Source organism: Ranitomeya variabilis, chromosome 4 (genome assembly GCF_051348905.1).
Source record: "Ranitomeya variabilis isolate aRanVar5 chromosome 4, aRanVar5.hap1, whole genome shotgun sequence".
Lineage (NCBI taxonomy): Eukaryota > Metazoa > Chordata > Amphibia > Anura > Dendrobatidae > Ranitomeya > Ranitomeya variabilis.
In genome coordinates this window covers 648497991-648570079 of record NC_135235.1, presented here as the reverse complement: position 1 = coordinate 648570079, position 72089 = coordinate 648497991, and the positions used below count along the sequence as shown (strand labels likewise).

The following is a 72089-nucleotide window of genomic DNA, read 5'->3' as shown; positions in this document are numbered from 1 at the left end:
TTAAAATTTGATGACTTCACATGACCCTCTGAGTTTCTGATATGGTCTTCTGCCAAAAATAAAATGGATTGTTTATTTAATATTACAATATAGTTATATTGATGTATCATGTCTCTGTATAAATTTGAGCAAACAAATTGCAATACTTATAGAATAACACTTCCAGAGATGCACAATCTCTGTACATAAAGGTAACAACAGTCAAAATATTTACAATAGTTAACATTATATTATTACAGCAACATATAAACAAGTAATTAAAAATCAAGCATGAAGGTACAGTGTCATAACAAGTAGCCAAAAGGTATACTGGGCCTAGAAAGATATTACTAGGGGTTAAAATATACTGTATATGTATACTGTAAGAAGAAGGGTAGTGGGGTGATATTATACATTAATAACAGATTGTGTAATCAGCGGCATATTACTATTAAGGAAAGTCACTGCAGTCAAAACATTGAACTCTTAGCAGTTGGCTTTTAGGCTTTACTATCCACCTAGAGAATTGTCCATTTGCATTGCAGTAGTCACGTATATACCTCCATCCACCAGCCAAGAGGCAGCTGGGGAAGTGTTGTCAGGGGTGTTGGCTCTCCTTCAGACAAAGCACCCAAACTCGTTAATCGTAATCTCTGGGGATTTTAACAGAATCATGATCTCAAAGGCTCTTCCAAAGTTCTATCAATATGTTAAATGTGCAACAAGGGACAACAGTATATTGTTATACGCCCCCTGTGCTGCTGGCAGGCACATGGCCCCCACGGTCACTAAATGCCCCTCTGTGCTGCTGGCAGGCACATGCCCCCCGAGTCACTCTATATGCCCCCTGTGCTGCTGGCAGGCACATGGCCCCCCAGTCACTATGTGCCCCCCTGTGCTGCTGGCAGGCACATGGCCCCTCCAGTCACTATGTGCCTCCTGTGCTGCTGGCAGGTACATGGCCCCCCGGTCACCATATGCTTCCCTGTGCTGCTTGCAGGCACATGGCAGCCTCGGTCACTATATGCCCCCCTATGCTGCTGGCAGGCACATGGCCCTCCCTGGTCACTATATGCAACAAAAAAACCCTCAAGCAAATAATATTTAGGATCCTAGAAACAACCAAAAACCAAAAAACAACAAGGATCCCTAAAATGTAACTTTTATTGATTAAAGCTAAAAACTTGTTTGTTCCAAATTTAGAAACATTGGTATTTAATACAAGGCAATATGAACACAGCTCAAAAAAACAATCCGGACTAACAGACCCTGTCAGGTGCCCTAATGCTGGTCCCTACCTGACAGCGGAGGTTGGCACCCTAAGTTTCAGCGGTAGGCGCCCTTGCTCCTTGACGACTGGCCCTGATAGCCCTATAAAGACCCTGTGTTCCCTAAAAAGACGTAATAAATAGTAGCAGTGATACCCCAAAAAATGAAAAAAATATAAAATATAAAAAAAAATATCAAAATTAATATAGAAAAAATAAAAAAAAAATGAACACAGCAAAAAAACACAAAATTTGTTATTTTTGCCCCCAAAGAAGAGAGTCCCTAATAGGGAGTAATAGAGAAATCACAACTCATTGGGTAAACACACAGTACCAATGTCTCGTTTATCCAAGATAAAAAAAATAGTAAAAGGGCCACTCCATCTCATACTTATAATGTTATATCTAAACAGGTGTAAAACCTGTCCATTTATAATGACCACGGACAAGATAAAGATCCACAACTCACATCAGGACTACAAGATACCAGGTACTTTCAGCTGCATCACATCTAATGTGGTGTACCTAATTATTTGTACTAAATGTCCAACTGGGGGTCTGTATGTGGGGGAGACAGGGCAGAAACTGAGAACAAGAATGAATTCTCACCGCCACACAATAAGAGAAAAAAGAATGGATCTACCTGTGGCGATACATTTTTGTCTCCCAAATCATAGCATTATGGACATGAAATTACTTGTGTTAAAGGGTAGCTTCAAATCCCAGAGAGACAGAAGAGTCTGGGAATATAAACTGATGACGACCTTTGACACTTTCACTACAGGAATGAACGTGTCACACGGATTTATGTCTTTTTACATCAACTAAGGAACTTGCCCCTCAGACCATGTGGGGTCATCATAACAGAACGAGACCCCAATAAAACAATCCTTATCTAAGAACTGGCCCAATATTTATGGACATAACTGTTTATCACCCATGGTAATTCTGCTTCATGTCACCTGTCTTATCCATGGTTTTTCCCTTTTTTTTTTCTCTATGCTGTTGTGCATAAATATGTGATTCTTCAGAATTTGTTTTAGTCTTTGCCTGATGAAAAGACCTGAGTAGTCTCGAAAGCTTGCAATTTCTTAACATCTTTTCAGTTAGCCATTAAAAGGTATCAACCACTGAGGACTCTCAATTCTAAACATTTTTCTATCTACTGGCTAACACGGTACCCAGATATATATCTTTTCTGTTCTGAAGCTGTAATTCCCACAATGCCTCTCTTTCTGTAACTCGTCCTATCTTTTTCCTTACATCCTTTCTGCTGGTCATTTTGGCAGAAGAATGCATCAGGACTGAAAAGAGAATTCTCCTGCTACCGCTATTCTCTACCCTCCACACTCCATCTTCATCCCTTCATTTTCCCTGACATCTTACCTCATCTCACCAAGGTACTGTGAATAAAATTAAAGTTCATCACTGCATCGTCCTTCCCGGATTAACCACATTCAGTTGGTCAAGCATAGGAGAGGCTAGTGAGTAACACCATCTGCCATAGCTTGTTCAGAGATCCGTGCTCACATCCCTCAGAAACATCTCACCCATGTACATCAGCGTCAGAATAACATCCTCTATTGATTTAGGGGTTTTAGCATCCATAGGGCCCATGGTGGTCCTTATCACCTTAACCAGCCTGTCTGTATTTTCAGTAGGTATGCATAGTCATCAGATGATGAAAAGGAAGAGAAACCAGATTTGTTTTCATTCTCTGGTTTAAGGAATTCGTCGGAATCAGATGATAATTCTATAGGTCTCTTTTTTTTTACTTTTGGTACTTTCCTGCATAAGGGATTAAAGAGACTCCTTAACCTCATCTTTAATGAATGACTTTAAATTCATTGCAAAAGCAGGGGCTTCTTTGCAAACACTATTCTGTTACATGGTGCACAGAGCCCTTTCTGCTACTCAATCGGTAGGGAGTACCATTCTCTATTTTTACGTTTTGTGCTAGGCCTTTCCAATTAGAAAAATAACTAGAAAAAGCTAGAGGGGCCCCATGAATAAGGTAGACATCACTCACCACACAATGTTAATTAAGGGTACCAAATTAGGAAACTGGACTAGGTCACAGGGCTGTTCCTCTCTGGAGTCTCTGGATGTCTGGCTGTTCTTACTGTCGCTCTTCTGGCTACTTGTGCTCCTGCCACTACTGCGCACGCTTTGTCGCTGATGATGCTACTGCCGCGATCATTGCTGCTGCTGTTCCTCCATCCTGTATGGTGGGCAGAGCCAGAGCACGAACGTTCTTACCGCTGTCCGCTCTCATTTTAAATGATGCACCCGCACAGCATTTCTTCTCATGCCTCCTCCTGAATCCTCCAGAAGTGAACCTAGTACTTCCGGTTCACTTGACCTCAGTGCGCTCGCCAGCAGGTCATGCCATCTCCCAGCGCATGCACAGACACGAGATGGCACGGCAGCCGGAGACATGGAACCAAAGCCTTCGCCGCTCACACCCACACAAGTCTTAAAGGACCTGGTGCTTCAAAGCCCAACACTGGTGCTACAGACAAGTCAGCAGTTCTTCCAGGCAACACCGGGGCAAGCCTGGGTAAGTTTCTTCAGCAGCTCATAATATCTTTTGTTGAGGTTTCCCATCAAGAACAGGAAACCAACTGATGCGGGGAAAGGTGACAACCATTTATTTCAATAGGTTTCCTGTCCTATATAGGCGGATCCCCTCTGAGGGTGCAGTAATGGTGAAAGGAAAAACTATGCTTTTTCATCATACTATGAAAATAAAAGTGGAATAAAACATGATAATAAAGACAAATCTAAATAAAAATGGTATAGGTGAAAAAGTCATATTGTCTGGCAAAAACAAGTCGCCATACAGTTCTGTCAGTGGAGAAATCAAAAAGCTATTGCTCTCAGAATAAAGCGATGCAAAAACTATTATCATTTCTAAAAATAGTTTATATTGTGCAAAACTGGCAAAACATAAAATAAATTATGTAAATGTGGTATCTGTGTAATCGTTCTGACCTGAAAAATTATCAATTTCACTTCACGGGGAGCAGCATAAAAAAACTAAAAACAAATCCTGAATTGCTGTGTTTTATTAATTCTGCCTCCCAAAAATTGAAATAGAAACCGATCACAAAATATCAAGTGTCCAAAAATGGTACCAATAAAAGCGATAACTTGTCCAGCAAAAAACAAGCCCCGACATAACTTTCTCGCAGAAATATAGAAAAATGATAGCTCTCAAAATATGGTGATGGAAAAACTTGCCGGTGTTTATATTAGATCATGATCTATGCTACACGCATATATATATATATATATATATATATATATATATATATATAGACAGACATACACTGTGCTGCATACATACAATTACAAGGTAGAGGTCGGAGAAATGTGCAGGAACGGGAGCGCTGTGTCTGCAGCCGTATGTTATGAACTGGTGGTTTAGGAGCAACATGGGACGTGCTCTGGAGGAGGTGGTACCTGTACTGACCGCAGTTCCTGAGCTTAACACAACACTAGAAGTAGCCGTGGGATGTTCCTGTCACTCCCTAGACACCTCGTCACAGCCGGAGGACTAACTACCCCTAAAGATAGAAACTGGAAAGCTATCTTGCCTCAGAGAAAATTCCCAAAGGACAGGCAGCCCCCCACAAATATTGACTGTGAGTGGAGAGGGAAATGACATACACAGAATGAAACCAGGATGTAGCAAAAGGAGGCCACTCTAGCTAGATAGATAGAACAGGACAGAATACTGTGCGGTCAGTATTAAAAAACTAGAAAAATCCACCACAGAGTTTACAAAAATCTCCACACCTGACTAAAGGTGTGGAGGGTAAATCTGCTTCCCAGAGCTTCCAGCTTAACTGAATAAATCCATACTGACAAGCTGGACTAGAAAAAACATAGAAAGTGCTGAACGATTAAGTCCACAAAAAGTGGACTGCAAAAGAACAATGCAAGGACTTATCTTTGCTGAACTGGACAGAATATCAGGGAAATCCAAGAGAGATGTGAATCCAACCAGGAACCATTGAAAACTGGCACTGGCTGAAGGATAGAGCCAGGATAAATAGCCGAGCCAGAAAGACGATCAGTGGAAGCAGCTGCTGACTACTAAATCCAAGGAGCAGCAGTTCCACTTAAAACCACCGGAGGGAGCCCAAGAGCGGAATTCACAACAGTACACCCCCCTTGAGGAGGGGTCACCGAACCCTCACCAGAGCCCCCAGGCCGATCAGGGCGAGCCAAGGGAAAGGCACGAACCAAATCAGCGGCATGGACATCGGAGGCAACAACCCAAGAATTATCCTCCTGGCCATAACCCTTCCACTTGACAAGATACTGAAGCCTCCGCCTCGAAAAACGAGAATCCAAAATTTTCTCCACCACGTATTCCAACTCCCCCTCAACCAACACCGGGGCAGGAGGATCAACCGAGGGAACAACGGGCACCACATATCTCCGCAACAAAGATCTATGGAAAACATTATGGATGGCAAAAGAGGCTGGAAGGGCCAAACGAAAAGACACCGGATTGATAATCTCAGAAATCTTATAAGGACCAATAAACCGAGGCTTGAACTTAGGGGAAGAAACCTTCATAGGAACATGACGAGAAGATAACCAGACTAAATCCCCCACCCGAAGCCGGGGACCAACACACCGACGACGGTTAGCAAAACGTTGAGCCTTTTCCTGAGACAATGTCAAATTGTCTACCACATGAGTCCAAATCTGCTGTAACCTGTCCACCACAGAATCCACACCAGGATAATCAAAAGGCTCAACCTGCTCCGAAGAAAAACGAGGATGAAAACCAAAATTACAAAAGAAAGGCGAAACCAAAGTAGCCGAACTAGCCCGATTATTAAGGGCAAACTCGGCCAACGGCAAGAAAGCCACCCAATCATCCTGATCAGCAGACACAAAGCATCTCAAATAGCTTTCCAAGGTCTGATTAGTTCGCTCAGTTTGGCCATTAGTCTGAGGATGGAACGCCGAAGAAAAAGACAAATCAATGCCCATCCTAGCACAAAAGGCCCGCCAAAACCTAGAAACAAACTGGGAACCTCTGTCAGACACAATATTCTCCGGAATGCCATGCAAACGAACCACATGCTGAAAAAACAATGGAACCAAATCAGAGGAGGAAGGCAATTTAGGCAAAGGTACCAAATGGACCATTTTAGAGAACCAGTCACAAACCACCCAGATAACAGACATCTTCTGGGAAACAGGAAGATCAGAAATAAAATCCATGGAAATATGCGTCCAGGGCCTCTCAGGGACCAGCAAAGGCAAAAGCAACCCACTAGCGCGGGAACAGCAAGGCTTGGCCCAGGCACAAGTCCCACAGGACTGCACAAAAGAACGCACATCCCGCGACAAGGAAGGCCACCAAAAGGACCTAGCAACCAAATCTCTGGTACCAAAAATCCCAGGATGACCAGCCAACACTGAACAATGAACCTCAGAAATTACCTTACTAGTCCATCTATCAGGAACAAACAGCTTTCCCACTGGACAGCGGTCAGGTTTATCAGCCTGAAATTCCTGAAGCAACCGCCGCAAATCAGGGGAGATGGCAGAAAGAATCACCCCTTCCTTAAGAATGCCAACCGGCTCAAGGACTCCAGGAGAATCAGGCAAAAAACTCCTAGAGAGGGCATCAGCCTTAACATTCTTAGATCCTGGAAGATACGAGACCACAAAATCAAAACGGGAGAAAAACAGGGACCAACGAGCCTGTCTAGGGTTCAGCCGCTTGGCCGACTCGAGGTAAATCAGATTCTTATGATCGGTCAAGACCACAACGCGGTGCTTGGCTCCCTCAAGCCAATGTCGCCACTCCTCAAATGCCCACTTCATAGCCAACAACTCCCGATTGCCAACGTCATAATTGCGCTCCGCAGGCGAAAACTTTCTGGAAAAAAAGGCACACGGTTTCATCAAAGAACCATCAGAATTCATCTGAGACAAAACGACCCCTGCCCCAATCTCAGAAGCGTCAACCTCAACCTGAAAAGGAAGAGAAACATCCGGCTGACGCAACACAGGGGCAGAAGTAAATCGGCATTTAAGCTCCTGAAAGGCCTCAACCGCCGCAGAGGACCAATTCGTCACATCAGCGCCTTTCTTCGTCAAATCGGTCAGGGGCTTAACCACACTGGAAAAGTTGGCAATGAAACGGCGATAAAAATTAGCAAAGCCCAAAAATTTCTGAAGGCTCTTCACCGATGTGGGTTGAATCCAGTCATGAATGGCTTGGACTTTAACAGGATCCATTTCTATAGACGAGGGAGAAAAAATAAAACCCAAAAAAGAGACCTTCTGAACTCCAAATAGGCACTTAGACCCCTTCACAAATAAAGCATTATCATGAAGGATCTGGAATACCATCCTGACCTGCTTCACATGAGACTCCGAATCATCGGAAAAAATCAAAATATCATCCAAATACACAATCATGAATTTATCAAGATAATTGCGGAAAATATCATGCATGAAGGACTGAAATACAGAAGGAGCATTAGAAAGCCCGAAAGGCATCACAAGGTATTCAAAATGGCCTTCGGGCGTATTAAATGCAGTTTTCCATTCGTCACCCTGTTTAATACGAACAAGATTATATGCCCCTCGAAGGTCAATCTTAGTAAACCAACTAGCCCCCTTAATCCGAGCAAACAAATCAGAAAGCAAAGGTAAAGGGTATTGGAATTTGACTGTGATCTTATTAAGAAGGCGATAATCAATACATGGTCTCAAGGAGCCATCCTTCTTGGCAACAAAAAAGAATCCCGCTCCCAATGGTGACGAAGACGGCCGAATATGCCCCTTCTCCAAAGACTCCTTGACATAACTCCGCATGGCGGCATGCTCTGGCACAGACAGATTGAAAAGTCGGCCCTTAGGGAACTTACAGCCAGGAATCAAGTTAATAGCACAATCACAGTCCCTATGTGGAGGAAGGGAACTGGACTTGGGCTCATCAAATACATCCTGGAAATCCGACAAAAACTCAGGGACTTCAGAAGAGGGGGAAGAGGAAATTGACATCAAAGGAACGTCACAATGTACCCCTTGACAACCCCAACTTGTCACAGACATAGATTTCCAATCCAGCACCGGATTATGTTCCTGTAACCATGGAAAACCCAGTACAACAACATCATGCAAGTTATGCAACACCAGAAAACGGCAATCTTCCTGATGTGCTGGAGCCATGCACATGGTCAGCTGAGTCCAATACTGAGGTTTATTCTTGGCCAACGGTGTAGCATCAATGCCCCTCAAAGGAATAGGGCTCTGCAAAGGCTGCAAGGAAAAACCACAGCGCCTGGCGAATTCCAAGTCCATTAAGTTCAGGGCAGCGCCTGAATCCACAAATGCCATGACAGAAAAGGACGATAATTAGCAAATCAGGGTCACAGATAAGAGAAATTTAGGCTGTACAGTACTGATGGTAACAGACCTAGCGACCCTCTTAGTACGCTTAGGGCAATCAGAAATAACATGAGCAGAATCACCACAGTAAAAACACAGCTTATTCTGACATCTGAATCCCTGCCGTTCTGCTCTAGTCAAAATCCTATCACATTGCATAGGCTCAGGACTCCGCTCAGAGAACACTGCCATATGGTGCACAACTTTGCGCTCGCGCAGGCGCCGATCAATCTGAATGGCTAGAGACATAGATTCGCTCAAACCAGCAGGCGTGGGGAACCCCACCATAACATCTTTAAGGGCTTCAGAAAGACCCTTTCTGAAAATTGCTGCCAGAGCATCCTCATTCCATTTAGTGAGCACAGACCATTTTCTAAATTTCTGGCAGTATAATTCTGCCGCTTCCTGACCCTGACATAGGGCCAACAAGGTTTTTTCTGCATGATCCACAGAATTAGGTTCGTCATACAATAATCCGAGCGCTTGAAAAAATGCGTCTACATTAAGCAATGCCGGATTCCCTGATTCAAGGGAGAATGCCCAGTCCTGAGGGTCACCACGCAGCAGAGAGATGACAATCTTAACCTGCTGAATGGGATCACCAGAGGAACGGGGTTTCAAAGCAAAAAACTATTTGCAGTTATTTTTAAAGTTCAAAAACTTAGATCTGTCCCCAAAAAACAAATCAGGAGTAGGAGTTTTAGGCTCTAAAGCCGGAGTCTGGACAACATAATTTTGGATACTCTGTACTCTTGCAGCAAGTTGATCCACACGAGAAAACAAACCCTGAACATCCATGCCAGCGCCAAAATCCTGAACCACCCAGAGATTAAGAGGAAAAAAAAGACAAAACAGACTACAGAAAAAAAAATGGCTCAGAACTTTTTTTTCCTTCTTTTGAGATGCATTTAATTCATTTTTGGCCAGTTGTACTGTTATGAACTGGTGGTTTAGGAGCAACATGGGACGTGCTCTGGAGGAGGTGGTAGCTGTACTGACCGCAGTTCCTGAGCTTAACACAACACTAGAAGTAGCCGTGGGATGTTCCTGTCACTCCCTAGACACCTCGTCACAGCCGGAGGACTAACTACCCCTAAAGATAGAAACTGGAAAGCTATCTTGCCTCAGAGAAAATTCCCAAAGGACAGACAGCCCCCCACAAATATTGACTGTGAGTGGAGAGGGAAATGACATACACAGAATGAAACCAGGATGTAGCAAAAGGAGGCCACTCTAGCTAGATAGATAGAACAGGACAGAATACTGTGCGGTCAGTATTAAAAAACTAGAAAAATCCACCACAGAGTTTACAAAAATCTCCACACCTGACTAAAGGTGTGGAGGGTAAATCTGCTTCCCAGAGCTTCCAGCTTAACTGAATAAATCCATACTGACAAGCTGGACTAGAAAAAACATAGAAAGTGCTGAACGATTAAGTCCACAAAAAGTGGACTGCAAAAGAACAAAGCAAGGACTTATCTTTGCTGAACTAGACAGAATATCAGGGAAATCCAAGAGAGATGTGAATCCAACCAGGAACCATTGAAAACTGGCACTGGCTGAAGGATAGAGCCAGGATAAATAGCCGAGCCAGAAAGACGATCAGTGGAAGCAGCTGCTGACTACTAAATCCAAGGAGCAGCAGTTCCACTTAAAACCACCGGAGGGAGCCCAAGAGCAGAACTCACAAAAGTGCCACTTACAACCACCGGAGGGAGCCCAAGAGTGGAATTCACAACACCGTATGCGCAGAAGTAGTGACTGAGCACTGATGAATAAAGCCCCGCCCACTCACACAGCATGAAGGTCACATGACTGTGATGTCACATCAGATTCCAGAGCCAGGAAGTGATGGGCAATCTGATGTGACATCACAGGAAGTCAGAGGATTCTCAGTCAGCAGGAGAGCAGCTCAGGTTTCAGAAGGATTTGGGAAAGCAAAGTATTTAGTAAAGTGCTTCTCTATGGCAGTTAGTTCACCTGAAATGGACTTATAAATTAGTGGTCAACCCCCTTTATCAACGTGCAGATAAAAGATGTGACAGACCAGCCAATAATAAACACGAGGATGTCATGTAGTATTAATAATTGTGTGATAATAAAACAATTTCTAATAATTGTTCATATTAGACTAATTTTATTAAACGAAATGAGCATATTCCCTTCTGAAAGTAAATAGTAGTAATACATAAAAATAACATAGGGTACTGAATAAACACTGTTTTTCATCAAAAAAGCATCACAACACAACAAGGTGTACCCCAATCGGGACGATCTAGTATTAAAGCCTCACCTAATCTCAGACCACCTCAAAGTAGATTGGGGAAGACAGAGTTTACTAATTACCCTATGTTATTTATATGCACTATTAGTATTTACGGTACTTACAGAAGGATATACGCTCATTTTGTTTCCATCTTGGGTTTAGTATGATAAATGGCCACATGAGTTGCATTGTATATTAACTTATACTCCAGCTCATTTATTTGACTTTATTTTTTATTAGTAAAATCTGTGACTTCTCTGACTTTAGTGGTTACTACTCACCTGGGCGGTTATCTGTAGGAATCTCCTCTTTACACTGCTCATCACCCCTCACATATGTTTCTGTAGTATTAATATGGGTCAGATCTTCACCCTGAAACAAATAGTGTAAAAGTCACAGACAGATGGAGAAGTCACATCTATGATCAGCTCTAATCCTGCCATCTCCACCGTTCTCATTACACGAGTATAAAACATATAATACTGGTGGATAAAACAAGACTGAGCACAAAACCTTCACAGCCTTCTACACATCATAGGGGAGATCTCATGACACCTTCTCTCCATCTACCTGATGATCCTGAGGAACATCGAGATCTTCTTGTTTACAGTCCTGTGGAAGAAGAGGAGGTGGACATCTCTCTGGTGTTGTCGTCCGACTGGATAGAACTGGAGGAAACACATACATGGACTGAATTCACTCTTTTCAAACAGATAATTATAGGCCGTGTGTATTTAGTCCTGTCTATTACCTGGTGATGTGAGGGGCTGGGGAACCTCCATCATGATGTCCTTGTACTGATCTTTGTGTCCTTCTAAATACTCCCACTCCTCCAAGGAGAAATAGATGGTGACATCCTGACACCTTATAGGAACCTGACACACACAATGATAACGTCATCATCTGATCCCTTCATAGCATTACTGTATAATATTCCAGCATTCCCAGCAGTGTCACCTCTCCAGTCAGCAGCTCAATCATCTTGCAGGCGAGTTCTAGGATCTTCTGGTCATTGATGTCCTCATGTCTCAGGGCATGAGGTGAGGGTCCTGTGATTGGGCTCAGGGGTCTTCTCCATTCCTCAGACACAGGGGACGGACAGCGATCACTAGAGGTCTTCACTACTGTGTAATCCTGGTTATGGAGAGACACATAAATAAATATCACTACAGACATTTCCAGAGTCCTCACCTCTCCAGTTCTGTCCATCTATTATTCCCATAGATAAGAATGATGTAATGTGACGTCATCAGAATCTCTCACCTCTCCAGTAAGCCAGAAGAGGATCTCTAGGGTGAGGTGTAATATCCTATCCACCATCTTGTCCCTGTCCCCATCCATCCTTGATGGATCAATCAGTAAAATTCTCTTATATAAAGATGTCCACCGAGAGGATCAGATATTGTAAGGAACTAAATCAGAAGAAGGTGAGATGCTGGAAAATATAAAGAATCCCATGTAAAAACATGAAATACCCAGTAATATTACACCTTGACAAGAACACTATAGCGACTGATAGCAGAGGTGATGACATCATGTACGGCATATAATTACCGTATATACTCGAGTATAAGCCGACCCGAGTATAAGCCGACCCCCCTAATTTTGCCACAAAAAACTGGGAAAACTTATTGACTCGAGTATAAGCCTAGGGTGGAAAATGCAGCAGCTACCGGTGAATTTCAAAAATAAAAATAGATGCTCCATACCGTTCATTATGGCCCCATAGCTGTGCCATATAGTGCTCTGCACCATTCATTATTGCCCCATAGCTGTACCATAGAAAGCTGTGCCATATAGTGCTCTGCACCGTTCATTATTGCCCCATAGCTGTGCCATATAGTGCTCTGCACCGTTCATTATTGCCCCATAGCTGTACCATAGAAAGCTGTGCCATATAGTGCTCTGCACCGTTCATTATTGCCCCATAGCTGTGCCATATAGTGCTCTGCACCGTTCATTATTGCCCCATAGCTGTGCCATATAGTGCTCTGCACTGTTCATTATTGCCCCATAGCTGTGCCATATAGTGCTCTGCACCGTTCATTTTTGCCCCATAGCTGTGCCATATAGTGCTCTGCACCGGTCATTATTGCCCCATAGCTGTGCCATATAGTGCTCTGCACCGTTCATTATTGCCCCATAGCTGTGCCATATAGTGCTCTGCACCGTTCATTATTGCCCCATAGCTGTGCCATATAGTGCTTTGCACCGTTCATTATTGCCCCATAGCTGTGCCATATAGTGCTCTGCACCGTTCATTATTGCCCCATAGCTGTGCCATATAGTGCTCTGCACCGTTCATTATTGCCCCATAGCTGTGCCATATAGTGCTCTGCACCGTTCATTATTGCCCCATAGCTGTGCCATATAGTGCTCTGCACCGATCATTATTGCCCCATAGCTGTGCCATATAGTGCTCTGCACTGTTCATTATTGCCCCATAGCTGTGCCATATAGTGCTTTGCACCGTTCATTATTGCCCCATAGCTGTGCCATATAGTGCTCTGCACTGTTCATTATTGCCCCATAGTTGTGCCATATAGTGCTCTGCACCGTTCATTATTGCCCCATAGATGTACCATAGAAAGCTGTGCCATTGCTGCTGCTGCAATAAAAAAAAAAAAAAAGACATACTCACCTCTCTTGCTTGCAGCTCCTCAGCGTCCCGTCCCGGCGTCTCTCCGCACTGACTGTTCAGGCAGAGGGCGGCGCGCACACTATATGCGTCATCGCGCCCTCTGACCTGCACAGTCAGTGCGGAGAGACGCCGGGAAGATGGAGCGGCGCCCAGCGTGTGGAACGCGGACAGGTGAATATGTAATACTTACCTGCTCCCGGCGTCCCGCTCCTTCCCCCGGACAGCTGGCCTTCGGTGCCGCAGCCTCTTCCTCTATCAGCGGTCACCGTTACCGCGCATTAGAGAAATGAATATGCGGCTCCACCCCTATGGGAGTGGAGTCCATATTCATTTCTCTAATGAGCGGTCCCATGTGACCGCTGAACAGGGGAAGAGCTGCGGCACCCGGAGACCGTGGGACTGCAGGGACAGCGCCAGGAGCCCCGGAAGCAGGTAAGTATGCCTCAGCGCCCTCTCCCCCTCACCCGCCGACCCTGCCGCCGACCGTGACTCGAGTATAAGCCGAGAGGGGCACTTTCAGCCCAAAAATTTGGGCTGAAAATCTCGGCTTATACTCGAGTATATACGGTACTGTTGATAAGCAATTCTCAAATTGTGAGGTACAGCTCATGAGTCAATGAAGGCATTGACACAAGCAGAGGCTTCCCAGAACAAATTTTTGTTGCATGCAGAACGTGTGGACATGTGAACATGATATCACCAAAGGTCAATAAGCCCTCCTAACCTCATAAACTAGTCTAGAGGCTAGTGGAGAACTGTTGGGGAAGGAAAAGAATAAGAAGCTCTGCTGACACTCTCCTTCCACATCTGCTACTCTGTAAGTTGTGGGAATAGAACAATTATGGCTGTTTGTGGAAAATGCTTTTCTGAGGGAGAATGGCCAAATGCTGATGTGATACCCCAGGAGTCTGGTTGTCACAGTGGTATTGCCTTCCTCACGGGCAGGGTGATGCCATGCCTGGAAGCAAGAGGGATCCCCTTAGCAGGTAACACTTACATACAACACTTTCCTGACTCCAGGCCAGAAGGGTGAGCTCTAGACACGGTTTCAGGGTAGCTTCCCTATAAGTTCTGGTCTGGAGGAGGAGTTAGAGTCAGATTGTAGGAGACAGTGAGGGGACAAGGAGCACAGGAGGAGAGAGAAACTGGAGTGGAGCTGCGAGTGGGCTCCCTCCAGGTACAAGTGCAAGAAACCAGAGGCCGGAAGTCCAAGGTTGTGGGGGAACTGTATGCCCCACAGCAGAAACCAGCAGGCAGGAGATTCCAAGTCTCCTGGCCACAATAACACCAGAAGGGAGAGCAGCAGATTAGAGCCTGGAGTCACCACGAGAAGGGACACCTGTAAAAAGGCTCAAGTTGCCTGCCAAGCGGGTAGTGTCCACCTAAGAGGTCAGAGTGAGAGAAGACCTTGTGTGAAGCCTCAGGCAGCAATGGACTGAGAATACAGCGCAGTAAGGAAGGCTTCCAACCTCACCTGGCTAGGGGGATTCCGAATCGCTTCCAGGCTGCCCGGATTCCAAAGACCACCTGTAATCTGTGTACCTGAAAGTCATCAAAAAGGTAAAGAGACTGCAACCTTGTGTCCTCCAATCCTTTCCTGCACTTCACCATCTATCATCCTTACCAACTGCAGCGGGAGCCCTGGGGACTAAGCTCTACCTGTGGGGAGCTATACCACCTCTGCTGCAATACCACCATCCACAGAGGATCCCTTTAAGCAGCATCGGCCATACCTGGCCGAGTACCACAGGTGGCGTCACGAACATTACTCTTTACAGCTTATTTCCCACTATACTTTATCCCCTTTTATTGGACGCTCAGGGCCACGGACCAGGTCACTGCTGCCATGACACATCCCGTTAAGAAACCGGCCCGATACCGAGTACCCCAAGGTCCTAGCGGGTGCTCCACTGAGGTATTGTATGTGGTACTGTGGTTTTTTTTGAGGGAGGATTTTTTAGTTTCATTTATGTAGAAAATTCTCCAGTCTGCCCCTCCACACTGGATAAGGCTACAAAATATCATGTCTGAAATGTGAAAATAAAGATGGAAGAGAAGACAGGAGACAGCAAGCCAATGGAGGTCTGGGCAAGAGGTGTGGCACCAGGAAAGGTGAGAGATGAGGTGAGAATAATGATTAATATTTTTTAAGACCTAGAGAAAATAATGTATTTTCTATTCAATTTGTATCAAATAATTTCATTGTAAATCAATTATCCCAAATTATTTAGAGCAAATCTGGCCAATTCCCTCGAACTCAGTAATTACAGGATCAGTCACCAGAACTACATCCACATTAGAGGAGACATGAAACCAGGGAGGTTTATACTGCAGGATCCAGATGGCCGGTTCTCCATAAGCTGCGGCCACATCATTAGGAAAAACAACAACATTTTTTGGTAACATAGTAACATAGTTTTTAAGGTTGAACCCATATCCTAACCTGTTGTTCAACTCATCTTCGGTTAGTTTATTATATGGCGGCATAAACTAACAAGAAGGGGAAGTAAAACACAGTCCTTCAGGAAAACAACAAAGAAAACAAAAATGCTGTACACAGTCCATACATTTGCGGGGAGCTTCCCACTCTGGAGTAACACAGGTTCAGTCTTTCCTCCTCAGGACACAAATCACTGGACGTCCTCTCTCCAGTCCCGCTGAACCAAAACCAAGCCACGTGGCTTCTTTGAGGGAAAGTGTTACCACAGCATGCTATATATTCATTTATTTATTATCTTTATCAGACAGGGTGGACGTATTGTCACGGGGCTACAGCAACAGAGAGGAGCCAGAAGAACGCAGCGTCTGATTGCTCCTATTCCTGCCATGAAAAGTAGCACTTCATATAAAGCAAGCAAGGAGGGCACCATCAAAAATATAAAATGAAGGGATCAACCTGCAGCAAGTCTATATCTAGACAATTTGACAACCCAAGAACAAGAAAACATGCAAGAGAGCAGGGATCACCTTTAGAAAGTATAACAAATGTTATTATTGCACATAAAACCCACAACAAAGAAAGTTAAAAACATTTAAAATACATAGAAATGTTGCCACTTAGTATGGCCTTAACCAAACAGGGACAGCAGTTGGCCCAGTAACACCAAAATAAATTATACATAAATATGGCTCAATATAAACAGCTATAATGCTCCGCACGTTGGTTACAAAAATGGTCAGACAGTCGTATATCTGAAATCTAGTAATGGATCCAATACGTTCTTACAAATAGAGATTGGCACCAAATACAAAGTGGAAGAGCTACAAGCCAGTGGGTCTGTTAGAAAAAGTATTCAAACCTATAAATATGAAGATGAATGCTCATTATATAAATTCTAGAGGACTATTCCAACAACCACTATGGAAGCAGACATTCTCTTTCTAGCAATACATTACCAATCATGTAGCAGTCATCAATTCAAACCAACTCATGGGGCCCCATGCATATTTACTTTTGGTCTCTGATAGTGGCTATGGCACAACTGATCTTTCAAATTTTGGGCACGCCTAGCCACTATACTGGGAGTCTGCGGAATGCAAGAAGATAGTTTTGGTTCACTCAATAAAATATTCCAGTTTTTGGATAATATTTTGTGGATGTCCATCCACTGATTATTATATGTCGTAATAAGAGAGAGGGATCTCTTACAGTCACGAACCTGTTTCTTGAACAAATTTGTCCGAACGGTCTCCTTTGCATGTTGGAAAGCCCTTGAAACCACTTTCTTAGGATATTTCCTGTTAGTAAAACGAGTGGTTAAGTCGTTAGCCATGGATCGAAAGTCATCATCCGAGCTGCAGTTTCTCCGAAGTCTTAAAATCTGACCTTTAGGAATCCCATTCCTTAAATGTTGGGGGTGGAAGCTACTGTAATGGAGAAGACTGTTCGTCGAGGTTGCTTTCCGATGAAGACAAGAAGAGATCTTTTCACCAGTAATCGAAAGTTTTATGTCCAAAAATTCAATGGTAGTATCTGAAATGGTAAGCCTAGCAGCTGCTGCAATTTAATAATTATGCTATGTATATATCGGTAAGCTTCACTGAATCCATCACACTCTCTATCTGCCCCTGATGAAGTCACGGTAGTGACGATACGCGTCGGGCTTACAGGGCATGGTTATGGTCCTTCACCTGTATGATTGTACACGATGCATGGGGCCCCTATGAGTTGGTTTGAATTGATGACTGCTACATGATTGGTAATGTATTGCTAGAAAAAGAATGTCTGCTTCCATAGTGGTTGTTAGAATAGTACTCTAGAATTTATATAATGAGCATTCATCTTCGTATTTATAGGTTTGAATACTTTTTCTAACAGACCCACTGGGTTGTAGCTCTTCCACTTTGTATTTGGTGCCAATCTCTATTTGTAACAATGTATTGGATCCATTACTAGATTTCAGATATATGACTGTCTGACCATTTTTGTGACCAACCTGCGGAGCCTTATAGCTGTTTATATTGAGCCATATTTATGTATAATTTCTTTTGGTGTTACTGGGCCAACCGCTGTCCCTGTTTGGTTAAGGCCATACTAAGCGGCAACATTTCTATGTATTTTAAATGTTTTTAAATTTCTTTGTTGTGGGTTTTGTGTGCAATAATAAAATTTGTTATACTTTCTAAAGGTGATCCCTGCTCCCTTGCATGTTTTCTTGTTCTTGGGTTGTCGAAAAGTAGCACTTCACATTCTTTTTAAATGGTGTTAAATTCATTAAGGCACATCAGGGGTTAACGGTAATGTTGGGAGCTCTGGGAGTCTGAGCTCTCAGCTGAGCACGGTTAGCCACTCATCCACTTTATAATCTGGGTCCTGACTGCAACACATTGTCAGAGCTAGCCCATGCTGCTTGGCTTGGAGGAGAAGTGGTTTTGTGGATTAATCTGTGACTGTTGCCTGAGTTTGTAAATTGTTGTAATGCCATTCTCTTACTTTGGTTTTTCCCTGAGTTCCACTCCCCAGTGTATTTCTCTGTTACATGTGAGTTAATTTAGTATGCCTAGTATTTTCAGTTTACCCTTGTTCGTCAGGTTTGTGTACTTCGGTGCACAACACCGCCCCTCTTCTCTGGGTGAGGAAAGAGAACAGACGGACGGCTGATTCAGGAGATAAGGCAAGGGAGGAGGCCCCGGCATCTTCACCTTCAGAAGTATCCAGGGGAGTAGGGCAAGCTAGGGTGCTCCCTAGTGTTAGGGACAGGGAAGGAGCCCCTGGTCCCGGGTCACCCGACAACAGCTGAGTCGTGACACGTATGCTCTAACAAGGGATTTGTCTGATTATCATTTGTGCTAGCCATTTGGCTTTTAACGTATATTTATGTATATTTTTTTTGCTCTGGTGTAAAATAGACTTTTATGGGTGATCCCTTCCCCATTGCATACTTGCTTTTCTCCTTCTGTTTGTTGTAATTTATTGGGTTTGCTATATGTTGATCCCCTACATTTGGTGGTTCTCTCTATCTTTCTTTGTCTCAGAATTCCTCCAATGTGGGACAATTAGACAGAAAATGTACCAAGATATATATCTTTTCTGTATGGACAATTAGACATTAACTTATTAGTTAATGGGCAACACAACTCATAGGAAAGCAAGTCACTGTACAGCGGAAGGGACGAAAACCCGACATTTCCATTCCCTGTAATCTCCATCATCTGTCCCCAAACCAGAGCGCCCTCCCCTGTATACAGGAGCACAGCCAGCGTCCTATTACTGTACATATACACATGGCAGAGCTGGGGGCACTATCTCCGGGAATGGAGGGGTTACTGCCCCCTGCCCCCGCCCAGTAATGGGGAGTCTCCAGCACCTACCTCCACCTGCAGAGCCGCACACCACATATATGGCTGCTCTGTGCGCACAGGACCTGGGATGAGGTCACAGGAGGGGAGGAGTCAGGTGTCACATGATCAGGCGCCTCAGTGTATGCAGGACTCTGCTGTGCTGGTTGTCATGGTGCTGGATGAGGGGAAGTTTCTGTGTGGGGTCTGGAAGGATTTACAGTGTGTGCAGGGTTGGACTGGGGCGTCTGGGGCCCACAGGAGGAATTCACCCTAGGGGCCCACCCTACAGCTATGTGCAAATATCTGTCAGCCATTATCCCTGTTATACACTGCGTCCAGAATTATTACGCAAGTTGTATTTTGATCACATGATACTTTTTATACATGTTGTCCTACTCCAAGCTGTTCAGGCTTGAGAGCCAACTACCAATTAAGTAAATCAGGTGATGTGCATCTCTGTAATGAGGAGGAGTGTTGTCTAATGACATCAGAACCCTATATAAGGTGTGCTTAATTATTAGGCAACTTCCTTTCCTTTGGCAAAATGGGTCAGAAGAGAGATTTGACGGGCTCTGTAAAGTCCAAAATTGTGAGATGTCTTGCAGAGGGATGCAGCAGTCTTGAAATTGCCAAACTTTTGAAGCGCGATCACCGAACAATCAAGCGTTTCATGGCAAATAGCCAACAGGGTCGCAAGAAGCGTGTTGGGCAAAAAAGGCGCAAAATAACTGCCCATGAATTGAGGAAAATCAAGCGTGAAGCTGTCTAGATGCCATTTGCCACCAGTTTTGCTATATTTCAGAGCTGCAATGTTACTGGAGTAACAAAAAGCACAAGGTGTGCGATACTCAGGGACATGGCCAAGGTAAGGAATTCTGAAAAACGACCACCTTTGAGCAAGAAACATAAGATAAAACGTCAAGACTGGGCCAAGAACTATCTTAAGACTGACTTTTCACAGGTTTTATGGGCTGATGAAATGAGAGTGACTCTTGATGGGCCAGATGGACGGGCCAGAGGCTGGATCAGTAAAGGGCAGAGAGCTCCACTCAGACGCCAGCAAGGTGGAGGTGGGGTACTGGTATGGGCTGGTATCATGAAAGATGAACTTGTGGGACCTTTTTTGGGTTGAGGATGGAGTGAAGCTCAACTTCCAGACCTACTGCCAGTTTCTGGAAGACTCCTTCAAGCAGTGGTACAGGAAGAAGTCGATATCGTTCAAGAAAAACATGATTTTCATGCAGGACAATGCTCCATCACATGCCTCCAACTACTCCACAGCGTGGCTGGCCAGTAAAGGTCTCAAAGAAGAAAAATTAATTACATGGCCCCCTTGTTCACCTGATCTGAACCCCATAGAGAACCTGTGGTCCCTCATAAAATGTGAGATCTACAGGGAGGGAAAACAGTACACCTCTCGGAACAGTGTCTGGGAGGCTGTGGTGGCTGCTGCACACAATGTTGATCGTAAACAGATCAAGCAACTGACAGAATCTATGGATGGAAGGCTGTTGAGTGTCATCATAAAGAAAGGTGGCTATATTGGTCACAAATTTTTTGGGGTTTTGTTTTTGCATGTCAGAAATGTTTATTTCTAAATTTTGTGCAGTTATATTGGTTTACCTGGTGAAAATAAACAAGTGAGATGGGAATATATTTGGTTTTTATTAAGTTGCCTAATAATTCTGCACAGTAATAGTTACCTGCACAAACAAATATCCAAAATATTCCAAAAATATTAAGCTTTGATATTTATGAGTCTTTTGGGTTGATTGAGAACATAGTTGTTTATCAATAATAAAAATAGTCCTCTAAAATACAACTTGCCTAATAATTCTGCACACGGTGTAGTGGAGCATCGGCTGTAAAACATAGGCGTCTCCTGCATATCTACTGTGCACCCCCATAACTGGGATGTATAGTTACGGTAGTTTACATTAATGTTAATTAATTAATTTGGTTAAAACAAGTTATTACTGATCCATGGGCTCCACAGGATAGGTGATCACTTAGGTCCGACCATTAGAAACTGCACCAACCGGAAGAATGAGGAAGTTTTATCGTTGATAGGACACTTATCCCCATTTTAAAATAGAGCAGTAGGTGGGATATCTGACAGCAGCTCCATTCATTCTCTTTGGGGCTTCCAGAAAAAAAACAACTGCAGCCACTGAGGGAATGAATGGATCAGTGATCTAGTCGGACATGCCACTCCAGTCTAATGGGGATAAAAAGTTCCACATTTTGCTGAATAGGTCCAAGCAGTCAGACCCCCACCAATCAATACATTATCACTTATGCTATGGATAGGTGATTACGTTTTTCCACAGGAAACCCCTTGTAAGAGCATCTCTGCTGCTGTGTACAAAGTATTTAATCTGTAATGGAAATAAAGAATCTTCTCCTAGTTAATATCAGAGAGAACAAATTACCATCATACACAACACAATCCCCTATACCAAGGCCAATACCACCACATACAGGAAAAAATACCACCACACCATGACCAGACCACATAGTGACTGAATAATACTACATACAAGTGACAAATACCACCACACCATGACCAGACCACATATCACCACCACATAGTGACCGAAAAATATGACATATTACCAGCATATGGGGACCAAATTATACCACATAGGAGAAATACTGCCACACCATGACCAGACTACAAATTACCACCATATAGTGACTGAATACTACAATACTGATTATTAATACAAACCATAATACTAAAAACACTGTTATTACCACCAGTGATATTATACACAATACCTCTGTATATAGTGTCAGTGTACAGGTAATACAGTGATCACCAGTGACATTATACACAGGAGCTCTGTATATAGTGTCAGTGTATAGGTAATACAGTGATCACCAATGACATTATACACAGGAGCTCTGGATATAGTGTACAGGTAATACAGTGATCACATGTGACATTATACACAAGAGCTCTGTATATAGTGTCATTGAACAGGTAATACAGTGACCACCAGTGACATTATACACAGGAGCTCTGTATATAGTGTCAGTGTACATGTAGTACAGTGATCACTGGTGACATTATACACAGGAGCTCTGTATATAGTGTCAGTGTATAGGTAATACAGGGATCTCCAGTGATATACACAGGAGCTCTGTATATAGTATCAGTGTATAGGTAATACAGGGATCACCAGTGACATTATACACAGGAGCTATGTATATAGTGTCAGTGTGCAGGTAATACAGAGATCACCAGTTATATACACAGGAGTTCTTTATATAGTGTAAGTGTATAGATAATACAGTGCTCACCAGTGACATTATACACAGGTGTTCTGTGTATAGTGTCAGTGTAGTGTCAGTGTACAGGTAATACAGGGATCACCAGTGACATTATACACAGATCTGTATATAGTGTCAGTGTACAGGTAATACAGTGAACACCGGTGACATTATACACAGGACCTCTGTATATAGCATATAGTGTACAGGTAATACAGTGATCACCAGTGACATTATACACAGGAGCTCTGTACACAGTATATAGTGTATAGTGTGCGTGTACATGTAATACACTGACTCACCAGTGACATCTGTAGCTGAAGTCCTTCATCTTCGCTTTTCTTCGTCAACCAGCACAGACCACTGTCTCTTCTTCCAGCCAGGACTCGTCTCTGCAAAAAATAACACACAGTCACCAATAGCTGATCGCTTTCAGAGCACTTTCCCCACTTTTTCCCTGACTTCTACACTATGTCAGATGAAGAAGAAAAGCGACGTAGTGCCGCCCTGCACAGTAACAGGACTCCCAATTTTTCCCTCCATGGAAAACCATTTCCTAAAAAGCAAATTATATTACAGTCGTAATAATGTCCCTAATTGGACCCTAAAGAAATTATGTTCCCCACTTGTCACCACAAACTAATATAGCAGGTTCCTCATTCTGGCCCTCGGACATTAAGTCCCTTATCCTGCCCCCTTTATTTAATAATCTCGCCCAGCCTGGCCCCCTATATTTTATAATATGCCCCAGCCTGGCCCCCTTTATTTTATAATATGCCTCAGCCTGGCCCTCTTTATTTTATAATATGCCCCAGCCTGGCCCCCTTTGTCTCTTGTCCAGCCTGGCCCCCAGATATCCATCTCACTTCCCCAGCTATACATACTGCCCCTCACATATGTCCCTTGTACTGTCCCACCATATATCTCTCCTGGACCCCCATATATCCCTCCTGGTCCCTTGTCCTGGCTCCCCATATATCCATCCTGGCCCCCCATATATATGCATCCTGCCTCCCATATATATGCTTCCTGGCCTCTTGTCCTGCCCCTCCATATATCCATCCTGGACCCACATATTTGCAACCTGACTCCCCCATATACAGTACAGACCAAAAGTTTGGACACACCTTCTCATTTAAAGATTTTTCTGTATTTTCATGACTATGAAAATTGTAAATTTACACTGAAGGCATCAAAACTATGAATTAACACATATGGAATTATATTCAAAAACAACAAAAAAGTGTGAAGCAACTGAAAATATGTCTTATATTCTAGGTTCTTCAAAGTAGCCACCTCCCCAAGTGGGAGTTGGGTCAGCAGAGAATAATTGTTCAAACTAAGTCTCGCTGCTTCATGGCATAGCTAATCATTTAAATACACCTTAACCCTTGGTTGTTTTCCCTCTATCGCTACTCCCCCTTATTTGATTGACAGCTCTAGCTTCATAGGACCAGAGAAGGATGCAGATAGTGGGAAAACAAGCTTGCGGAAATGTATATATAAATGACTGGCCCCGCTGTTTAAGTCATTCTGTGCTGACAGAGTACCTATAAACTGATGGTGTCACTGTCAGAAGTAACAAAATATTGTTTCAACTGATTGCCTACAGCAAGCATATTAGTGGCATAAGGAGAGCAACTGTGATCTGCTTTTGGTAGTAATAATGGCCAGAAGTCTTTGGCCAGTGGCAGTAGTTGTGGTGTTACTTGTAGCTCACACATTCTTATTCCAGATGCCATGGTATGGGAGACTCTCCTTTACATTACATTTTCCTATGCCATTGACAGTTTTTCCTTCTACTATACAGTTTTTACTACACTACAATCAACATTTGTTAGAGTGTAAAAACTACAGTTCCTCCTTTCCATAAAGGACTGAGCGAGAAATGCTTGGTAAATGCCAACAAAACCACAGCAGCAACAGGCTACAGCACTGGTGTAACATGTACGGTCATCAAATGTGACAAGCAAAACAACTGTACAAAAATCTAATTTGTGACACACGACAGTCACAGTTAAACATGTGGATTTTGTAAAAAGGGAACACTAAAATCCTACATCCTAGATATCACTGAATGAAATATTCCAGTTGTAAATCTTTATTCATTGCATAGTGGAATGTGTTGAGGACAATAAAACCTAAAAATGATCAACGTAAATCACAACAAATATCCCACGGAGGTCAGGAGTTGGAATGATGCTCAAAATCAAAGTGAAAAATGAAGTTACAGGCTTATCCAATTTCAGTGGAAATGCCTCAAGACAAGGAAATGATGCTCATTAGTGTGTGTGGCCTCCACATGCCTGTATGATCTCCCTGATGAGGCGGTGGATGGTCTCAAAAGGGATCTCCTCACAGACCTGGACTAATGCATCCGCCAACTCCTGGACAGTCTGTGGTCTAATGTGACGTTGGTGGATGGTGCGATACATGATCTCCCATACGTATTCAATCAGATTCAGGTCTGGGGAACGGGCGGGCCAGTCCATACCTTCAATGCCTTCATCTTGCATGAACTGCTGACACACTTGTAGCAATATGTTATATGTTCATGTGGCCTCTAGGGGTCTCACTACTTTTATGTGTGTTCTATATTCTTTGTTTGCAACTTGTTGGATGTTGTTGTTCACTTGATTCATGTAATGGAGGTTGAGGCATGATGTGAATAAAGAGCCTGGAGATACTCAAAGAGTGTGATTCATGACGGAATTCATCAAACAGAACATGGTGGCAGCCGGGCACAGAACCTACAAATTCTCAGAGCTTATATGAGGCTGGAACTGCACAGATCACTGCAACTGTAAGTACAGATTCCCTGACAGTACAGCAAAATGGAGACTGGTCTGAAGCCCCCTCAGAGACTGGATGTCACTTCATGTAATCTGTCCCAGACCTGGAGACATTGGAAGGAAGAGTTTACATTGTATGTGGATCTGACTGTGGGCCCCACTGACGACAAACGGAAAGTAAAGCTGTTTTATTACCTAATTGGGGAAAATGGCAGAGAATTAGCCCACACCTTGCTCCCATACACAGACAACCTCCTCCTAGCAGACATTGTGCAGGCATTTGATAAACACTGTGACCCAAAGAAGAATGAGACAGTGGAAAGATATAAGTTTTTCACAAGACATCAGGAGGATGGTGAAAATGTGGACAGATATCTGACAGAGCTGAGGAGACTTGCAGAAACATGTGGCTTTGGAGAGATCAGAGACAGTCTAATCAAGGACAGAATGGTGTGTGGCATAACGGACAGTCATCTCAAAGAAAGATTACTGAGAGAGGAAGGCATGACTTTAGAGAAATGTATGCAAATCTGCAGGGCTTCTGAGCTGACAAAACACAGCCTGAAGATGATGGCAGGCACCAGTGAGAATGATGATGACAAGGTACATGCAGTATCTATGAAAGGAAAGACAGGACCAGACTACCCTATAAACACTGTCCACTGCAAGTATTGTGGGAAAAGACATGAGAGAGACAAAACCAAGTGTCCAGCATATGGGGAAACCTGCGGGTCATGTGGCAAGAAGAATCATTCCTCTGCTGTCTGCAGGCAGGGAAGAGGCAAACAGTACAGACAGCTCCACGCTGTGACACCAGACACTGACAGTGCAGAGGACATTACATGGCTACAAATGCAGTCTACAACAGAGAAAGTTAATGTAGTCGGGCAGTCAGTAGTGAAGGATGCCAAGCAGCTTTATGCAACATTCTTGTTGGATGAGAAGCCCATTAGATTTCAGCTGGATTGTGGAGCAAGCTGCAATGTAATTTCATGTGATCTGCTAAACAAACAGGTTTCTATTGAGCCAACTGACAAGGTACTGTTGATGTACAACAAAAGTGTTCTGAAACCAATGGGGACATGTAAGCTAAAAATACGAAACCCATGTAACAGAAAGAGTTATAGAGTTGAATTTACCGTGTTACGGGGTGGTAACCATGTACCATTACTGGGAGTAAAAGCAGTTCAGGCAATGGACTTAATAAAAGTACAGTCTCAGAACATTATGTCTGTTGAAGTTGCCCAGGATATACAAAATCCAAAACTAAATGCAGAGCACAACTTGGACATGCAGAAAATAAAAGCAGAGTATGCTGATGTATTTGAAGGTGATGGGTGCTTTGAAGGTAAATATAGGCTAGAAATTGACAACACAGTGCAGCCCACCAGATTACCCACAAGAAGAGTGCCTGTAGCTTTAATGCAACCGCTGAAAGTAGAACTGCAAGATCTACAGAGAAGAGGCATGATAGCACCAGTCCATAAGAGCACAGATTGGATCAGCAGTTTGGTCACAGTGCAGAAACCATCGGGCAAGTTAAGAATATGTATTGATCCTAAGCCACTCAACAAGGCGCTGAAACGAAACCATTACCCAATGCCAACATTAGATGATGTCCTACCAGATTTATCAAAGGCTAAAATATTTTCTGTATGTGATGTAAAAAATGGATTCTGGCATGTGGCCCTGACTGAAGATTCAAGTTTATTGACAACATTTTCTTCACCATTTGGACGCTTTAAATGGCTGAAAATGCCCATGGGACTAAAACCTGCTCCAGAGATATTCCAGCAGAAATTGATGCAGGCTTTGGAAGGACTTACTGGAGTGAAGACAATAGCGGATGATATCCTGATAGTGGGAGAAGGTGAAAATATGGAATCTGCAGTCAAGGATCACGATCAGAAGATGATACAATTTTTGGTCAGATGCAGAGAAAAAAACATAAAGCTGAATTTGGACAAATTCAAATTGAAAATGACAGAAGTGGCCTATATTGGTCATCGACTGACTTCAACTGGGGTCAGAGTGGATCCTGAAAAGGTGAGAGCAATACAAGATTTGCCTACCCCTACTGATGTTTCTGGAGTACAACGATTTTTGGGCATGGTGAATTATCTCTCAAAATTTTGCAGACATCTGTCAGACATGTGTGAGCCACTGAGACAGCTAACCCACAAAGATGTGCGCTGGGAATGGACAGAAAGCCAGGAGACTGCTTTCCGAGCAGTAAAGAATGCCATTGCAGATACAGCAACCCTAAAGTATTTCGATCCAGATCGAGAAGTGGTGGTACAATGTGATGCTTCGGAAAAAGGCCTTGGAGCCACATTAATGCAGAACAAACAGCCAATTACATTTGCAAGCAGAGCCCTTACAACAACAGAGCAGGGATATGCGCAGATTGAGAAGGAACTACTGGCTGTGGTATTTGGGATGGAGAAGTTTCACCAGTACACCTATGGTCGACGGGTAACAGTGCAGTCGGATCACAAACCATTGGAGAGCATTACAAAGAAACCATTACTAAATGCCCCAAAGAGACTACAGCGCATGCTGTTGCGACTTCAGAAATATGATGTTGACATCGGGTACTGTCCAGGAAGAGACTTACTGATTGCAGATACGCTAAGCAGAGCTTACCTTCCTAGCACAAAGGATGAGGAGGAAGACATTGAAACCATCAACATGTGTAACTACCTTGCAGTGTCAAAAGAAAAGGTCAAGCAAATACAGATTTTTACAGAGAAGGATAAAAGTCTCCAGAGTTTAAAAACTGTCATCTTGCAGGGCTGGCCAAAATACAAGCAGCATGCTCCGAGGGAAGTCTCACCATTCTTCCACATAAGAGATGAATTGTCAGTGCAGCAAGGAATCATCTTTAAAGGAGACAGGGCTGTTATACCTGAAGTTCTCAGAAGAGACATATTGAAAACATTGCACTCTTCTCACTTAGGCATGGAAGGATGCCTACGTCGTGCACGAGAATCAGTTTATTGGCCAGGAATGAATGACCACATAAAAAATTACATAGCACAATGTGAAATATGTGCATCCTGCAATGATAAGCAACCAAAGGAGACATTGCAACCTCATGAAATTCCACATAGGCCTTGGTCAAAAATAGGAATAGACTTGTTCACATGGAATGACAAAGAATACCTGATTACAGTGGACTATTTCTCTAACTTCTGGGAGGTTGATTTGGTGCAGGACACAAGGGCGAGAACAGTGATTAAAAAACTCAAGGCCCATTTTGCCAGGTATGGCATTCCAGATATCGTTTTCTCTGACAATGCGGCACAGTTTACGTCGGAAGAATTCAAAACTTTCAGTAAGAAGTGGGAATTTGAACACCAGACGTCTTCTCCGAGATATCCTCAGAGTAATGGGAAAGCAGAGTCAGCAGTAAAAACGGCCAAAAGACTCATGCAGAAAGCTAACCAGGCCGGTGCTGATGTATATCTGTCTATACTGGATCATAGAAACACACCCACCCAAGGCCTAGACAGCAGTCCGGCACAGAGGCTCATGAGTAGGCGTACAAAGACACTTGTACCAACTGCATGTCATTTGTTAGAGCCAAAGCTGATGGGAAACATCGAAGCTAAATTACAGAAGAATCAAGCGAGGCAAGCTTTCTATTACAATAAATCAGCAAAGGATCTGCCTGAGCTCCAGAGAAATTACAACATTTGGCTGCAGCCAAGCAGCACATTTGACAAACACTGGCAAAAGGCAAAGGTTGTCCAGAAACTGGGACCTCGGTCCTACGAAATTCTAACAGACGACGGAAGAAGACTAAGGAGGAATCGGAGACATTTGAGGAAAACGCGAGAAAGAGATGATTCATGGCCTTTTGAACAGTATCCAGACACCCAAGACAACGAGGCAGAAAGTACAAGTCAGGCACCAACAGTGACAGCTGACCATCAGGGTGAGGACTCTGGCCAGAGACACACAATATCAGAAGAACTACCAGATGTACCAGATGTAGAAAGGGACACATCTTATATTACCAGAGCTGGCAGAATTAGCAAAAAGCCGGCGCACCTCAAAGATTATATCTAACTGGACGTACTAGGTTAATTTCTAACTTTGTCATAGTATACTTTAGTTTAGTATCTTTTATTGTTCCTCCAGTTAAAAGAGAAAGGATGTAGCAATATGTTATATGTTCATGTGGCCTCTAGGGGTCTCACTACTTTTATGTGTGTTCTATATTCTTTGTTTGCAACTTGTTGGATGTTGTTGTTCACTTGATTCATGTAATGGAGGTTGAGGCATGATGTGAATAAAGAGCCTGGAGATACTCAAAGAGTGTGATTCATGACGGAATTCATCAAACAGAACAACACTCCAGCCACATGAAGTCTGGCATTGTCCTGCATTAAAAAGGAACTCAGGGCCAACCGCACCAGCATATGGTCTCACAAGGGATCTGAGGATCTCATCTCAGTACTTAATTGCAGTCAGGCTACCTCTGGCAAGCACATGGAGAGCTGTGCGGCCCTCCAAAGAAATGCCACCCCACACCATTACTGACCCACTGCCAAAGTGGCCATGCTATTGCAAAACAATGGGGAGACAAAAAGCGCAATAGGGTCTTATCCACGTTACACAGAGGAGAATATACACCAAATTTGCTCACCTGGTTAGGATGAGATTAGAGCATATAGATAGAGGCTGATGCAGATCCACAGGTCTTCACCGACCAGAGAATTTAATGTCTTCAAAAGGAAATTTGTAGTTAAAATTCTGCGCTGCCGCTAAGATGAATTTCAGGAGAGTATAGTTGATTCACAGTGGTTTTATTCAACGCGTTTCAGGGGTCTCATGCCCCCTTCATCAGGAAATACCACGTATTTCCTGATGAAGGGGGCATGAGACCCCTGAAACGCGTTGAATAAAACCACTGTGAATCAACTATACTCTCCTGAAATTCATCTTAGCGGCAGTGCAGAATTTTAACTACAAATCTCCCTTTGAAGACATTAAAGTGGCCATGCTGAAGGATGTTGCAGGCAGCAGATCGCTCTCCACAGCGTCTCCAGACTCTGTCACATGTGCGCAGTGTGAACCTGCTTTCATCTGTGAAGAGCACAGGGCGCCAGTGGCGAATTTGCCAATCCTGGTATTCTGTGGCAAATGCCAAGTCTCCTGCACGGTGTTGGGCTGTGAGCACAACCCCCATCTGTGGACGATGGGCACTCAGACCATTCTCATGGAGTCGATTTCTAACCGTTTGCGCAGACACATGCACATTTGTGGCCTGCTGGAAGTCATTTTGCAGGGCTCTGGCAGTTCTCCTGTACCTCCTTGCACAAAGGCTGAGGTAGCAGTCCTGCTGCTGGGTTGTTGCCCTCCTACGGCCCCCTCCACATCTCCTGGTGTACTGGCCTGTCTCCTGGTAGCTCCTCCAGCTTCTGGACACTAGGTTGACAGACACAGCAAACTTTCATGCCACAGCTCACATTGATGTGCCATCCTGGATGAGCTGCACTACCTGAGCCACTTGTGTGGGTTGTAGAGTCTGTCTCATGCTACCACGAGTGTGAAAGCACAACCAACATTCAAAAGTGACCAAAACATCAGCCAGAAACCATTGGTACTGAGATGGGTTTTGAGGTCCCCACCTGCGGAACCATTCCTTTATTGATGTATCTTGATAATTGCCAATAATTTCCATCTGTTGTCTATTCCATTTGCACAACAGCATGTGAAATTGATTGTCAAACAGTGTTGCTTCCTAAGTGGACAGTTTGATTTCACAGAAGGTGCTCCAAAGGTTCTCTATAGGGTTGAGGTCAGGGGAAGATGAGGTCATGAGTTAATCTCCTTTTATGCCCATAGCAGCCATTGACTCAGAGGTATTCCTTGCAGCATGTCATGTCATGCATGAAGATGATTTTGTCCTGAAGGCACAATTCTGCTTTTTATACCATGGAAGAAAGTTGTCAATCAGAAACTCTATATATCATATCACACCTTCAGGAACCTTAAAGGGCCCTACCAACTGTTTCCCCATGATTCCGGGCCAAAACATGACTCCTCCACCTCCTTTCTGACGTCGCAGCTTTGTTGGGACATGGTGGCCATCCACCAACTATCCATCTGGACCATCCGGGGTAGCTCGACACTCATCAGTAAACAAGACTGTTTGGAAATTAGTCTTCATGTATGTCTGGGCCCACTGCAACCGTTTCTGCTTGTGAACACTGTTTAGGGGTGGCCGAATAGTAGGTTTATGCACCACAGCAAGCCTTTGAAGGATACTACACCTTGAGGTTCGAGGGACTCCAGAGGCACCAGCAGCTTCAAATAACTGTTTGCTGCTTTGTAATGGTATTTTGGCATGAAATATCTAATGTTTTCATACCTTGTCCAAGGCATTGCACTATTTAATGCTTTTCAGCAGCAGAGAGATCCCTTTTATTTCCCATATTGCTTGAAACCTGTGGCCTGCTTAATAATGTGGAACATCATTTTTAAGTAGTTTTCCTTTAATTAGAATCACATTTAGTGATCCATTGAGCCCTGAGAGACAATAACATCCATGAGTTTATTTGAAAAACAAAACAATTAACTCTTTATGACACTTAAATCCAATCTACTATATAATTGTCTAAGGGTCACTTCCGTATGTCTGTCCTTCTGTCTGTCTGTCACGGATATTCATTGGTCATGGCCTCTGTCTGTCATGGAATACAAGTCGCTGATTGGTCTCGCCAGCTGCCTGTCATGGCTGCCGCGACCAATCAGCGACGGCCACAGTCCGATTAGTCCCTCCCTACTCCCCTGCAGTCAGTGCCCGGCGCCCGCTCCATACTCCCCGCAGTCACAAAGTGTTAATGCCAGCGGTAACGGACCGCGTTATGCCGCGGGTAACTCACTCCGTTACCGCCGCTATTAACCCTGTGTGACCAAGTTTTTACTATTGACGCTGCCTAAACAGCGTCAATAGTAAAAACATGTTAAAAATAATAAAAAAATAAAAAATCATTATATACTCACCTTCCGCCGCCTTTCCCGCTACTCGCGACGCTCCGGTGACCGGTCCATGCAAGCGGCAGGTTCCGGTGCTAAGGATGGTCTGCGGGAAGGACCTGCCATGACGTCACGGTCATGTGACTGCGACGTCATCACAAGTACTGCGCGCCTGCGCGAGAAGGACCTGCCGTGACGTCACAGTCATGTGACCACGACACGGTCATGTGACCGCGACGTCATCACAGGTCCTGCGCGCCTGCGCGAGAAGGACCTGCCATGACGTCACGCTCACGTGATCGCGACGTCATCAAACCCAGGGACCGGAAGCTGACGCCTGCACCCCACACAGGCGACAGAACTAAACACGCCTTCGGAAGGTGAGCATATGTTTATTTTTTATTTTTTTAACCTGTGACATACGTGGCTGGGCAATATACTACGTAGCTGGGCAATATACTACGTGACTGCCCAATATACTACGTGGCTGGGCAATATACTACGTGGCTCTGTGCTGAATAATACGTCGCTGTGCAATATACTACGTGGCTCTGTGCTGTATACTACGTCACTGGGCAATATACTACGTCATTGGGCAATATTGTTATGGACCTGGTGGTTAGGAGCACCCGGAATGACCTGATGAGTAAACTAGAAATCGGGACAAGCTCTGGGGAGTGGGAACTCTGCTGACCGCAAACCCTACTCCTATCACACACAATAGAAATAGCCGTGGAGCGTACCTAACTCTCCCTAGACGCCTCTTCACAGCCTATGAGCTAGCTACCCCTAAAGATAGAAATAGAAGCCTAATCTTGCCTCAGAGAAATTCCCCAAAGGAAAAGGCAGCCCCCACATATATTGACTGTGAGTCAAGAGGAAAGTCACAAACACAGGAATGAAACAGGTTTTAGCAAAGGAGGCCAGACTTCACTAAATAGTCAGAGGATAGAAAAGGGAACTATGCGGTCAGCACAAAAAACTATAAAAACCACGCAGAGTATGCAAAAAGACCCCCACACCGACTCACGGTGTGGAGGTGCAACTCTGCACCCACAGAGCTTCCAGCTAGCAAGGGAATATTATAATAGCAAGCTGGACTGGAACTTAGCAGTACAAGAAATATATTCAGGAAGCAGTAACAACAAATGAACTAGCAAGGACTTAGCTTCTGCTGGAGTAGACAGGTCCTCAGAGAAGTCCAAGAGAGATCTGAACCAATACTGAGACATTGACAGCTGGCATGAAGTAACGATCTGAGTGGAGTTAAATAGGGAAGCCAGCATATCAATAAACGAGGGCAGCTGGGAAAGCCAACCTCAGTGACCAGCAGTTCCGCTCAAAGCCACCAGAGGGAGTCCAAGAGCAGAACTAACCAAAGTACCATTCATGACCACAGGAGGGAGTCCGAGAACGGAATTCACAACAAATATACAACGTCACTGGGCAATATACTACGTCGCTGGGCAATATACTACATCACTGGGCAATATACTACGTCGCTGGGCAATATACTACGTGGCTGGGCAATATACTACGTAACTGGGCAATATACTACGTCGCTGGGCAATATACTACGTGGCTGGGCAATATACTACGTGGCTGGGCAATATACTACGTCGCTGGGCAATATACTACGTCGCTGGGCAATATACTACATGGCTGGGCAATATACTACGTGGCTGGGCAATATACTACGTCACTGGGCAATATACTACGTGGCTGGGCAATATGCTACGTCACTGGGCAATATACTACGTGGCTGGGCAATATACTATGTCACTGGGCAATAAACTACGTGGCTGGGCAATATACGTCACTGGGCAATATACTACTTGGCTGGGCAATATACTACGTGGCTGGTCAATATGCGTCACTGGGCAATATACTACGTGGCTGGGCAATATACTACGTGGACATACATATTCTAGAATACCCGATGTGTTAGAATCGGGCCACCATCTAGTTTGCATAATAAATTGGAACACGGTGTAGACATCTAGTTAATTAAGGTAAATGCTGTGTCGTCACAGTAATGTTTAAATTTTTTAATGTTTATTCATTTTTTAGGGGGGACAAGTAGTGTTTGTCTATGACATCTTTTTGGGGTACATATTACAAACTTTTAGCACTCTTTATGTGAAGGAATATAAGAAAAAACTATGTTGCTGTTTCAGTGCTTTTTACATTTTTCACTTTTTGACTTGCTGCTCAAATAATCTGTTACCTTTAATTTTTGGGTCAGTACGAATATACCAAATTGTAATAGTTTTTTTTAAATAACTTTTGTACATTTAACCTCTGCCCGCAAAGTGATGTAACTATGTCAAGTTTGTAGGTTTACTTCAATCTGATGTACAATTATGTCAGAAAGAGGGTATGAGCTCGGGAGCTGTGCCTATTTAATCCGCAAGAGGCACTTTAACCCCTGATGTTCCGCAGTCATTAGTGATAACAGCATGTGAGGAATCTGTCAGCTCATCTCCACCCCTGAAGCGCAAATGGAAGGGTGCGATAGTTACTATGTCAATATGGAAACCTAGCAATGGCTTCTCTGTCTGGCATATCTCTGAGACAATCAGATCCTGCTGGGGGTGGGGCCGGATTGCCTGTCAAAGACTTACAGTTAAGATAATGCACTCTAGTACATAAGTACTACACTTAGGACACCACGTTTTTTCTTAATTATGCCAGATGTATTCAGTAGGCCCAAGGGCATTAGCTATTGTTCATAAGAGTCTGAACGTTGAATCTTGTAGATTGAATTGAAGGTTGTTGAGTGGCTGCCTATTATATCGGTCCTTGCAGCTTATTGTTCTGCTATCATTGGAAAACAAAAGCACAGGTTAATTCAACAATTGATGTTGGTTAATATGTTGATTACCCACTGTGTCAGTTCATGCAGTTTGTTGTTCTACAAATACTGAAGGACAAACTATGCAAGTTATTTGAACACTCGAACAATGAGAGATGTTTTCCTCCCACCTTTCCCCAATCCTGTGGATAAATGCCTGAATAAGAGCTGTGAACTATAAAAGGAGGATCTTCCTCTGTTTCCAGAGACTCTACAGAACAGCAGCCAGGCAACCACGGCACCAATTCTAGGAACACAGATTTGATTCACTGCCCATCACTGAACCCACTGAGATGTTTAGAGAACTCAAGCTGGGGCAATCAGGTCACCTGGCCACATAACTCAATGGACTCTGTCAGCTTCCTAAGATTGCCGCTACCTATTCTCTGGGGTGCCTGCTAAAATCGGGATGCCACTGGTCGGGATAGTAGACCATGGTTGCCCCAAAGTCGCAGCTCCTGGTGAGCAAGAGGAAGGGTTAGACTCCACCATCGTATGTAATTGATAGGACTGTACTATATGTTATCTATTTGTCGTTCAATAAAGTATTGACACACCATGTTACCCTCACCCTGTGTTGTCTGAGTAGTATTCTACCCATGGGAAAGGAGTATGGGCGTTCTTTTTTCTAAAGACAGACAGGCCAGCAGATGAGAAGACCCCACTGACCCTCGTGTCTCCACAATAGTGTATTATCAAAGCATCGCAGGTCCAAGTGACCTAGTGGGACCAATATTTACTCCCAGACTTAATAAGAAAAGGGTTGATTGTAAAAAAATACAAATTAGCGCACAATTTAAAATGCAAGAAAACAGTGGCAGAACTGTTTTTTATATTCCTTCCTGTACAGACTTAATAAAGGTTTGTTAAAGGGAATGTGTCCAGTCAAAATAAATGCAAATAACTTGCAGATATAGGGTTAATCTGTGGTCTAATAGCGTTCTAAAGCTGCCTGGCCACCACACTGAAAGCTCAGCTATCAGGAGGAAATAATCTTTATTTCTCCTGGCAGGTTCCTGCTTTCAGTCATAGAGGCGCAGGTTCAGTCAGAGCTCAGTACATGGTGGATGTAACTAAGCCGTAGCACTGACTGCCAGCTGACTCATAGTGCATTAATACAGAGGTGGCTATCAGTCCGTACGGGAAGTGGTTACAGCCGTTGCTCACTATCTACTGAGCGTTGACTGGAGCCGAGTCGGCCAAGCTTCATAAAATGTTAGAGTTGAAAGGGACCTCCAGGGTCGTGTCCAACCCCCTGCTCAATGCACTAAACCATATGAGACAGATGTCTGTCCAGCCTCTGTTTTGAAGACTGCCATTGAAGGAGAACTCACCAGTCGCCACCTGTTGTGGCAGCCTGTTCCACTCATTGATCACCCGCACTGTCAGAAAGTTTCAGTTTCATTCCATTGCTTCTCATGTTTCCATGTGCAAATGAGAATGAGGATGATCCCTCTACACTATGACATCCCTTCAGATATTTGTAGACAGCTATTAAAGGGAGCCTGTCAGCAGTTTTGGCCAATATAAGATACGGCCACCACGTTTCAGGGCAGAGAAGCACACCTGCGCAGGAGCATGATGCCGGTGAGCCTCTGTGGATGACGCAGGGTCGCGTCATCCACAAGAAGCAAGCAGGAGGTCGACAATCATAAGATGGGAGGTGCCAGACCAAGACCAGCAACACCCATCGGACCGGACCACCCTGCAGGTGAGTATAATAAAACTTATTTTTCAGTTCTTGCAGGTTGGGGGCTTATATACAGCATTATAGAATGTGGTGTATAAGCCCTGAAAGGTGATGGCAGTATATTATATCAGCCAAAACTGCTGACAGGTTCCCTTTAAGTCTCCTCTTAGCCGACAGAACCTCAGGAGCAGATGTACCAATATGTTCATACGCTGTCCCTGGCAGCCATTTTCCCAAAGTCTATAGCACTGAAACCAATAGAAAGTTGACTCCATTTTCTTAAAGACTGGCGCCCCTGAAGCCGAACAGCCCCTCCTCACAGCCCGGGCATGCAGCAAAGCCCCACTCCTGTCGCTACCGCCAGCTTCCTGCAGCAGTGACCCGGCCTCCTGGAATCCAGCTCAACTGCAGCCACGACCCAGATAAGCTACATTTGCATTATAAGGTGTACCCCCATTTACCCCTCAAATCTGGGGGAAAAGGTGCATCTTATAATCCGAAAAATACAGTAACTATTTCTGATGATCAAATTTCCTTTAGGAACACCTAAAAATCACAAGATATGTTTAAAAAAAGACAGATTTTTTTTTCTTAGATACATAGACCCTGAGTTCAGTAGAAAGCCGAAATGCGTAGGTATGGTTACTAGTACCCTACTTGCACTAATGTTAAATTGCCTTTGGAGCCTCTTAATTTGCACATTAAATGTTAAGTTTCACTTACAAAAAAATGCAGCCTTATTCGCTGGTTCGCTACTCCTCTATTTCTACTTCTTTAAGCTCCTCTTTTGGTCCTCACAGAATTCTCTCCAAGATTTCTACAAGGCTTCCCATATACTCTGGTTTCTGCTAACCCAACCAATGAGACTCCCACTTTTGAAACCTTTTAAAAGCAATATGAAAACCCACCTCTTCAGGAAAGACTACAACATGCCAGTAACCACCATACTGCCATATTATCAAATTCTCTGGAGATAGTTAACGGATTGTGATTTACTGTAAACCCTTTTTTGCATTTTGGAATAAAGAGAGCTATAGAACAAATATTGCTACACAACATTTCTCTAGAAAGTAAAATTAGTATGATGAAATGGACAGATAATAGTATCTCTAGACTGGATTAACGGCACAGTGTTGTTAAAATAATTAACGTCTATAAAAGAACCATTTTCAAGAGCATAAAGTGACCTAAAAAAAACTCTAGGAGGAATCTACTGTGCAATTTTCATGTTACGATTTATGAACAAAATTGCCTAACAGCCCTCAGCCAACTTTTCACAATTATAGCATGAAAAAAATTACGATAAGACCAAATACAAGCACATACTGCAAACATTTAATGATTAATATCAAGTTTTGAAGTTCACATATATGTATACATAATCCCTTGAAAAAGCTTGACCGTGAAACAGGGTTAGAGTGGTGGTCTGTTTTCTCTAGCACTTTCATATGTCCCAGTCTGGTACATAATATTCTTCTTTGTGTACTTTTGAGCCACTGGATTTTGCACTTTATTTTCCTAGTTTATGTGCCTTTCTGCATCATGCTTTCCTCAGAACAATTGCAATATTGCTTTTTTGTATCTCCTGTGGACGTGCTTTTTTTGATTGTCGTATTACCTTATGAATTTTGTCATGAAGACAAGTTGTCTGAGGAAAACATTTTCTGCTTTCTGAACATACAAATGGCTTCTCTCCTGTGTGAATTTTCTGGTGTACAGCAAGAGTTTATTTATGTATAAAACATTTCCCACATTATGAACATGAAAATGGCTTTTCATCGGTGTGAATTCTCTGATGTCTAATAAGATGTGATTTCCTGTTAAAACATTTTACACATTCAGAACATGAATATGGCTTCTCACCAGTGTGAGTTGTCTGATGTCTAATAAGATGTGATTTCCTGTAAAAACATTTTCCACACTCAGAACAAGAATATGGCTTCTCCCCTGTATGAATATTTTCATGTGTAACAAGACTTGATTTACTGCTAAAACATATTCCACATTCTGAACATGAAAATGGCCTTTCCCCTGTATGACTTCTCAAATGTACAGTAAGATGTGGTTTGTATTTAAAACACTTTCCACATTCAGAACAGGGAAATGGCTTTTCACCTGTGTGAGTTCTCTGATGTCTAATAAGTTGTGAGTTACTGTAAAAACATTTTCCACATTCAGAACATGAATATGGCTTCTCACCAGTGTGAGTTGTCTGATGTCTAATAAGATGTGATTTCCTGTAAAAACATTTTCCACACTCAGAACAAGAATATGGCTTCTCCCCTGTATGAATACTTTCATGTGTAACAAGACTTGATTTATTGCTAAAACATATTCCACATTCTGAACATGAAAATGGCCTTTCCCCTGTATGACTTCTCAAATGTACAGTAAGATGTGGTTTGTATTTAAAACACTTTCCACATTCAGAACAGGGAAATGGCTTTTCACCTGTGTGAGTTCTCTGATGTCTAATAAGTTGTGAGTTACTGTAAAAACATTTCCCACATTCAGAACATGAATATGGCTTCTTAATTGAGTGTCTTTTCTGATGTGCAACAAAATCTGATTTTTTTGTAATCCCTTCCCCACATTCTGAACTCTCCTTTATGTGAATTCTCTCATGCTTCACAAGACTTGATTTTTGGTTAAAACATTTTCCACATCCTGAACATGAAAATGGCTTCTCTCCTGTGTGACTTCTCAGATGTACAGTAAGATTTGATTTGTTCATAAAACTTTTCCCACATTCAGAACATGAAAATGGCTTCACCCCTGTGTGACTTCTCTGATGTACAATAAGATTTGATTTGTTGTTAAAACATTTCCCACATTCTAAACATGAAAATGGCTTCTCTCCTGTGTGACTTCTCAGATGTATAATAAGATTTGATTTGTTGTTAAAACTTTTCCCACATTCTAAACATGAAAATGGCTTTTCCCCTGTGTGAGTTCTCCGATGTCTTATAAGATTTGATTTCCTGTTGAAGCAGTTTCCACATTCAGCGCATGAATATGGCTTCTCACCGGTGTGACTTCTCTGATGTTCAGCAAGATCTGATTTCTTCGTAAACCCTTTTCCACATTCTGAATTTGTAAGGGACGTCTGTTCTGTGTGAATTCTCTCATGTGTGGCTAGATTTGATTTCTGGTAGAAACATTTCCCACATATAAAACATGAAAATGACTTCACCCCTGTGTGACTTCTCTGATGTGTAATGAGACAGGATTTCTTGGTGAAACATTTCCCACATTCTGAGCATAAATATGGCTTCACTTTGGTGTGAATTATTTGATGTGCAATAAGACATGATTTCCGTATAAAAGATTTCCCACATTCAGAACATGAATATGTCTTCTTCTCTGTGCAAATTCTCTGATGTGCAGCAAGATGTAATGTAACAGTACAACTTTTGTCACATTCTGAATATGAAAATTGCTTTTCTACTGTTTGAGATGATAGCTCAACATCTCTCCTGTCATGTTTGCTTTGCTTAACATTATGTGAAAAGTCAGTAGATAGTAGCTGTTGAAAAGTATCAGATGTTAGATAATTGCTGCAAACGGCTGTCTGTGAAGCAGGAATAACGGCATCCTTTTCATATGAATCTTCTGTGATCCCTTGATCATCTGCTTTAAAATTTGATGACTTCATATGACCCTCTGCGTTTCTGGTACAGCCTTCTGCCAAAAATAAAATTTAGGTTTTTTTGTAATAATATTACTATATACTTATATTCATTTATTATCACGTTTCAGTATAAATTTTAGCAAATTGTGATATAAGTAGGAAAATTCAAATGTCGTTATTAAAGTTGCCATACACATTAGAAGTGGAAAACTTGCCTTACATGTAAGGAATTGTGACTGACAAATAATATGGGTGCAATTTCAGATCTTATGGAGTTTGTAGCTGGGTTATGTGCAAACAATGGGTTTTCTACAGAGTTCAATAACTCAAGTTACACAAAGTATATTTCATTAAAATAATATTCCCTCAAAATATAATTATTTATGGTGTAAAACCTTTAATTTTGCCCTCTGTCAATCAGAAACAAAAGTCACTCATTTTTTTTATCTTATAAAAGCCATAATGTTTTTATAGCCATATTAAGGTTTGTTTTTTTTACTGGACAAATTATAGTTTTGAATGACAGGATTGATTTTATTATGAATTCCACTGAAAAATGTAAAAAGTTGTTTGAAATTATAACAAAAACCCCGCAATGTTGTCAAAGTAATTTTGAGTTTTGTAAGTGGTGAAAAAAATGTCATTACTTTTTGGGTTTCATATGTGTTCAGTAAAATTGATTAGAACACAGGATTTTTCAATTATGACACTACCAATCTTGTACACTGTTATGTATATAGTGGGGAAAACAAGTATTTGATACACTGCCGATTTTGCAAGTTTTCTCACCTGCAATGAATGGAGAGGTCGGTAATTTTTATCGTAGGTACACATTAACTGTGAGAGACAGAATCATAAAAAAATATACAGAAAATCACACTGTATGATTTTTTACATAATTAATTTGTGCTTTATTTCATGAAATAAGTATTTGATACAATAGAAAAACAGACCTTAATATTTGGTACAGAAACTTTTGCTCGCAATTACAGAGGTCAGACATTTCCTGTAGTTCTTGACCAAGTTTGCACATACTGCAGCAGGGAATTTTGCTACTCCTCCACACAGATGCTTCACGGTTGGGACAGTGTTCCTGGGGTTGTATTCATCCTTCTTTCTCCAAACACGGCGAGTGGAGTCGATACCAAAAAGTTCTATTTTGGTCTCATCTGACCACTGGACCTTCTCCCATGCCTCCTCTGGATCATCCTGATGGTCCCTGGTGAACTTCAAACGGGCCTGGACATGTACTGGCGTGAGCTTGTGGACCTTGTGTGCTCTGCAGGATTTTAATCCATGACGGCGTAGTGTGGTACTAACGGTAATATTTGAGATTGTGGTCCCAGCTCTCTTCAGGTCATTAAACAGGTTTTCCTGTGTAGTAGAGGACCAATTCATGACCTTTCTCAGATTCATCCTTACCCCATGAGGAAAGATCTTGCATGGAGCCCTAGACTGAGGAAGATTTACAGTATTCTTGTGCTTCTTCCATTTTCTAATAACTGTGCCAACATTTGTTGCCTTCTCGCCAAGATGCTTGCCTATTGTCCTGTAGCCCATCCCAGCCTTGTGCAGGTCTACAATTTTGTCCCTGGTGTCTGTAGACAGCTCTTTGGTCTTGGCTATGGTGGAGAGGTTAGAGTGTAATAGAATGTGTGGACAGGTGTCTTTTGTACAGGTAACAAATTCAAACAGGTGCCATTAATACAGGTAATGAGTGCGGAGTAGGATGGCTTCTTAAAGAAAAACTAACAGGTCTGAGAGCCAGAATTTTTGTTGGTCAGTAGGTGATCAAATACTTATTTCATGCAATAAAATGCAATTTAATTATTTAAAAATCATACAATGTGATTGTCTGGTTTTCATTTTTACATTCTGTCTCTCACAGTTGAAGTGTATCTACGATAAAAAATTATAGACCTCTCCATTCTTTGTAGGTGGGAAAACTTGCAAAATAGTGTTTCAATTACTTATTTTCCCCACTGTATAGATTTTTTTTTTTTAAGGCTTAAAATAATTATGAACTTTGTAATCAAAAATAAGTTAAATAAAATTTTGCTTTGTGACAAAATTTTGAGAAAGCCATAACTTTTTGATTTTTTAATCAATGGTGTATATACAACCTTTTGATCTCGGGGTGGAGTTGGGGGAACCTGTTGTGGATTCTGTTTGTGGGCTCCCTCTGGTGGTTACTGCTGGTACTGGGTGACTTTGGTGGGTTGCGGCCTTTGGTTTCCACCTGTCCATCAGAGGCTGGGTGTTTCCTATTTTACCTGGCCTTTCTGTCATTTCCTTGCCGGCTATCAATGTATTCAGATGTGCTCTGTTTGGTTCCTGCCTACCTGCTCCCAGATCTTTCAAGATAAGCTAAGTGCTGATTTTCAGTTGTTTGTTTTTTTGTCCAGCTTGCTTATTATGTCTCTATGCTAGCTGGTAGCTCTAGTGGACTGAGGTTCTCCCCATGTGCCATGAGTTGGCACATGGGTTCTTGTAATCTCAGGATGGTTTTTTTGATTAGGGTTTTTTGCTGACCGCTCAGTCCCCTTTTGTATCGTTCTGCTTTCTAGTTTACAGCGGGCCTCAATTTGCTAAAACTATATATATCATCTCTGTGTGTGTGCCTTCCTCTCATTTCACCGTCAATACATGTGAGGGGGCAACTATATCTTTTGGGGTTCATTCCTCTGGAGGCAAGTGAGGTCTTTATTTTCTCTGCAGTACTAGTTAGCTCTTAGGCTGGTGCGTGGCGTCTAGAACCAACGTAGGCACGCTCCCTGGCTATCTCTAGTTGCGTTTGTCAGGCGTAGGGCAGCGGTCAGCCCAGGTTCCATCACCCTAGAGCTCGTCCGTTATTTATTTGTACTTTGCTTGTCCTGTGCTATCCCTAGCCATTGGGGATTCATGACAGGAACCCCAAAACATTAGATCTATAGTTCCTTTTTTTATAAATCAAATTTAACATATGGGTTAATTAATATTTTGACAGATGGGATAATTACTGGCATGGAAATAGCAGATATATACACTGCTCAAAAAAATAAAGGGAACACTTAAACAACAGAATATAACTCCAAGTAAATCAAACTTCTGTGAAATCAAACTGTCCACTTAGGAAGCAACACTGATTGACAATCAATTTCACATGCGGTTGTGCAAATGGACTAGACAACACATGGAAATTATTGGTACCGTATATACGCGAGTATAAGCCGACCCGAGTATAAGCCGACCCCCCTAATTTTGCCACAAAAAACTGGGAAAACTTATTGACTCGAGTATAAGCCTAGGGTGCAAAATGCAGCAGCTACCGGTGAATTTCAAAAATAAAAATAGATGCTCCATACCGTTCATTATGGCCCCATAGCTGTGCCATATAGTGCTCAGCACCGTTCATTATTGCCCCATAGCTGTACCATAGAAAGCTGTGCCATATAGTGCTCTGCACCGTTCATTATTGCCCCATAGCTGTGCCATATAGTGCTCTGCACCGTTCATTATTGCCCCATAGCTGTACCATAGAAAGCTGTGCCATATAGTGCTCTGCACCGTTCATTATTGCCACATAGCTGTGCCATATAGTGCTCTGCACCGTTCATTATTGCCCCATAGCTGTGCCATATAGTGCTCTGCACTGTTCATTATTGCCCCATAGCTGTGCCATATAGTGCTCTGCACCGTTCATTATTGCCCCATAGCTGTGCCATATACTGCTCTGCACCGTTCATTATTGCCCCATAGATGTACCATAGAAAGCTGTGCCATTGCTGCTGCTGCGGAAAAAAAAAAAAAAATGACATACTCACCTCTCTTGCTTGCAGCTCCTCAGCGTCCCCGTCCCGGCGTCTCTCTGCACTGACTGATCAGGCAGAGGGCGGCGCACACACTATATGCGTCATCGCGCCCTCTGACCTGCACAGTCAGTGCGGAGAGACGCCGGGAAGATGGAGCGGCGCCCGGCGTGTGGAACGCGGACAGGTGACTATGTAATACTTACCTGCTCCCGGCGGCCCGCTTCTTCCCCCGGACAGCTGGTCTTCGGTGCCGCAGCCTCTTCCTCTATCAGCGGTCACCGTTACCGCTCTTTAGAGAAATGAATATGCAGCTCCACCCCTATGGGAGTGGAGTCCATATTCATTTCTCTAATGAGCGGTCCCACGTGACCGCTGAACAGGGGAAGAGCTGCGGCACCCGGAGACCGTGGGACTGCAGGGACAGCGCCAGGAGCCCCGGAAGCAGGTAAGTATGCCTCAGCACCCTCTCCCCCTCACCCACCGACCCTGCCGCCGACCGTGACTCGAGTATAAGCCGAGAGGGGCACTTTCAGCCCAAAAATTTGGGCTGAAAATCTCGGCTTATACTCGAATATATACAGTAATTATCAAGACACCCTCAATAAAGGAGTGGTTCTGCAGGTGGGGACCACAGACCACATCTCAGTGCCAATGCTTTCTGGCTGATGTTTTGGTCACTTTTGAATGTTGGTTGTGCTATCACACTCGTGGTAACTTGAGACGGAACTTACAACCCACAAGTGGCTCAGATAGTGCAGCTCATCCAGGATGGCACATCAATGCGAGCTGTGGCAAGAAGGTTTGCTGTGTCTGTCAACGTAGTGTCCAGAGGCTGGAGGCGCTACCAGGAGACAGGCCAGTACACCAGAAGACGTGGAGGGGGCCGTAGGAGGGCAAGAACCCAGCAGCAGGACCGCTACCTCTGCCTTTGTGCAAGAAGGAAAAGGAGGAGCATTGCCAGGGCCCGGCAAAAATGACCTCCAGCAGGCCATAATTGTGCATGTGTCTGCAAAAACGGTTAGAAACCGACTCCATGAGGATGGTCTGAGTGCCCGACGTCCACAGATGGGGGTTGTGCTCACAGCCAAACACCATGCAGGATGCTTGGCATTTGCCACAGAACACCAGGATTGGCAAATTCACCACTGGCACCCTGTGCTCTTCATAGATGAAAGCAGGTTCACACTGAGCACATGTGACAGAGTCTGGAGACGCTGTGGAGAGCGATCTGCTGCCTGCAACATCCTTCAGTATGACCGCTTTGGCAGTGGGTCAGTAATGGTGTGGGGTGGCATTTCTTTGGAGGGCCGCACAGCCCTCCATGTGCTCGCAAGAGATAGCCTGACTGCCATTAGGTACCGAGATGAGATCCTCAGACCCCTTGTGAGACCATATGCTGGTGTGTTTGGCCCTGGGTTCCTCCTAATGCAGGACAATGCCAGACCTCATGTGGCTGGAGTGTGTCAGCAGTTCCTGCAAGATGAAGGCATTGAACCTATGGACTGGTCCGCCCGTTCCCCAGACCTGAATCCGATTAAGCACATCTGGGATATCATGTCTCGCTCCATACACGGTCACGTTGCACCACAGACTGTTCAGGAGTTGGCGGATGCTTTAGTCCAGGTCTGGGAGGAGATCCCTCAGGAGACCATCCGCCGCCTCATCAGGAGCATGCCCAGGTGTTGTACAGTAGGGAATTCATACAGGCACGCGGAGGCCACACACAATACTGAGAATCTTTTCCTTGCCATGAGGCATTTCCACTGAAGTTGGATCAGCCTGTAATTTGATTTTCCACTTTGATTTTGAGTATCATTCCAAATCCAGACCTCCATGGGATATTCATTCTGATTTACATTGATAATTGTTATGTTTTAATGTTCTGAACACATTCCACTATGCAATGAGTAAAAATTTGCAACTGGAATATTTCATTCAGAGATATCTAGGATGTGGTATTTTAGTGTTCCCTTTATTTTTTTGAGCAGTGTATATTTTTTATACTCTCATAAACTGGGATGGTACCTGCACCGCCCCGGGCTCTTACAACGCATAAATGCCGTGATCAATAGCAATCGCAGCATTTAGGAGGCTGGGAGAAGGAGGGGGCTCCCAATCCAATAAGCACCCCTGACATGTAATTGCGGGCGCAATTATTGCCAACGCAACTTAAGGTCATCATGATGACCTCCAGATCTGCCAACTTAAGGGTGCCTTTAGATCATGCTATAGCTCTTCTCAAAATGTAGCAAAACAAAATATATTATATAAATGTGGTGTCGCTGTAATCGTACTAACCCGAATAATAAAGCTGTCAATTGTTCCTCACAGTAAGCAGAATAAAAAAAAAAAACGGAGTTGCTGGTCATGGGCCGGAAAGTTTTATCAATAAAAGCGACATGTCCAGCAAAAAACAAACTCTCACATGACTTTGACGGCAGCAATATAAAAAGATTATAGCTCTAAAAATACACCAACATTTTTTTTCTTTTAAACAGTTAAAAAATTGTTTTTTAGTGTGTGACAGCAGCCAAACATAAAAACCTGATATAAATCTGTTATCGATTTAATCGCTCATTCCCTTCTGAGCTTTCCACTTTGAAAATTAAAAACTTGGGGCCAAAATTATAGTAGATTAAAAGGTAATTTTTCATTCACTCAGTTCAATGTTATACAATTATGTGATTCGCCTGAGGGATAAAAATGCTAGATGAATTCCTCGAGAGGTATAGTTTCCAAAATTGGGTCACTTATATAAAGGTTTCTGCTGTTTTGGCATATCAGGGCCCTCCGCTATGTATTCCAGCCAAAACAGAGCTTCAAAGTCAAATAGCATTCCTTCCCTTCCGAGCCCTGTCATATGCCCAAATAGTAGTTTTCCTCCACATGTGGGGCACCAGTATGGTCAGGATAAATTGCACAGTAAATTTTGGGGCCTATTTACTTGTGGTGTTCTTATGAAATACCAAAAATTTAAGCTAAAGTAACATTTAGTGGGACAAAAGTGATTTTTTTTTGTTATTTCCACAGCTCAACGCTATCAAATTCTGTGAAGCACCTGTGAGTTCATTGTTCAAGGTGAACACCACAAATCTCAATAAATTCTTTGATGGGTGTAGTTTCCAATGTGGGGTTACTGGTGGGGTGGGGGGGTTCCACTGTTTAGGCACATTAAAGGCTCAAAGATGGGGAAAAAGTAACTTTAATTACTGTAAAACACCTGAAGGGTTAATAAACTTGAATGTGGTTTTTAGCACTTTGAGGGGTTCGGTTTTTAAATGGTGTCACTTTTGGGTATTTTCTGTCATAGATCCCTCAATATCACTTCAAATATAATGTAGTCCCTAAAAACATTGTTTTTATTGGAAAATTAGAAATTGCTGATAAAATTTTAACCCTTCAAACTTCCTAAGGAAAAAATGTAAAAAAAATTTCTGATTTAAAGTAGACATGTGGAAAATGATATTTTCACAAATAAATGTAAAAAATTGAGACCTAAATTTATCACCAACATGAAGTACAATGTGTCATGAAAAAAATATATCAGAATCAGTGGGATCCGTTGAAGCGTTCCAGAGATATTACCTTATTAAGTGACACTGGTCAGAATTGTAAAAGTTGGCCTGGTCAGGAAGGTGAAAACAGGCTTGGGGGATGAAGGGGCTAAGGACGTTGTCCACTACCATGACTAACTTACTGGTTTTGTCATAAATGCCTAAGGATAATGTCCCCCATATTTGTTTTATGTCAATTTTCATTTATACCTTTCTGCTCCACTTCCTGTTTCCTGCTCCAGCTCTGCTCTCACAGTCATCACTTCCGGTTCAGAAACCCTTGCTCCCTTCTGACTACATTTCCCATCAGCCCTCATGCTGGGCTGCAAACCAGCATTGAGCACACCCCCTGTAACTCCACCTAAAACCCTCCCAATCCTTCCCAGCTTCACTCTAGTGATGGGCAGTCTGGCTCTTTTTGGTGATCTAGATTTCTTTACTCCGTTCATGAAAAAAGATCTGGCTTTTTTGGAACCCAAATGGATCCCTATTAGATATTGGTGAACACATGTATAATAAAACCACTGCAGCTGAAACCTTCAACCTGAATTCAGGTAATTAAATTGCTGAGTAATAGGGATTCGGCCAGGTAACTAGGGTTCTGGCTGTGTATGAACATATACATTATAGGGGGAATACCTACGTACAGCTCTGGCAAAAATTAAGAGACCACCACATCAAAAGCCTGTCATGGGCAGCCCAATCTCCAAACCTGAACCCCATTGAAAACCTCTGGCATGTAATCAAGAGGATGATGGATAGTCACAAGCCATGAAACAAAGACAAACTGTTTCAATTTTTGTGGCAAAAGCAGTGTTAAAGACTCGTGGAAAGCATGCCAAGACGCATTAAAGCGGTGATTAAAAATCATGGTTATTCCACAAAATATTGATTTCTGAACTCTTCTTGAGTTAAAACATTGGTATTGCTGCCCACTCTCCCTAGTCCCACAAGCTCGCTGCCTCGGGGTAATCCTTGACACTGATCTCTCCTTCACAAACCACATATCCAAGCCCTTTCCACTTCCTGCCGACTTCAACTCAAAAATATTTCACGGATCCTTACATTCCTAAACCAAGAATCTGCAAAAACCCTAGTCCATGACCTCATCATCTCCCGCCTTGACTACTGCAATCTCCTGCTCTGTGGCTTCCCCTCGAACACTCTCGCACCCCTCCAATCTAATCTAAACTCTTATGCCCGAATAATCCACCTGTCCCCCCGCTATTCCCCAGCCTCTCCCCTATGTCAATCCCTTTACTGGCTCCCCATTGCCAAGAGACTCCAGTACAAAACCCTAACCATGACATACAAAGCCATCAACAACCTGTCTCCTCCAAACATCTGTGACCTCGTTTCCCAGTACTGTGATGAAGTGACCCCTGTTACAGGTAGGGGGCAATGCATGGTCTTCCCAGAATACGCATGGAGGTGTATTGAGGCCATGGGAGTGCATGGGAATCGCAGGCATAATGGTGGTAATGAGTCAAAACCCCGCAGTATTGTGAATGGCTGGTATGTGTGTCGGAGAGGAAGACACTCTGCACTGTCAGCCAGTAAGGATGTTCTGGGACCTGTAGTCCTACAAGTAAATTGTGTTGTTTAACAAGGGAGGCTGGCAGGGCTAGTTATGAGAGATGGGCGGGTCGAACTAGCCACACACACACACCTCCCACCTGTGGGAGTGGTTACAGCTTCATAATATGACCAGGGTGTGGGTCACATGGTCTCTGAGTATAGACCTGAATGGTTCTGTGCTGAAGGTCCTGAAAGAGCCTATGTGTTGGCAGTGTTATCTTTCTGAGTAGCACATGGTGGGGCTTTGGACCTGGTGGCCTGGGGTGTTGGACGAACGTCCTGAATAGCACTCGGACAGGCTACACGCCTGTGTATTGTACGGTTCCAGGTGGGGACAGACGTCCTGAACAGCGCACAGGGAAACCATGGACCTGGACAGTCTGTGACTTCTTCTATGTTGGGGGAAGCTATCGTCCTTCGGTGGGTCTGGCCTACCAGGCAAGTTGGTGATCCCCGTGAGGCAGCTTTCTCAGAAAGACAGCTCTGACAAGGAGTCAGAGTGAGGAGCGGTGCTCCTGGAAAGTAACCCCAGACAAGAGGATTGTAATATACTGTACACAGCTACATGGTTCTGTGCTGAAGGTCCTGAAAGAGCCTGTGTGTTGGGAGTGCTATCTTCCTGAGTAGCACATGGTGGGGCTTTGGACGTGGTGGCCTGGGGTGGGACGGTCCCAGGTGGGGCTGGACATCCTGAACAACACACAGGGAAACTGTGGACCTGGAGGATCTGTGGCGGCTTCTGCGTTGGGGGAAGCTACCGTACTTTGGTGGGTCTGGACTGACTGACGTGTGCCTGCCAGGCAAGTTGGTGATCTCTGTGAGGCAGCTTTCCCAGAAAGACAGGACTGACATGGAGTCAGAGAGAAGAGCGGTTCTCCTGGAAGGTAACCCCGGACAAGGGGATTGTAATATACTGTAATATACGGCAGATAAGTGTATCTCCTCTATGCACTGTGCAGTCACCTGGTGCCTGGAGAGAGACAGGCGTGGCTAATGAATGCTTTGTAAAACCATAAGTGATGAAGTAATGGACTATGTGTAAGCCGGTGATGTGCAGCCTGGCTTACGGAGTGGGTTATGACGTTTTTAATAAACCGTATGGACTGTTTTGTGTGAAAAACCGTGCTCGACTACGTTAATCCGCTGCCAAGCAAGTGTTCCCCAATATGCTAGTGAGAACAATCTCACAGTACTTACCTGCACGCAACCTCCGATCCTCACAAGATCTCCTTCTCTACTCCCCTCTTCCCACAATCGCATACAAGATTTCTCTCGTGCATCACCCCTACTCTGGAACTCTCTACCACAACATATCTGACTCTCGCCTACCATCGAAACCTTCAAAAAGAACCTGAAGACCTACCTCTTCCGACAAGCCTACAACCTGCAGTAACCACCAATCAACCAAACCGCTGCACGACCAGCTCTACCCTCACCTATTGTATCCTCACCCATCCCTTGTAGATTGTGAGCCCTCGCGGGCAGGGTCCTCTCTCCTACTGTACCAGTCGTGACTTGTATTGTTTAAGATTATTGTACTTGTTTTTATTATGTAGACCCCTCCTCACATGTAAAGCGCCATGGAATAAATGGCGCTATAATAATAAATAATAATAATAATAATATTGTAGTTTCTAAATGATTATGAACTTGTGTTGTTTTCTTTGCATTATTTGAGGTCTGAAAGCACTGTTTTTAATTTTTTTTAATTTTGCCCATTTTTCTTTTTCAGAAAAAAAAGATACAAAATTTAACAATCGGAAATTAGGAGACAAATTGTCAGAAGTTTATAGATTAAATAAAGAATTTACATTTTACTCAAAAATATACCTATGAAGAGAAAAATCAAACAAACTGAAATTTTGCAGTGGTCTCTTAATTTTTGCCAGAGGTGTATGTATGTACACATACATACATATATACAGTTATATGAAAAATTTTGGGCAAACCTATTAATCTTAAGCTTAATGTTTAATAAAAATTGTTTTTTTGCGACAGCTATTTCAGTTTCATATATCTAATAGCTGTTGGACACAGTAATGTTTCTGCCTTGAAATGAGGTTTATTGTACTAACAGAAAATGTGCAATCTGCATTCAAACAAAATTTGACAGGTGCATAAGTATGGGCACCCTTATCATTTTCTTGTTTTAAATACTCATACCTACTTTTTACTGACTTACTAAAGCACTTTTTTGGGTTTTGTAACCTCATTGAGCTTTGAACTTCATAGCCAGGTGTATGCAATCATGAGAAAAGCTACTTAAAGTGGCCACTTGCAAGTTGTTCTCCTGTTTGAATCTCCTCTGAAGAGTGGCATCATGGGCTCCTCAAAACAACTGTCAAATGATCTGAAAACAAAGATTATTCAACATAGTTGTTCAGTGGAAGGATACAAAAAGCTATCTCAGAGATTTAACCTGTCAATTTCCACTGTGAGGAACATAGTAAGGAAATGGAAGAACACAGGTACAGTTCTTGTTAAGGCCAGAAGTGGCAGGCCAAGAAAAACATCAGAAAGGCAGAGAAGAAGAATGGTGAGATCAGTCAAGGACAATCCTCAGACCACCTCCAGAGAGCTGCAGCATCAACTTGCTGCAGATGGTGTCACTGTGCATCGGTCAACTATACAACGCACTTTGCACAAGGAGAAGCTGTATGGGAGAGTGATGCGAAAGAAGCCGTTTCTGCAAGCACGCCACAAACAGAATCGGCTGAGGTATGCAAAAGCACATTTGGAGAAGCCAATTTCTTTTTGGAAGAAGGTCCTGTGGACTGATGAAACCAAGATTGAGTTGTTTGGTCATACAAAAAGGCGTTATGCATGGTGGCAAAAAAACACAGCATTCCAAGAAAAACACTTGCTACCCACAGTAAAATTTGGTGGAGGTTCCATCATGCTTTGGGGCTGTGTGGCCAATGCCGGCACCGGGAATCTTGTTAAAGTTGAGGGACGCATGGATTCCTCTCAGCATCAGCAGATTCTTGACAATAATGTTCATGAATCAGTGACAAAGTTGAAGTTACGCAGGGGATGGATCTTTCAGCAAGACAATTATCCAAAACACCGCTCCAAATCTACTCAGGCATTCATGCAGAGGAACAATTACACTGTTCTGGAATGGCCATCCCAGTCCCCAGACCTGAATATCATTGAACATCTGTGGGATCATTTGAAGAGGGCTGTCCATGCTCGGCAACCATCAAACTTAACTGAACTGGAATTGTTTTGTATGGAGGAATGGTCAAAAATACCTTCATCCAGGATCCAGGAACTCATTAAAAGCTACAGGAAGCAACTAGAGGCTGTTATTTTTGCAAAAGGAGGATCTACTAAATATTAATGTCACTTTTCTGGTGAGGTGCCCATACTTATGCACCTGTCAAATTTTGTTTGAATGCAGATTGCACATTTTCTGTTAGTACAATAAACCTCATTTCAAGGCAGAAACATTACTGTGTCCAACAGTTATTAGATATATGAAACTGAAATAGCTGTTGCAAAAAAACCAATTTTTAGAAAACATTAAGCTTAAGATTAATAGGGGTGCCCAAACTTTTTCATATAACTGTATATACGCATACATACACACCGTTAGGTCCAAAAATATTTGGCCAGTGACCGAATCCCAGTGATTTCAGCTTTGCATGCCACTATTTTGGATTTAAAATTTAACAGCTGAGATACAATTGAAGTCTCGACTTTTAGGTTTAATCAACAGGAACCTGTCAGGTCCCCAGTGACCCTCAAGCCACCAGCAGTTGTGTCTGCATATGTACCTTATTTTTCAGACCATAAGACACGGGGTGCATCTTATATTCCGAAAAATAGAGTACATATGCAGACACAACTTCTGATGATTATGGGGGTCACTGGGAGCCTGACAGGTTCCACTAATTTTGGGGAGGAAAGTAGATGTTTTACAAGATGGGGGTCAATCTTATAGTCTGAATTTAAGGTATCTGGGTGGCGGCGGCGGTGGAGCGAGGTCACATGAGGCATAGTCCCTTCCTAAGAGAGCTGGTGGCGGCAGAAGTGGGGCAATGCTGAGGGTCCTGGGTGGGAGAAGTGCGTGCCCCAGCAGTGTGATGCTACAGACAGGAAAATGGCCGCCGGAGATCTCAGCTGGGCCAAAATTCCAGTCTGCACATGCGCCGCCTCTGGCAGCCCACGGCTTCAGGAAAATGGCTGCCAGGAAAGTAGTGCACTCCAGTCTTCCTCACCATCAACTCTCGGTCCACAGCATCGTACTGCATGTGCCGTAGTTCCTTCCTCAGGAAGACAACCCTGCCTTCTGTGATCCCGTTCCACCATCACTGCAACCCCGCCAATAAGGGAGTGCGTCTTGTAATTTAAAAAAATACAGTAAATACCCTGCCTAACAGTCCCTTTATTACATACATGAACAGATCTTTGAAAAATATTTCCAAAGTCCATTTATGATATGGAAATGAGGGCTTAGACTAGTCAATGGGGCGATCGTACGCAGAGCACCTCTCTGAAGTCGGCACACGTACACGTGGCTTCAGAAGATGTATGCAGTGAGGTAAAGAAGCCATGCGCATGCGCAAGGTACATCTATTGCTAGTGATAACGCTGGAGCTTGTAAAATGTGTTACCACACCCACAATGGTGGTGCACCATCTTGGGTGTCAGGTCCGAGCATTCCTACATGAACAGTTTCCTGGAAAGTGGGTTGGTCATCGTGGGCCAGTTGAATGGTCATCAAGGTCTCCCGATCTGACCCCCTTAGACTTTTATGTTTGGGGTCATCTGAAAGCAATTGTCTATGCTGTGAAGATACGAGATGTGCAGCATCTGAAACAACGGATACTGGAAGCCTGTGCTAGCATTTTTTCTGCGGTGTTGCTATCAGTGTGTCAAGAGTGTGAGAACAGGGTTGCATTTACAATCCAGCACAATGGGCAGCACTTTAAACACATTTTATAAGTGGTCATAAACGTGTAAATAACTCATGAAAGAATAAGGTTACTATAAAACCAAGTACACAATTGTTTTTCTTGTGAAATTCTCAATAAGTTTGATGTGTCACGTGACCCTCTTCCCATTGAAAGAAATAAAGTTGGTTCCAAAATTGCCAACTTCAAAATGGCCACCATGGTCACCACCCATATTGAAAAGTTTTCCCCCTCCCATATACTAATGTGCCACAAACAGGAAGATCACCAACCATTCCCATTTTATTTAGGTGTATCCATATAAATGGTCCACCCTGTTCAACTGTGGTGGTTCTGGGGGCACGGGGGACCTGACAGGCTCCCTTTAAATGGACTGAACAAAACTATCATGTGAAACATTTAGGAAAATGTTCATTTTTAATACTTCACAGAGAATCCTTTGCCGGCAATGACTGTTTTAAGTCTGAAAGCCATGGACATCACTAGGGAAGAGTGGAGGTGTGAAAATTTGGGTTCTAGTACCTGACTCCAACTTGAACCAGAACCCCATTGAAAACAATGAGAACTCAAACTTTTAAGATACAATATCTATCTCTCTCGACACTGTCTGGTAAGAACCCCAAACTTTTACGTTAGGGTTCAATCATCTCTAGACATCACTAAATGCTGGGTTTACTCCTCTGTGTTGCTTTGCCAGGCCTTTGCTGACATCAGTTGTTATTAGTTTCTGGGTCTTTCTGCCTTAAGCTTTGTCTTAAATATGTGAAATGCTGCTCGACAGGGTTGAGATCTAATGATTGACTCGGCCATTGCAGAATATTCCACGTCTTAGCCTTATAAAATTCCTGTGTTGCTGTCTCAGTATGCTTTGGGTCATTGTCCATCTATACTGTGAAGCCCGTCTAATCAATCTTACTGCACTTGGTTGAATCTGAGCAGAATGTATCGCCCTGTACAGCTCAGAATTTATCTGGCTGCTTCGGTCTTCAGTCACATCATCAATAACCACCAGTGTCCCTTTGCCATTGGAAGCCATGCATGCACATGCCATCACCCTGCCACCACTATGTTACAGAGGATGTGGGGTGCTTTGGATCATGAGTTATTCTAAGCCTTCTCCATACTTTCTTTTTCACATCATTTTGGTACCTTAGTTTCATTTGTCCGAAGAATGCTTTCCCAGAAATGGGCTGGCTTCTTTAGATGTTTTTTGGCAAAGTCTAAATTGGCCTTTTCCATTTTTAAGGCTGATAAATGGTTTGCAACTTGTGATGAACCCTCTGTATTTGTGCTCATAAAGTCTTCTCTCTATGTTAGACTTAGATACTGAAGCACCTAATTCCTGGACAGTGTTCTCCACTTGGATGTTTTCACGGGGTTTTTCTTCACCATGAAAAGGATTCTGCGATCATCCACCAATGTTGTCTTCTGTGGATGTCTAGGCATTTTTAAGTTCCCAAGCTGATTAGTGCCTTAGGTTTTGTTTGTTTTTTTTAGCAAATTGTAAAAACTGTTGATTTGGCCACGCCTAACATTTCTGCTCTGTCTCTGATGGATTTCTACTTTTTTTCATCCTAATGATTGTCTGTTTCTCTTTCATTGAGAGTTAATTTGATTTTATGTGGTGGGTTCACAGCAAGGGTATGTGTCCACGGTCAGGATGGCCGGCGGTATCGCCGGAGCGGCGAAGCCGCTCGGCGCTAAGCCCCGCCCCCTTTCTGGGACGCGATTATGCCGGATGTGTTAACTGTACACATCCGGGATCATCGCACCCTCGCATAGCGCCCTGTGATATTACTTGCGGCAACGCAGCGTCGCCGCAGGTAGCACGGACATACTGCGATCTGAAAAGACGCGCAGCATGTCCGGAGTCGCAGGGAAGTCGGATGCGTGTTTCCACGCATAGTGGACACGGGTTTTCATAAAATCCCCTCCACTATGCTGGAACATCTGGACGCTGCTTGTTTGACGCTGCAGCTCTGCGCAGCGTCAAACAAGCAGCGTTTACTGACCGTGGACACATACCCCAACAGGTTACAAATGCAAAAGCAGCACCTGGAATCAGCTCCAGATTTTTTACCTGCTTAATTGATGACGGATTAATGATAGAAAAGCCCATACAGCCCATTAAAGAGCTTTTGCAATAATTGTCCAATTATTTTTGGTCCCTTGAAAAAGAGGCAGCTACATATTAAAGAACTGTAATTCCCAAACCCTTACTCCAATTAGGATATGATTACCCTCAAATTAAAGCTGATAGTCTGCACTTTAAACCCATATTGACTATGTAACTATAACTTAAATATGTTTTGGTAAACAGATAAAAGAAAACCAGAGCATTCTGTTTCTGTCTTGGAATTTGTCTGTTAAATGCACAAAAGTGTGAACGTGCTTCTATGCGTTTAATTTATAACAAATTATATGCATTTCTTTGGCTCTATTTTTTATTATTTGAATCTGTGATTTCTCTGCATATAGTGGTTACTACTCACCTGTGTTATCTGTAGGAATCTCCTCTTTACACCACTCATCACCCCTCACATATGTCTCTGTGGTATTAATATGGGTCAGATCTTCACCCTGAAACAAATATTGTAAAAGTCACAGACAGATGGAGAAGTCACATCTATGATCAGCTCTAATCCTGCCATCTCCACCGTAATCATTACACAAGTATAAAACATATAATACTGGTGGATAAAACAAGACTGAGCACAAGACCTTCACAGCCGTCTACACATCATAGGGGAGATCTCATGACACCTTCTCTCCATCTACCTGATGATCCTGAGGAACATTGGGGTATTCTTCTGTACAGTCCTGTGGGAGAAGAGGACGGGGACATCTCTCTGGTGTTGTCCTCTTACTGGATACAACTGGAGGAAACACATACAAGGACTGAATTCATTCTTTACATACAGATAATTATAGGCCGTGTGTATTTATTCCTGTCTATTACCTGGTGATGTGAGGGGCTGGGGAACCTCCATCATGACGTCCTTGTACAGATCTTTGTGTCCTTCTAAATACTCCCACTCCTCCATGGAGAAATAGACGGTGACATCCTGACACCTTATAGGAACCTGACACATACAATGATACCATAATCCACCAATCCCTTCATAGCGTTACTGTATAATGTCCCAGCATTCCCAGCAGTGTCACCTCTCCAGTCAGCAGCTCAATCATCTTATAGGCGAGTTCAAGGATCTTCTGGCCATTGATGTTGTCATGTATCAGGGGGTGAGGTGGAGGCCCCGTGATTGGGCTAAGGGGTCTTCCCCATCCCTCAGACATAGAGGCCTGACAGCGCTCACTAGAGGTCTTCTTCACTACTGTGTAATCCTGGTTACGGAGAGACACATTAATAAATCTCCCTACAGACATTTCCAGAGTCCTCACCTCTCCAGTTCTGTCCACCTGTTATTCCCATAAATAAGAATGATGTAATGTGACGTCATCAGAATCTCTCACCTCTCCAGTAAGCCGGAAGAGGATCTCTAGGGTGAGGTGTAATATCCTCTCCGCCATCTTGTCCCTGTCTCTATCCATCCTTGATGAGTCAATCAGGAAAATTCTCTTATATAGAAGATCTCCACTGAGAGGATCCGATATTGTAAAGACCTGATTGGGGAGAAGATAATGATGTATCATCATAGAGAATCCCGTGTAAAAATACAAAATACAAAGTGATGTCAGACCAGCCCTTGAACTGTTCAGCCACTGATCACAGAAGTATGGCCATCATTTATGGTTAATTACTGTAGATCAGCAATTCTCAAACTGTGAGCTTCGGCTCTTGAGTCAATGAGGGCATGGACACAAGTACACTCCACAGGAAAAAAATTTCCATTGCATGGAGGAAGTGATCACTTGATCATGATGTCAATAAATATTCTTAAACCCTTCTGAGTCTAGAGGAGAACTGTCAGGGAAGGAAAAGATGAAGGAGCTCTGCTGACACTCTCCCTCCACATCTGCTGCTCTGGAAGTTGTGGGGATAGGAAATGTATGGCCGCCTGTGGGAAATGCTTTTCTGAAGGAGAATTCCTGAATACGGAGGTATTTTGAGGGATCTTATTTTGTTGGCCTTCATGCAGATTCTCCAATCTGCTCCCCCTTCGCACTTGACCAGGCAACAAAATATCATGTCTGAGGTGTAATGATCATCCGAGGCACCGAAATGTGAAACTGAAGATGGAAGAGATGACAGGCGGTAGTGAGCTAATGGAGGTCTGGGCAAGAGGTGCTGCAGCAGGAAAGGTGAGAAATGAGAATAATGATTAATATTTCTTTAAGACCCAAAGAAAATAGAAAATACATTATTTATTCAATTTGTATCAAATAAACTCATTGTAAATCAATTATCCTAAATTAGAGCAAATCTGGCCAATTCCTTCATGGGCTCCGGCCGCCTCATTAGGAGAAACAACAACATTTATAATGGAGAAGAAACAAAGAATTCCTCCAGTGTGGGACAATCACACATTATCTTATCAGTGTTCTCCTCAGCAGGAGTAATGGGGAACACAACTCATAGGAAAGGACGTCACTGTACAGCGGAAGGGAGGGAAACCCGACATTTCCATTCCCTGTAATCTCCATCATCTGTCCCCAAACCAGAGCGCCCTCCCCTGTATACATGAGCACAGCCAGCGTCCTATTACTGTACATATACACATGGCAGAGCTGGGGGCACTATCTCCGGGAATGGAGGGGTTACTGCCCCCTGCCCCCGCCCAGTAATGGGGAATCTCCAGCACCTACCTCCACCTGCAGAGCCGCACACCACATATATGGCTGTTCTGTGCGCACAGGACCTGTGGTGAGGTCACAGGAGGGGAGGAGTCAGGGGTCACATGATCAGGGGCCTCAGTGTATGCAGGACTCTGCTGTGCTGGTTGTCATGGTGCTGGATGAGGGGAAGTTTATGTGTGGGGTCAGGAGGGGTTTATAGTGTGGATGTAGCGGAGCCATGTGTACGAGGTGTACGGAGCGGAGCCGCGTGTGTGTAGGGACCGCAGGTAAAGAAGGATGCAGGGACAAATAGGAGCCAGAAAGCAAATAGCGTTTTTAACTTTCCTTTTAACTTCCAACCAAAAAGATGACAAACGTTTTTCCACGCAGGGAACTTATATACAAGAACACAATCTCACAGTAAATCCTAATTACTATATGACCGCCCTGAACTACACCCGTAGAACGCGGCAGCGCCTCACTAGTGACTCCCTACTAAGATAAAGTCAACAACGGTCACTTATCAGTGCTGGTTCAGCGATGTAGTCCTGACGGTGAGGCTCCGACAACGCCGTAGTCCTGATGGCGGAGGAAGGAGGTGTCTTCTGGCGACGGGCCCAGGCGTAGAGTCGAGTCCAGAATGTCTTTTGCGGTGCTGCGTTCCCTCCTGCAGGCGGACGTTGATCCGAGGTAACAGCCTCCCAGTCCAGAGAAGAGTCTTTTTGAGGAGGATTAGGAGAATAATCAGGATCAGTCACAGCTGAGACGAAACCATGCGAGTCCGTAGCACTCTCTGGCAAGGTGCTCTCTGGGAGCGCGGTAATACTGTCCCTGAGCTGATCAGCACTACCCCTCTGCCTGGGGGGTCGCTGACGACGAATGCGCCTCTTTTTGGGGGCTCTGGTAGTTGCCCGCAGTGTCTGTTGCACGTTTTCCCCCTGCTTCCAGCAAGTCTCACTGCGGCCTGCACACTCACAACAACTGCGCTGCAGTTTCCTCTCCTCAGAGATTTCCCGCGCTTCTCTGCCCCTGCTTTCGCGCGTTTTGCTTTTTATCCTCTCCTCTCCCTGCGTCACTCTGCCTCCTGTCACATGAGCCTGGCTTCCCATGCACCCCTCAAATCCGTCCCCCGGAACCCCGACTCCCGGCAACAATGGTTCCACCCGTCTGCACAGCTCACCAGGTCCCTGTCCCCTACATTCCCCCACCCTGTATGCTCGCCAGTCCCTGGGCGAGGCCTTCGCACTGACAGGTCGCCCACCTGACGGATTGTTCCACACTTGGGTCTGTCTGGTGTGTAAGTCAGGACTGTAGCGAGTTGGGGGTCTACCGGCAGTAGAACGTTCAGAACGTCGTGGCTCGGGTCCTTGTATAGGGGGTGTTGGGGAAATGTCGTCAGCGGAAGAGTGACTGGTCAGGGGTAGTGTAGTAGTCGAGATAGGGGGAGTATTTTGACGCCGTTCTTCTTCTTCATCATCTTCTTCATCCCACCAATGGTTGTTGGGGGATTCAGTCGTAGGTGGCTCTTCCCTGATTGCGGATTCTGGGGTGTCCGAGTCAACAGAGCGACACAACCGGAGCATGTTGCGATGAAGAATGCGAGTACCTGTACTTCCGAGGGCCTCAGACTGCACTTCATATACAGGTCCATGCGGGTCTATACGGCGAAGCACCCGATAGGGTGTTTTTTCCCAACGATGGTCTAACTTGTTTTGCGGTCTTTGCTCTCGAACGAGTACTTGATCACCTGGCCGGAACTCTGGGGGTTTTGCTGTAGGGGTGCTCCGATGCTCCACTTCCCGAATTCGAGTGTGTACCAGTTGGTGTAAGGTCTGCAGCCGATGCCGATGATCACGCACCCATCCCTGTTCGGGGGCCTTCTTCCTCCGAAGACAGTTCCAGATCTGTCATGCCTTTTCCTGGGCGCCCAAAGACCACTTCATACGGGGTGCGTCCTGTGACTTGATGAACTCTATTGTTGTAGACCCACACTAGGTCCGACACATACTCCGGCCAGCGGGCCTTCTGATCTTGTTCTAGCGCACGCAGCATTTGAAGCAAAGTCCGGTTAAACCGCTCACAAGCCCCATTTCCCTGGGGATGATACGGTGTGGTGCGTGACTTATCAATGCCGTAGAGGCGATGCAGCTCTTCCATGACTTTGCCCAAGAAACAGGCGCCTTGATCCGAATGTATTCGCCTCGGACAGCCGTAAACTTGAATAAAGTTCTTACAGATAGCGCTCGCCGCCGACTCAGCTGTCTGATCACGGGTAGGGGTGACTACCGCGAATTTTGAAAAATGATCTACCATAACGAGGCAGTGTTCATAGCCTTGATGCGCTGCTCCAATGGTAATGTAGTCTATCATTAATACTTCAAAAGGGGCAGACGTCGTGATGCTCTGCACAGGCGCCCTTTCCTCCGGTGACTTGGCTAGCTCACATTGTCGACATTGTCTACAGGCAGTTTGTACTTCCGCAAGCAGCCGAGGATGATAGAACCGAGTTTGCAGCCACTTAAACGTCCTCTTCACTCCGAAGTGTGCCCCGGACTCATGAGCTTCTTTAGCAACTGCGGCCACCACGGGCCCTGGTAAGACCATCTGCCAGGTCGGCTCGGAATCTGCCTGAGCCATGGTTAAGTGGCATAAGAGCCCGTCCTGAAGAGTTAGGCGCTCCCACTGCCGCAGAAGAAGGTTCAGGTCTGACGGGAGAGTTTGTCCAGGGCTTCTCACGGGCAATAGACCATTCGTTATCCACTGTCGCAATGGAGCTAGTTCCTGGTCTTCCTGTTGCAGCCGTATCCATTCGTCCCAACTCTGAACCAACAGTCCTGTAGCCGTTCCGTTCCCGGTCTGTTCCCGGCTCACAGCCGTCCGAGTAGCGCCCCCGATGGCGTAGGGGATTTCTTCTCCCTCCAGCTCCTCATCTCGGTTAGTCCTTGGGGGATTCTTCCGCAGACGAGATAATGCGTCAGCATGAACATTCTCCGCTCCTCGCTTGTAAAGGATACGGTATCTGTACTTGGCCATCCGGGCTACCCAGCGCTGTTCTAGGGCACCCAATTTTGCATTTTCCAGATGTGCCAATGGGTTGTTATCCGTGCGTATCAGCACCTCGGAACCGGCCAGGTACTCAGCGAACCGCTCCGTCATAGCCCACACCACGGCCAGCGGCTCCACCTTGAAAGAACTGTAATTGTCTGGGTTCAACTCAGAGTCATGAAGAGACCGACTCGCATAGGCGATCACTCTCTCCCGCCCATCCTGAACCTGAGACAACACAGCCCCCAATCCCTGAGAGCTGCCGTCGGTGTGTAGGATGAACGGTTGCGAAAAGTCCGCATAAGCCAACACCGGCGGCTCCATGAGAGCTGTCTTCAAGTCCCGGAACGCTGCTTCTTGTGACTCCTGCCATTGTATCTTCTTTCCCCGTTCCTTGGGGGAGCTTCCTTTCAGCAGGACTTGTAGATTGTGAGAACGGCGAGCAAAATTCTTCACGAAACGCCGGTAGTACCCAGCGAGGCCCAAGAACGCCCGTACATCCTTAGCGGTCTCCGGTGTGGGCCACTCCTGGATTGCAGCAATCTTCTCCTGCGATGGCCGGACTCCTTCGGCGGACACCACATGCCCCAGGTACTCGATCTGTTCCCGGAACAAGTGACACTTCTGGGGCTTCACCTTAAGCCCGTATTTCAGCAACCGGTCTAGTACCTGTTCCAGTCGGCACAGATGTTCCTCGAATGTTGGGGCGTAGATGATGATGTCATCCAGATAAATGAGAGTGGCCTCCAAGTTCAAATCCCCCAGACACCGCTCCATTAATCGTTGGAAGGTGCCTGGAGCGTTGGCCAGCCCAAACGGCATTCGATTGAACTCAAATAGTCCCATGGGAAGGATGAACGCTGTCTTAGGACGATCTGCTTCTGTCATCGGGACCTGCCAGTATCCGCTGGCTAGGTCTAAGGTGGAAAAATATTTGGCCCGACCCAGCACGGAGAGAGACTCCTCGATACGGGGAAGTGGATAAGAGTCTCGGACGGTGCATGCATTTAGCTTACGATAGTCCACACAGAACCGGAGCGTGCCGTCCTTTTTCCGCACCAGCACGATCGGGGCAGCCCACGGGCTCTGACTCTCGCGGATCACTCCCTTTTGTAGCATCTGGCCTAACAACGTCTTTACTTCCTGGTACATCTGCGGGGGAATCTGTCTGTACCGCTCCCTGATGGGCACTGTATCTCCGGTCGGAATTCCATGTTCGATGGCCGTGGTACAGCCAAAATCATCTTCATGTTGCGCAAACACTTCAGCATAGTGTCCAAGGAGCCGCTGCACTCGCGAGACTTGTGATGGATCCAGACCCGGTAATTCTGCTCGCATATGTTCCAGAATAGTTTGACCTTTTCGGAACGCTATCAGCTCAGGATCCTGTGTAGACCGGACACTGACCATCCAGGGATCAGGGGAATCCACCTTTAACTGTAAAGTATCTGGAGGAGGCATCACTTCTAACGGTCGTAACACTTTGGCCATCTCACTTCAGACCCGTAGCACGACATCGTGTTCGTCCACATTCACACATCGCACTGGTACGGCCCCATTTTTAACAGTAGCCAGAGATCGGGCCACCAGCAGTCCTGTGGGCAAAGGGGACGTAAAGGTGGGCTCAACCTGCACTTGCACTCCTTCCAGAGGTATGCGAGCTCGGATGGGCAGGGATATAACAGTCTGTCCTGGGGGAAACGTCACTTCTGCTGTCGGGGAGGTGATTACTTTCCCTAGTATGTCTCCCTCCTGAAAGGTCTCTTGCACACGGACTTCCCTCACTAACTGTCTGAACACGGAGCCTTGAGGTGTACTGGTCCCCCACTGATTGAGTGTCTCTTGTGTGGTCTCCCCTAACAGCAAACTGCCAAAGTCCTTCAATACATTCATCCCCAAAGTCACGATATGTTGTGGGCTGGGATCCCCCCGCATCAACACAACCCCCCGGCGGCCCAGGTCTTTCCCACATAAAGATATTTGCATCCAGGTGACCCCTTCCACTGGGATGGGCAGCTGATTGGTGGCCTGCAACCGGATTACGGGGCCCCATTGGGGTCTGACTGACACAGGGAAGTGTTTTCTAAAATAGGCCTCGGGCATCGTCGTGACTTGAGATCCGGTGTCCACCAGACAACGTACAGCCCGCCCTTCAAACTCTGCCCAAACCAGGGGGCAGCTGGCAACCAAATTTTCGGGACTTTCACCACCCATCCGCGGGGATTCTGACTCCGAGCGTCGTCCCGTTAGCTCGGAGTCCTCTAGTTTAACGGCCGCCGTGACGAGGCCCTCCCTCTCCGGGGGCACTCCCGTGCGAAATGTCCTGCCTCCCCGCAACCATAGCAAGCACCGGGGACCGGATAATATCCTGAACGAGCGCCACGAGCTGGACTCCCAGACCCTTGCCCCCGGGGTAGCTCCCTTGGGCTTCGCGCATTTTTTTTAACTTCGGCCAGTTCCTCTCGGATTTGTTTGAGCTCCTGCCGCATCTCCTGAACCCACGACGGCTCACCCCCTCCTGGTGCAGCGGTCTGGATAACCCGAGCCTCTCCTGTCAGGACCGTCACCCCCCTCTCTTGCTCCCGGGTGCGGGCCTCATTGCCTATGTCGGAGAAAGTCAGGCGCGGGTCGACCCGCACTCGTTCACGTAGAGCCTGTTTGGTCAACTCATCCCGCAGTCCCGTCACCAGTTGGTCGCGCAGGGTCACGTCAACATGTCCCATCCCCATACCATCTTTCCGCACGATTGCAATGTTTAGCTCCTGCAGAGCATTCATGTACTGAGTGACAGTCTCGCCCTCTTTTTGTCGCCGTCCAAACAACCGGGCCCGCAGCTCTCCCACGTCGGTGGGATCCCCGTGCGTCCCCTCTAACACATGTAACACCCCGGTAAAAGTATTCCGCTCTGTGGGGGGTCTCAACATCACTGAATCCCGAGCCTCTCCGTCTAAGGCCATAATGGCCACCTCTGCTTCCAGGGCTGGGGTCATAGGATGCATTCTCAACAGCCCCCTCATCCTTTCAGTCCAGCTCCACAACAACATGTTGCTCCCATTAAACTTGGGCAAATTGTTTAACATGGCCCCCAATGAGAGAGAAGCTCTAGGCCCAGCCCCATCCTCCGTATCTTCTGGCTCCTTCTTTGGATCCTGCATCCTGCCGACTACGCCAAATGTAGGGACCGCAGGTAAAGAAGGATGCAGGGACAAATAGGAGCCAGAAAGCAAATAGCGTTTTTAACTTTCCTTTTAACTTCCAACCAAAAAGATGACAAACGTTTTTCCACGCAGGGAACTTATATACAAGAACACAATCTCACAGTAAATCCTAATTACTATATGACCGCCCTGAACTATACCCGTAGAACGCGGCAGCGCCTCACTAGTGACTCCCTACTAAGATAAAGTCAACAACGGTCACTTATCAGTGCTGGTTCAGCGATGTAGTCCTGACGGTGAGGCTCCGACAACGCCGTAGTCCTGATGGCGGAGGAAGGAGGTGTCTTCTGGCGACGGGCCCAGGCGTAGAGTCGAGTCCAGAATGTCTTTTGCGGTGCTGCGTTCCCTCCTGCAGGCGGACGTTGATCCGAGGTAACAGCCTCCCAGTCCAGAGAAGAGTCTTTTTGAGGAGGATTAGGAGAATAATCAGGATCAGTCACAGCTGAGACGAAACCATGCGAGTCCGCAGCACTCTCTGGCAAGGTGCTCTCTGGGAGCGCGGTAATACTGTCCCTGAGCTGATCAGCACTACCCCTCTGCCTGGGGGGTCGCTGACGACGAATGCGCCTCTTTTTGGGGGCTCTGGCAGTTGCCCGCAGTGTCTGTTGCACGTTTTCCCCCTGCTTCCAGCAAGTCTCACTGCGGCCTGCACACTCACAACAACTGCGCTGCAGTTTCCTCTCCTCAGAGATTTCCCGCGCTTCTCTGCCCCTGCTTTCGCGCGTTTTGCTTTTTATCCTCTCCTCTCCCTGCGTCACTCTGCCTCCTGTCACATGAGCCTGGCTTCCCATGCACCCCTCAAATCCGTCCCCCGGAACCCCGACTCCCGGCAACAATGGTTCCACCCGTCTGCACAGCTCACCAGGTCCCTGTCCCCTACATTTGTACGAGGTGTAATGAAGGGGAGCTGCGTGTGTATGAGATGTACGGAGCAGAGCCGCGTGTGTACGAGGTGTACAGAGTGAAGCCATGTGTATACTACGTGTACGAATCAGAGCCGCATGTGTACGATGTGTACGGAGCAGAGCCGCATTTGTACGAGGTGTACGGAGGGGAGCCGTGTGTGTACTAGGTGTACGGAGTGGAACCATACATGTACGACGTGTACGGAGCGGATCCGCATGTGTACGAGGTGTGGAGAGCGGAGCCACTCATGTACAAGGTGTACGGAGCGGTGCCGCGCATGTTCGAGGTGTGCAAAGCGGAGCAGCGTGTGTACGGAACGGAGCCGTGCGTGTATGACGTGTAATGAGGGGAGCTTCGTGTGTATGACGTGTACGGAGCGGAGCCGTGTGTGTGTTTGACATGTCCTGGTTACAGTGGTGCATTGCTGCCGCTCAAAATACTGTCCCAGTGGGCCCTGAGAGACATGTACTGTCCCTGTATATAATTGCGGCTCTTTGTTGTGTCGACTGCAGTCCACTTTCAAGCCCAATGCCAAGTTTTGACGCACTCTGTAGTGCTATAGCATGTAAACATGACATTTGCAGTTCACACCTGTACACACCAGTTTTTGTTTGTAAGTGCCAGTCAGTTTTTGGTTATTTGTATATTGGTTCTCTGACCGAGCCCTCCACCCATCAGCCTTTGGCAGTTTTAATCACAACAGGCTCCTACCTGCCCATATGCGGGCTTCAACCTAGGAAAGGATTCACATTAGGCAGGTTCCCAGCAACCGAAGGTCGCCTTGTTGTGCCTGCTGGGCAAGCATGAATTGGCCAAATTACGTGCTAAGTATCTCCATTTTTTCTGATTACCTAGAGCACTAATGCTATTCAAAAGCCATATATTTCATGTTTACATGCTTTATCACTACAGAGTGCAACTTTGTTATGTATAGAGATGGCTACTCTTAGTTCGCACCTGTACACACCAGCTTTCTGTTTGGAAGTTACAGTCAGTCTTTTGCTACTTGAGGATGTGGCTTGGCTACTAGAAAGACAAGCATGAGGAAAAGTTGTAGATGGACAACTCATAGTAATTTTATTTGTATAGTGGTAACATATTCCGCAGCACTTTACAATTAGGCAGTGGCATATACAGACAAATTCAATATGCGGGTAGGACAGTTAAACAGTTCACGTGAAAACATGGGGGCTAGGTATTAGTTGGATCATTTGGGGTAGTGCATTCCAGAACACTGACGCAGCACGAGCGAAGTCTTGGAGACAGAGATGTGAGGTTCGGATTATGGAGGATGTCAGTCTTAGATCAGTTGCGGAGCGGAGAGCACGGATAGGGTGATAGACAGAGATGAGGGATGAGATATAGGACGGTGCAGAACAGTGGAAGGTGTTGTGGGTGAGAAAGATGTTTGTATTGTATTCTGTAGTGAGTGGGCAACCAGTACAGTGACTGGCACAAGGTGGAGGCTTTGGTGTAGAGAGCTTGTACTTTGTTTATATCGCTGGCCAGCTTGATTTTCCAACATGAGCAGTTGATGACCCTTCAGATGCATATAGAGAGCTGTAGTCCTAGTCCATTTGTGCAGAGACGACTATGACTTATTTTCCTCCTGTAGACCATGCACAATGCAAAAGATTCATCAGTCTTTAATGTGGAAAAGAATTCTCACATCCAAGATGCCCATGTGAAAAAATTGCAGCCACCGCAATCTAAGCTTTTCCACGCTGTCGAGCCTTCCCCTCTAATAACAAACATCACCTGCATCCAAGCTGAAACAGATCTACCACAGAAGGTTGGTTGGACATCAGCTCTGCTCCTACCACCAATGCCATCGCCCTCATACTGTGATGACATCCTGGAGTACAGTGGCTTAAGGGAACTAAGCGTTAGGTCTCATTCACGTCAGTACTTTTTATCAGTTTTTCAGCACTATTTGTATGCCAAAACCAGGAGTGTCTCCGAAACACATGGTGTCAATCTTTCAATTATAACTATTCTTTGTAAAATCCACTCTCGGCTGGTTTTGGCATTCAAACATTGATACAAAATACTGAACAAATACTAATGTGTGAATGAGGACGTGGAAAAGACAGATGTGATTTCCACCCCTTGACTTACCACTATCCACCTTAGATGTAACTGCCAGTGCCCTACCACTATGACTGACAGAGCCACCAATACATAGCAAATAGATCAATGGCTGCACTCAACTGTACTTAAGCAAGGAAATGTGCGATACATGAAATGTGAATAGCTTAATGGCTTGTGAAATCTATGAAAAAACACATGAGATGCTTAGCACAAGATTTGGCCAAAAAATGTGAGCCCATACACCAAACGTCAAGGTAATCTCAGATCAGATGGGTAACTGACCTGACTGCCTAGTGTGAACACTTACAGTACCTATGGCTAATAACATGGTAAAGCCTGCATTTATAGGAAGGTCAGAACCAACTGTGTTTGGATGTAATTAAAATCACAGCATGCTGAAGGGCGGGGCGTTCAAGTCAGAAAAAATAGTACATAGTAAATATAGGAAAACTGACTGAACAGCAATCTAGTCTGAACTGGTGCATAATCAAAAAAGTCTTACATAGCAAATAGATCAATGGCTGCACTCAACTGTACTTAAGCAAGGAAATGTGTGATACATGAAATGTGAATAGCTTAATGGCTTGTGAAATCTATGAAAAAACACATGAGATGCTTAGCACAAGATTTGGCCAAAAAATGTGAGCCTATCCACCAAACGTCAAGGTAATCTCAGATCGGATGGGTAACTGACCTGACTGCCTAGTGTGAACACTTACCTATGGCTAATAACATGGTAAAGCCTGCATTTATAGACAGGTCAGAACCAACTGTGCTTGGATGTAATTAAAATCACAGCATGGTGAAGGGCGGGGCGTTCAAGTCAGAAAAAAATAGTACATAGTAAATATAGGAAAACTGACTGAACAGCAATCTAGTCTGAACTGGTGCATAACCAAAAAAGTCTTACATAGCAAATAGATCAATGGCTGCACTCAACTATACTTAAGCAAGGAAATGTGCGATACATGAAATATATGTATATTATATCCTGTTCTCATTCTGCTCTGGCCCATCTCAACCAAGCACAAATTCTGACTGGTCATCTTCTTAGTCCTCTAAGCCACAGCACACTGGGGATTAAGGGTTTGGCAACACGTTGTGGATTTGCTCTTGTAAAAATCTGCACAGATTCTTCCTCTCTTGGCAGAAAACGGGGTTGAAAATCTGCGCAGATTTGATGCGGATTTTCATGCGGATTTGCAAGCTAAATAAAGATATATTATTTAACAAAATTTTTTAAAAAAAATTGTGATGGAATTTCCTTGCCAACCTCTTCTTTTACATTTTCCATTGAAGACCATAATATCATTACATACCATGTTCAAATATAATGTTTACACACACAAAACAAATATAAGTGCATATAATATACACTGCTCAAAAAAATAAAGGGAACACTTAAAGAACAGAATATAACTCCAAGTAAATCAAACTTCTGTGAAATCAAACTGTCCACTTAGGAAGCAACGCTGTTTGACAATCAATTTCACATGCCATTGTGCAAATGGAATAGACAACAGATGGAAACTATTGGCAGTTATCAAGACACACTCAATAAAGGAGTGGTTCTGCAGGTGGGTACCACAGACCACATCTCAGTACCAATGCTTTCTGGCTGATGTTTTGGTCACTTTTGAATGTTGGTTGTTCTTTCACACTTGTGGTAGCATGCATGAGACGGACTCTACAACCCACACAAGTGGCTCAGGTAGTGCATCTCATCAAGGATGGCACATCAATGCGAGATGTGGCAAGAAGGTTTGCTGTGTCTGTCAGCGTAGTGTCCAGAGGCTGGAGGCGCTACCAGGAGACAGGCCAGTACACCAAGAGACGTGGAGGGGGCCGTAGGAGGGCAAAAACCCAGCAGCAAGACCACTACCTCTGCCTTTGTGCAAGGAGAAACAGGAGGAGCACTGCCAGACCCTGCAAAATGACTTCCAGCATGCCACAAATGTGCATGTGTCTGCACAAACGGTTAGAAACCAACTTCATGAAGATGGTCTGAGTGCCCGACTTCCACATATTGGGGTTGTGCTCACAGCCCAACACCCTGCAGGACGACTGGCATTTGCCACAGAACACCTGGATGGGCAAATTCGTCACTGGCGCCCTGTGCTCTTCACAGATGAAAGCAGGTTCACACTGAGCGTATGTGACAGACATGACAGAGTCTGCAGACGCCGTGGAGAGCGATCTGCTGCCTGCAACATCTTTCAACATGACCAGTTTGGCAGTGGGTCAGTAATGGTGTGGGGTGGCATTTCTTTGGAGGGCCGCACAGCCCCCCATTTGCTCGCCAGAGGTAGCCTGACTGTCATTAGGCACCGAGATGAGATCCTCAGACCCACTGTGAGACCATATGCTGGTGTGGTTGGCCCTGGGTTCCTCCTAATGCAGGACAATGCCAGACCTCATGTGGCTGGAGTGTGTCAGCAGTTCCTGCAAGATGAAGGCATTGAATCTATGGACTGGCCTGCCCGTTCCTCAGACCTGAATCCGATTGAACACATCTGGGACATCATGTCTCGCACCATCCACCGACATCACGTTGCACCACTGACTGTCCAGGAGTTGGCAGATGCTTTAGTCCAGATCTGGGAGGAGATCCCTCAGGAGACCGTCCGCCTCCTCATCAGGAGCATGCCCAGGCGTTGTAGGGAGGTCATACAGGCACATGGAGGCAACACACACACAACTGAACATCATTTCCTTGTCTTGAGGCATTTCCACTGACTGAACACATACTGTATACACATATATATATATACACATATATACAGTATATATATATACACATATGTATATGTCAGCCAGATACCCTCATTAATAAAATGGTACATAAAGAGTTAAATAAAAGACACACAAAAAAAATCTGCGTCAAACGCAATATTTGTTTATTTTGCAAAATTTTTTTACAAAATTGCGTGGGCTCCAGCGTAATTTTCATAAGCAGCAGAGGGAAAGCCGATGGCTGATGTTAGTATTCTGGGTAGGAGCCAATATCTATGGCCCCTTCCCAGGCTATTAATATCAGCTCACAGATGTTTGCTTAGCGTTTACTAGCTAGTTTACAGGGGAACCCCAGAAAAAAATTGACATGGGGTCCCCCTATAAAACCGAACCAGCAAAGGCTAGGCAGAGAGCTGCGGGCTGATATTAATAGCCTGGGAAGAGGCCATGGATATTGGCACCCCCCAGGCTAAAAACATCAGCTCTCAGCCACCCCAGAAATATGTGCATCTTACAGATGCGCCAATTCTGGCACTTAGCCTCCGCTCTTCCCACTTGTGCTGTAGCGGTGGCAAGTGCTGTAATATTTGTGGAGTTGATGTCACCTTTGTATTGTCCGGTGACATCAAGCCCATGGCTTAGTAATGGACAGGTGTCTATAAGATACCTATCCATTACTAATCCTATAGGTAAATTGTAAATAAAGACACAGCCAGAAAATGTCCTTTATTTGAAATAATCAGACAGACTCCTTTATTGAATCTTAATTAAACCATACTTACTGCAACACCTAATCCCCGAATCCCTCGATCTCCTGCAACAAAAATAAAATAATAAACCAATGCAAATACTCCCTGGTCCAACGTAGTCCTAAATATTGAGTGTCCCACAATGATCTCAAGTGTAGAACAGTCACAT

General features: G+C 44.5%; 2 protein-coding genes across 3 annotated transcripts in view; both read right to left on the bottom strand.

Moving 5' to 3' along the window:
* The window catches only part of LOC143766144 (uncharacterized), a 20945-nt gene extending 1506 nt beyond the window's left edge, over nt 1–19439 (bottom strand). Inside the window, exons 1-7 of the mRNA XM_077253603.1 lie at nt 19397–19439; nt 12208–12379; nt 11902–12078; nt 11696–11819; nt 11515–11612; nt 11226–11316; nt 1–49 (exon numbers count right to left, since the gene is read on the bottom strand). The exon at nt 1–49 is cut by the window's left edge and continues 1506 nt beyond it. Of these exons, the coding sequence (XP_077109718.1) occupies nt 1–49; nt 11226–11316; nt 11515–11612; nt 11696–11819; nt 11902–12078; nt 12208–12285 (617 nt within the window). The 5' untranslated portion in view covers nt 12286–12379; nt 19397–19439. The remainder of the gene's footprint in view (nt 50–11225; nt 11317–11514; nt 11613–11695; nt 11820–11901; nt 12079–12207; nt 12380–19396) is intronic.
* Nucleotides 19440–38282: 18843 nt separating this feature from the next.
* On the bottom strand, nt 38283–59250 carry LOC143766143 (uncharacterized). Of its 2 annotated transcripts, XM_077253602.1 has the most exons (7): nt 59209–59250; nt 57916–58065; nt 57607–57786; nt 57401–57524; nt 57220–57317; nt 56934–57021; nt 38283–40652 (listed from the first exon to the last, which is right to left on the bottom strand). In XM_077253602.1, the coding sequence occupies exons 1-7, from the start codon at nt 59233–59235 to the stop codon at nt 38722–38724; spliced, it is 2598 nt and encodes an 865-aa protein (XP_077109717.1). In that variant the 5' UTR covers nt 59236–59250; the 3' UTR covers nt 38283–38721. The 2 variants fall into 2 exon arrangements, with proteins under 2 accessions (XP_077109717.1, XP_077109716.1); XM_077253601.1 differs by lacking the exon at nt 59209–59250 and having other exon boundaries at nt 57916–58247.
* Nucleotides 59251–72089: the final 12839 nt, after the last annotated feature.

Coding starts and splice junctions, on each gene's coding strand:
- LOC143766143 (XM_077253601.1), bottom strand. CDS start 58,098: ATGATGATACATCATTATCTTCTCCCCAATCAGGTCTTTACAATATCG. Junction 57,787..57,915: donor TCTTCCGGCTTACTGGAGAG/GTGAGAGATTCT, acceptor CTCCGTAACCAG/GATTACACAGTAGTGAAGAA. Junction 57,318..57,400: donor CCAGCCCCTCACATCACCAG/GTAATAGACAGG, acceptor TGTTTCCTCCAG/TTGTATCCAGTAAGAGGACA.